We start from the raw sequence: 72,089 nt of genomic DNA on the forward strand, positions 1-72,089 counted from the left end.
ATTAGTAACTGTGATTTAATTAATAAACTCTTTCCTAGTGCAATAGAAGCAAGACCATGACTGTTAAATCAAAATTTACTAAACTGTTTTGCAAAATAAAATTATCAGATGATTTCTTGATAAAATTAAGCTTTCTTAAGCAAAACAATACATAGGTATTTTACACTGAGTTTTTTGAAGAGATTAAATCTGTCCTTGGGTCAGTAACTTCTATTTTATTCACCATTAATATGATACAATGTGATGTGAACTTTCTATTTTCTATCTATTAATATCAACTTCAAGTAATGTTTTGTCACTGTGTACATCTGAATTTTGTGGTTTTGAGATGATGTAGCAGAGATCAGGAAAATGCCAGGAGAGACTTACTGATTTATATTGCTCTCCAAGGCACTGGTCAATATTCAATAATAAAATTAAAATAAAAAATAAAATTGGAAGTTGAATAATCCAAATCCAATTTTGTGTGATGTAGTAGAATTTCAAGTGCTTCAAGAATCCCAGGAACTAGGCTGACACTACTGAGCATTCCGGGAAGTTGGAGCATCTGTCTTCTAACCTGCAAAAGAGATATGGATTCTTGCCACATCTAATTAATAGATTTTATTGTAATTCAAATGAGATAATGATTATGAAATGACAGCATAAACTTGGAATCATTACAAAAATATAATATTTATTATTCATGAGGAAACTTAGAAAGACTAAATGACTCATTATTATAGACTATCATCTTTCAAAGTTTCGTGCTGTGATCTGAGTGATTATGTCTCTACAAACTTCATAGGTTGAAATTTTAATTTTCAAAGTAATTTTATTAGGAGGTGAGGTATTCTGGGAGATGACCTTGAGTGTCATCCATGTCTGATTTTGATGATATTTAGATGAAAGTCTGGACTTTAGACTTTTGAATCGATGCTGGAATGAATTAAAACTTTTGGAGCTATTGAGGTGACACAAATGTATTTTGCATGAGAGAAGGACATAAATTTGGTGGGTTAAGGCCCTGAATGCCATGATGTGAATGTCTGTATTTTCCAAAATTCGCATATTGACCTCTTAATCGCTAAGGTGATGGTATTAGGTATTAGGAAGTGGGACCTTTTGGAAAGTAAGTGTGTCATGAGGGTGAAACCTTCAGGAATGGTTGCTTACTACCCATATAAAATAGGCCTCAAGGGAGGTTCTTTACCTCTTTCATTGTGTAAGAACACAGTGAGAAGATGCCCTCTATAAACCAGGAAATGGGCCCTCACCAAACACTGACTTGGTGGTACCTTGATCTTGGAATTTTCAGCCTCCAGAATTGTGAAAAACACATTTCTGTTTTTTATGAGTTACCCAGTTTAGGGTATTTTGTTAGAGTAGCCCAAATGGACTAAAATAGTCCGTATACCTCTTTCTTTGAAATTCTATGGAGAATATTTTATAAACTTGAATACAATGGTTAAAGTAATCACTGACAGGTTCTAATTGATAGTCTGACTCATTTCTGTTGCAATTTATTTCAGTTCTGTGGTTCTCCACTTGTGCAAATGCAAAACAGTTGGTCACCTTTACCAAATTATGCACACCACTTCATTTCATATGATTATTTAGTCTCTTTAGCTGTCTTTTGTCTAAGTCAAGGGAATATAATTCCCTTAGTTTGTACTCACTAACCTGATTTTCCAGCTGTTTAATCATCTCCTTTTTCTTTCAACTAAATCCTGCTCATTTTTTTTCTTATTTTTTCTTATTTCCATTGAGTTTGAGGCACTGAATTTAGAAACACTATTCAAATAATGACATAATTATTGTGACTTCTCCAAATTTCTGGGTAATATAATTTTTAATATTGGAGACTCATACTTGGTTGATCACTTTAATTGGTAGCCGTTTATTTTTGAAAATAAATATCGGTCATCCGCTATAACCTATTCCTACAAAGTGAGAAAATGTATATATGCCTCATAGAGATGAAAGGATATGGTATCAATTTCTTACATTACTACACATGTAAATACCTTGTAATTTTGCTCCCCAACTTAGCTCCCTCAAGGTGGAAATATATGGTCAGTAATATTACAAAAGGCCTCACACTTATTTTTCACTTATGGTATAGTAAATACATAAAATACATGCTGAAATAAAATCACATTTTTGGTGAAAATAAGGAAGGTTTTTATAAAAACAATTAATACCATGATTATTAGTTTTAGCAAAATACAGAGTCTTTAGTTCAATTTTAAGGGAGGTACATGGTCAGTGGGGCCTTCATGATGTCCTTACAAAGTTATTATAATTATTTTTGAGTTCTTCTTGGACTTTTCTTGTCTGAATAGAAGTTTATTCACACACTTGGAAGCTTATAGATAATGAATTAAGTGTTCAAGTTGTGAATTCCAATAAAAAACCCATTCCATAAGGAAGCCAAACAAAAAATATTCTTTTGAAATAATAAAAAAGAATGGAAAAACACATATTTAATATGTTTGTAATATATTATACAACAATAATCAAATGAACAATCCCAACCAATTCATACAGGTCTATATTTTACTTCATAGCTTATAATTATATTTACTCAAATTATATTGTGAATTTGTAAAAAATAAATTAAATACCAAATATTTTTGGTAATTGTTTAAAGAAAATATACTCCAGTAATAATTTTTTCATATAACTAACTGGAATTTTAAATTTTGTTTTGATTCTATAGGGCTTAACAAAATAGTAAGGATATCTTCATGAATGAATTTTTGTAGAGAATAAAACACAGTTCTTACAACTAACATGATTATAAAATTTCTACATGAGCCATTATGAGAACAAGTCTCCAGGAAATTTTTAAAAAGTGCCAAAAAAAGAAACCAGTATATAAAAGAACAGAAATAAGTAACATATGTATTATGGAAATACTTTCACTGCTTTTTAAAATGTTTCTTTGGTGTTAGACACAATATTTATTTTTAGACCTTCCAGTTTTAAATAGCACAATCAAGAAAAAAATTTCACCTTCTCTTTCAGAATGTTTAAATAATATTAGGAGATATCTGTAACCCCAAAGTATAATACAAAAAGAAAACTGTACAAATGCAATGAAGGTTAAGTAGAGGTATGGAAAGTCCATAAAGTTGACAGAGTTGAACTTCACATGAGCCCTGAAAACAGCTGTGGTTAAGAAATCCCCCCAACCTTTCCTATTATGGAAATGGCTTACCACAGAGAACCACCCTTCCTCGTGTGACTACTTAGACTTACTCCCCATTATTTTTCATGGTTTCCATAACACATATGGATGTCTCCCTGCTTTCCTGTGACAAGGATGAACAGATATCTTTCTCATTTTTTCTGAACCTAACAAAGGCAGACAAAGACCCTTTAACTTCCCATTCTTTGTCTGATGAATGATTAGCTGAACTGTTTTTTCTCTCTAAACAAGCTAGACACATAGATACACATTTCTTGTTTAGCTGACTCACAGAGATGTTCCTCAGTTGCAAAATTGATCCTCAATTTAAGTTATTTCAACTACACCTTGTCCACTGCTCCTTATAAAAGTGTAAGGCAAAGCATCCTGCTAAGATACTCTGTTCTGCACATCTGTGGTCTATGTCTATTACCATAGCCTGGATGAAATAAAATTCTTTACTTTTTCCATTTCTGTCTTTAAAATAGGGAGTATTCAAAGATGTGCATCTAATGAAATGAGACAGATGGGATTTCTGTGTATGACATTCAAGAGCACAGAGACATTAAATTATAAATCTCTTCTATAACACTTAAAATATTTTTTAACTTAAACAAATTGACCTAAAATGTTTGCCTTAATTGTCTCAATGTAAAATCTATCCTAATGTATGACTTATTTCATAGTGTAACTGTGAAAATTAAATGAGTTACTATATATCTGTATATCTACACATATCACTTAGAACTATACAAGGCACATAGTAAGCATTTTTGGAATGTGAGCTGTTATTATTATTGCTTCTAAATGTTAGTTAATATTGTTATTATTATTATTATTTATTTTATTTTTTTTTCTCTTAAGTGAGTCACACAACATGAAAGGAAAAAAAAAATCCAATTCAGAAAAATGGGATAAAATTGAGTTAGCCAGAAGTGAGAATATCCTTGAATGCCCTTTGAAGTGAGTGTGGAAGACTAAATTATGAATCACATAGAAAGTCAATTTATGTAAGATGGAGCAATAAATAGAATACAGGACAATCCCTCTAAATTATGAGCTTATATTTTAGGTATGAAAACTAGAAATTAATTTACATATATACACATTGTTATAAAAAGAATTCTTGTTTCCTTTGAAGGGGACCCTGACTCTACCTCTGTACAAACCTCATGGACGTAGCTGGTCCAAGAAGAATTAATCTCCTAAAAACATGAGTAATACTCAAATACAGACAAACAAAATACTCATTTATTTATTTGTTTATTCATTCAACCAACATTTTATGAGAATTCACTATCACCAGACTATATTTTAGTATATTAGTAAACAAAGACATCATGTTGCCTTTTGGCAACATTATTAACAATATAAACATCTTTGTTTATTAGTGTATTAAAATGTATTTGCATAGAATTTTCATCATACTGGAAAAGACAGATAATAAACAGCTAATACTCAGAGATAAACAATAAATATTAAAAGTGAATACATTTTATATTATGTTAGATACTGATAAGGACTGGAATAAAGATGAAAAAAGATGAGGAAAATGAGGAATGCTGATTAGTAGAAAGTGGAGATACTTGAAGTATAATATTAAATAGGATGATCAGGATAATCTTTCTTGGATAGATGAGATTCACATGAAGATTTGCAGAATATAAGGCAATTAACCAAGTGGACGTGTTGAAGAATATGCAAGGTTGAGACAACAGCTGGAGCAAAAACCCTAAGATGAAAATACACTGTGTTTGAGGAAGAATAAGGGAACTGAAAGAAATGAGAAAGACTTTACAACTGAATTTGTGATTTGACAGGAATGCTATGGCTAGTCTTCTAATAATAGAAAAAGGAGGAACTGTTAGAAGGATAAATTTAATTTAAGAGAGTGAGAGAGAGGTAAAGGTAGCCGATATCAGTGTGCATTGGTGAGAAGTGTTCAAGTTCTGGATGTATTTTAAATATGAAGGCAAGAAGGCTTCCTGAGTGATTGGAGTGTGGTGCAGCATGAGAGAAAAGAGAATAGTCGAGTATAATTCCAAGATTATTGATGTTAGAAACGGAAAAACTAAAGTTACTAATGATTGAGGGTAAATATTAGAATTAAGAGGGTAAATATTGGATTTCATTATGGACATGCTGAGATTTAGATGTCTAGAAGTTACCCGAAATAAGCATGTGTAGAGATTTTTATAAGTCTTTGAAGAGATGTCTGAGATATAAATATAAAAGTGTCATGTACATTGTGTTTAAACAATGAAACTGAATTTAATAACCAAAGGTTATTTTAAAGAGTGAAAATGGGCAATATTTCCACACTGGAAACTAAATACATCTTTATGGAAATATTTGTTCATAAAAACTTAAGAATAAATTCCTTGTTAATTTTTTCCAGAATGTTTTCAAGGTAGGAGAAAAAAAAATCATATAAAGAATTAGTAAGACTAATACAAAGACAAATAAAATAGGCCTATTTTTAAAAGAAACAAAAGCAAATCTCAAAATTCTACAAATATATTTAAAACATATTTGAAATTCATTAATGAAAGAAATAGCAACATATTCATTATCTTGATAGATTTTAACAACAAAATATAGCATATAGATAAAAAAAGTCGAGTAGAATTTATTTACAAAAAATAATAATAACAAATCATGTGTAATCAGATGACCTAAACAAATTCCAGCAGAGTTGGAAAGAGTGTAAGTTGAACTAAAACAATTGAAAAGGGATTCAAGAAGCCTAAATAACTTCAAGATATTCATATCCACAGGATTCAATAATATATACTCAGGGATACTCAAAGTGTTGTCTGCCCTATCATATCACATTAGCCAATTAGTTTTAATGGAAACTGAAAGAAGGTGAGTATTGCAAGTTAAAATGATGAAAAGAACACAGTTGAATAATTAATCACTCACATAAGTACAGAACAGCCAGCCTAATTTTACTTCTAGACATGAATAGTAAGGTGAAAGGTAAAACAACAAATAATTCAAGAAATAATTCAGGGATTATTTAAATACAAATACTAAAAATTGATTTGATTTTGTCCCTTTGATTGTTCCCTTCCTCTTTAAAATTTCTGAAAAAGCTTTTTTTTCTAAATTTATACTGTTAAATACTTTAAATAAGCACCATTTAAAAAAATCTCAAGTTATCTTTCATGTTTACAACTATTTCACACAGAAGTAATTGGGTATTGAGAGACTGAGAACTGATATTCTCATAAACTTTCTTAAAGTAGATTTGTTTTGCTTCAAAATTAGTTCTTATTTCATTGTATACAACTGTCTTCAAAAGGAATGTGGGTGATTCTAATTTTGTGAAAATATAATTATGTAAACTATGAAGTATGTAGAAGACCAACAGACTTATTCATTGGTCAAAGAATAAACAAACTAAAAATGAGAAGGAATAATTTCCTTTTTTAATCTTCCCTTCATTAATAAATGCTTTTCAACTACTTTAATAAGTAAAACAAGTGTATCTGAACTTCTGCAAAACTACTGCTTTTGAGAATGGAATAATTGGTATAAAAATCAACAACAAAATTATCCAGCTGGCTATTTGATATTTTTGATGACAAAAGGTAGTTTTATTGAAAGCTTTGCCTTTTTGCTAGTAACATTTTATTAGCCAAATAGAATAAAATAAATTATGTCAGTGTAAGAGTGAGATGCTTATCAAGACCACAATTTCAGAAACTAAACATGTAGGAAACATTCCATTTGCTCCAGAAACACTGTGTGTCATGGTTGTTGTAATGTATCAGTATTTATAAAACTTATCATTTTTTCTAACACCAGCACTAAATTCCCTCTAGTTACAGTAATAGCCTGGTTGATTCCACCTTTCATCCACAAAGATTATTTTTATGTATATTTGATGGAAAATATTAAATAAGCCAATCCCTGCTCCCGCCTGAACATTTGATGTTGCTTGTGAGAGCTATGCATATATCTAGGTGATCCTGACAACTCCCAGCTTTCATGTGACTGGATGAAAAGTCGCAGGGCACTTGGAGTCTTGAGGTTGAGGTAAGTTCAATCAAAACATGTTGAAGCAATCCTGAGTGTGAAGGTGAAAAACAGAAGACCATATAAATTACAGTGCGGATGACTTTAACCAAGTGACTCCCTTCTCTCCCGCTTTCTTAAATAAGCAGATGTCAACTATATCCAAACTCTAGAAAGAACCAATTAATATCCATACAATATCTGTTTTGTTAGTGCATGTGTGTCTGCATCAGAACATATAAACACACACACACGCAAATGCAGAATGATAAACCTTTGGAAGAGAAATAGAATAAAACCTTTATTTTCAAGCTTGTCAGAAAATCTACCTTATTAAGCAATGGCCTGTTTACAGTGTTTATATTCTAAATGTTTTCTGTTAAACACTTGCACATGATGCTCAAAAGTTATAAATTATAAATAAAATCCAGAGCAGTCTAACTGATACTCATATTTCATTTATAGTTTGGAAAATGGTCCTTTTACAGAATTGATCATTCAATGCTTAACTAATAGGCAAATACTATTTTTTTTTTCTTTTTTACTGTTAAGGAAAAATGTTTAGATGCATTAAGGCCACATGATTAAGTGGCTGTTACCAAATTCTGAAATGTATAACCTCAAAATGTATTTGTAACTGCAGATTAATGTTTGAAAATAAGACTTCTTGACTATTTTCAAAATATTTCTAAAAATCATACTTTATTATTTGCTCCCTAACACTATAATTTCCTATAGATAAGGACCAGTACTTTGAAAAGAAGATCATGAAAAGCCACATATTTTAAAAACATGAATGTTATTGTGAAAAATTACTTTGAATATTAGTGATAAAGTAAAAAAATGGGGCATTTCACTGTAGGGGGTGTGTCCCCCGTCTTTAACTTAAAAGGTTAATGCTAGGGCAGCTATACAGTGGGTTTGTAGAGTATTTTGAGGGTTTATGAGGGGGGGATGCTGGGAGGAAGGAAGGGAAATGGGGTTATTTACAGGGTAAATACGGGCCCTATTTCAAAGATTTTTAGTGGGATTAGTTCTGCGACAATTGGCATAAAGCTATGGTTTGCGCCGCAGATCTCTGAGCATTGTCCGTAATAGACGCCTGGTCGTGTGGCCGTGAAAACGGTTTGATTTAGGCGTCCAGGTACCGCATCTGTCTTTAGGCCTAGTGTGGGGATAGCTCATGAATGCAAGACGTCTTGAGATGTAATTATTATACGTACAGGGGCTTCAATTGGGAGGACTACTCGATTGTCAACTTCTAGGAGTCGGAGGTCCCCTGGGTTTAAGAATAGCGGGGGTAGTATGTAGGAGTTGAAAATTAGGCCTCCATAGTCCGTGTATTCGTAGGTTCAGTATCATTGATGTCCAATTGATTTGATGGTGAAGGATGGGTCGTTGACTTCATCTGTCAGGTATAGGATGCGCAAGGATGGAAGGGCAATTAGAATTAGGATAATTGCGGGTAAAATAGTTCAAATAGTCTCTATTTCCTGGGCGTCTGTGATGTTAGTATTGGTTAGTTTTGTTGTGAGCGTTGAGAGCAAGGCATATAACACTAGGAGGCTAATTAAAGATATGGCTATAAAAGCGTGGTCATGGAAGGTAATTAACTCCTCTATAATAGGAGATGCGGCGTCTTGTAGGCTTAGTTGAACTGGGTGGGCCATATAAGATATATAGGGTTTGGCCTATGATTTAGCTTTGACAAAGCTATGAAATGACTTTTCTAATATCTTGTTGAAAAAGTTATAGGGGCTATAAGACTGGCTTGAAACCGGTCCTAGGGGGTTCGACTCTCTCCTTTTTCACTTAGTTTAATATAGGCTGGTTCTTCGAATGTGTGGTAAGGTGGAGGGCAGCCATTTAGTCATTCTAGGCTAGTAAGGGGTTGCTCGATTAGTAGTACTTTACGTTTTGAAGCAAAGGCTTCTCAGATCATGTAGATTATTAAGATTACTGCTACTAGTGAGATGAAGGAGCCTATAGATGACAGGATGTTTCATGTGGTGTAGGCGTCGGGGTAATCAGAATAGCGTCGAGGCATTCCGGATAGGCCAAGGAAGTGTTGTGGAAAGAAGGTTAAATTTACGCCTACGAATATAATGATGAAGTGGGCTTTGGCACAGGTTTGGTTCAGTGTATAGCCTGAGAATAAAGGAAATCAATGTACAAAGCCTCCTATAATAGCAAATACAGCTCCTATTGATAAAACATAATGGAAGTGGGCGACAACGTAGTATGTATCGTGTAGTACGATATCTAGGGATGAGTTTGCTAGGATGATGCCGGTTAAACCCCCTATAGTAAATAGGAAGATAAAGCCTAGGGCTCAAAGTATTGCTGGGGACCATTTGATGTTGCCTCCACGAAGTGTAGCAAGCCAGCTAAAAACTTTCACACCAGTGGGGATTGCAATGATTATAGTGGCGGAAGTGAAGTAAGCTAGTGTGTCTACGTCTATGCCAACTGTAAATATGTGGTGGGCTCATACAATAAAGCCTAAAAACCCAATTGATATTATGGCTCAAACTATGCCCATATACCCAAACGGTTCTTTTTTTCCAGAGTAGTAGGCTACAATGTGAGAGACTATTCCAAAGCCGGGAAGAATGAGGATGTAGACTTCGGGGTGACCAAAGAATCAAAATAGATGTTGGTATAGGATAGGGTCTCCTCCTCCAACAGGGTCAAAGAAGGTAGTATTGAGGTTGCGATCTGTTAGCAGTATGGTAATGCCAGCGGCTAAGACTGGTAGAGAGAGGAGTAGAAGGATAGCTGTGATTAAGATTGATCAGACAAATAAAGGGGTTTGGTATTGGGATAGTGCGGGGGTTTTATGTTGATAATAGTGGTAATAAAGTTGATGGCTCCTAAGATAGAGGAAATACCTGCTAAGTGGAGGGAGAAGATGACTAAATCTACAGAAGCTCCCGGGTGGGAGAAGTTTCCTGCTAAAGGGGGATATACTGTTCAGCCTGTTCCCGCGCCAGCTTCTACTACGGCTGATGCTATTAGTAGCAGGAAAGAAGGAGGGAGGAGTCAGAAGCTTATATTGTTTAGACGGGGAAATGCTATGTCGGGGGCGCCGATTATTAAGGGCACTAGTCAGTTCCCAAACCCTCCAATTATAATGGGCATCACTGTAAAGAAAATTATAATGAATGCATGAGCCGTTACAATAACGTTGTAGATGTGGTCGTTGCCTAATAGGTTACCGGGTTGGCCTAGTTCAGCTCGAATGAGAAGGCTCAGGGCAGTGCCTATGACTCCAGCTCATGCACCAAATAGTAAGTACAGGGTTCCAATGTCTTTATGGTTTGTTGAAAAGAGTCAACGATTAATGAGCATGGGTGGTAAAATGGCTGAGTAAGTGTTAGGCTGTAAACCTAAAGATGGGGGTCTAGTCCTCCTTTTACCAGCCCCGAGGTGATTTTCATGTTGAATTGCAAGTTCAAAGGAGTAGTTTTAGAGTTTCTGCCGGGGCTTCTCCCGCCTTTTTTTTCCTGCGGCGGGAGAAGTGGGTCAAAGCCAGTCGGTTAGGGTGCTTAGCTGTTAACTAAGTTTTTGTGGGTTCGAATCCCATTGATCTAGTAAGGGCTTAGCTTAATTAAAGTAGTTGATTTGCGTTCAATTGATGCAGAGTAGGTGTTTGCAGTCCTTGTGTACTTCAGAAATTAAGTGTTTTTACTTACTGAGGGCTTTGAAGGCTCTTGGTCTTGTTTAACCTAAATTTCTAGTGAGTGGTTAATATTAGGGGAGAGATTGGTAGTAAGAGAGTAGAGGTGATGATGAGTGGGGAGATAAGGAGTGTGGGTTTTGTATTTTCGAGTTGTCATGTTATTTTTGTGTTGTTGGATGTGGGGAATAGTGTTAGGGAGGTGGTGTAGATTAGGCGTATGTAAAAGTATAGGTTAAGTAGGATTATGATAGTTATAATAGAGGGGATGAGGAAGTTGTTGTTCATTGTGAGTTCTTGGATGATGATTCATTTGGGTAAGAAGCCGGTTAGAGGGGGTAAGCCTCCTAGGGATATGAGAATGGGTGCTGTTAGTGGTGCTAGGTGGGCTGATTTGTTTCAGGTGCGGGATAGTATGAGGGTTGTGGTACTTGAGCTTAAGTTAAAGGTCAGGAATATGGTAGTTGTTAGGATAATATATATAGTCAAGTAAAGAATTGTAGTTGTTGGGTTGTATACTAGTGTTATCATTATTCAGCCCATGTGTGTGATTGAAGAGTATCCTAGGATTTTGCGTAATTGTGTTTGGTTTAGACCCCCTCAGCTGCCTACTGCGATGGATAGGGTGGAGAGGATTATGAGGATGTGGGTGTTGATTGACGGGTGAATTTGGTATATGATTGAGATGGGGGCTAGTTTTTGTCATGTAAGAAGGAGTAGGCCGGAGGTTAGGGGTGTTCCTTGAGTGACTTCTGGAACTCAGAAGTGGAAGGGAGCCATTCCTAGTTTTATGGCGAGGGCAGTTGTTATTATTAGGGATGGGGGTTGATTGATGTAACTTGTTGTTGTTCAGCATCCTGATAGTAGGTTGTTGGAGATGATTGCTATTATGAGGATTATAGATGCGGTGGATTGTATTAAGAAATATTTGACAGCAGCTTCTGTAGAGCGGAGATTTGTTTTTTTTATTAGGATTGGAATGAAGGCTAGTATGTTTATTTCTAGGCCTGTTCAGGCGAGAAATCAGTGTGAGCTTAGTGTTGTGATAAGTGTGCCTGTAATTATTGTGGTGTAGATAATGGGTTGAGCTAGTGGGTTAATTAGTACGGGAAGGATGTGACCAACATTTTCGGGGTATGGGCCCGATAGCTTGCTTAGCTGACCTTACTTTAGGATAGAGTGTGTGGGGTAGCACGGAGAAGTTTGGATTCTCAGGGGTAGGTTCGATGCCTACAGTCCTAGAAATAAGAGGGTTGGGGCCTCTATTATTTACTCTATCAAAGTAACTCTTTTGTCAGACATATTTCTAGGTTTGAGGGGGAATGCTGGAGATTGCGATGGGTGTTGAGGTGGATCATATAAGTAGTGCTAGTGTGAGTGGGAGGAAATTTTTTCATAGTAGGTGTATAAGTTGGTCATAGCGGAATCGGGGGTATGTTGCCCGGATTCACAGGAATAGGGAAGTTAGGAAGAGTGTTTTGGTGGTGAAGCATGTTGTGAATAGTTCTGGTGAGTGAATAGGGTAGAATGTGCCTAGGAAAATTGTGGTTGTTAGGGCGTTTATCATGATGATGTTTATGTATTCGGCTATGAAGAATAGGGCGAATGGACCTGCAGCGTATTCAAAGTTAAAGCCTGATACTAATTCTGATTCGCCCTCTATGAGGTCAAAAGGAGTTCGATTTGTTTCTGCTAATGTAGAGGTAAATCATATTATGGCTAGGGGCCATGATGGTAGGAGGAGTCACAGATGTTCTTGCGTTGTGATGAGTATATTGAGGTTGAATGAGCCGCTTATTAGTAGGACTGATAACAGGATAATAGTGAGGGTGACTTCGTATGAAATTGTTTGGGCGACGGCTCGTAGGGCTCCGATTAGGGCGTAGTTTGAGTTTGATGCTCATCCTGATCATAGGATGGAGTAGACGATTAGGCTGAGTATGGCTAGGATGAATAGGAGTCCTAGGTTGAAGTTGATTAGAGCGTTGGGTATAGGGAGGGGGGTTCATAGGAGGAGGGTAATGAAGAAGGCCAGGGCGGGTGCGACAGCATAGAGGATGGTAGTAGATGTCGAGGGTTTTATGGGTTCTTTAGTGAAGAGTTTTATAGCATCAGCGAAGGGTTGTAATAGTCCATATGGACCTACAACGTTAGGACCTTTTCGTAGCTGTATATAGCCTAGTAGCTTTCGCTCAACGAGTGTGAGAAATGCTATGGCAGCTAGTGTGGGTATGATTAGAAGTAAGAGGTTTACTGTGGTCACGGTGTTAAGAAGAGGAGTTGAACCTCTGGTTACAAAGTTTTAAGTTTTATGCAATTACCGGGCTCTGCCATCTTAACAAACCCTGTTTTCGGGTGGAATGTGTGGTATTTTGCTAAATTAAGATTGGGTCATTTATGTAATGAAGGCGCTTTATGAAGTTGGCCTTATTTCTCTTGTCCTTTCGTACAGGGAGAAATGTGCAATAGATAGAAACCGACCTGGATTGCTCCGGTCTGAACTCAGATCACGTAGGACTTTAATCGTTGAACAAACGAACCCTTGATAGCTGCTGCACCATTAGGATGTCCTGATCCAACATCGAGGTCGTAAGCTCTATTGTCGATATGGACTCTAGAATAGAATTGCGCTGTTATCCCTAGGGTAACTTGTTCCGTTGATCAAACTATTGGATCAATTGTGAGTGTTAGTTCGCTTTGACTTGTGTAGTCTTAGCATGTGTTGTTCGGAGGTTTTGTTGTGCTCCGAGGTCGCCCCAACCAAAATTTTTAATGCAGGTGTCGGTAGTTTAGAGATCCGTGGATTTGTGTGATTTTTTGGTTGCATTAATAGATTAAAGCTCCATAGGGTCTTCTCGTCTTATTATCTTATGTCCGTCTCTTCACGGACAGGTCAATTTCACTGGTTAAAAGTAAGAGACAGTTAAACCCTCGTGGTGCCTTTCATGCGAGTCCCTATTTAAAGAACAAGTGATTATGCTACCTTTGCACGGTCAGGATACCGCGGCCGTTAAACGTGTGTCACTGGGCAGGCAGTGCCTCTAATACTGGTAATGCTAGAGGTGATGTTTTTGGTAAACAGGCGGGGTTTGAGTTTGCCGAGTTCCTTTTACTTTTTTTAACCTTTCCTTGGGGCATGCCTGTGTTGGGTTAACAGTGAAGGTAGGCATGGGCTTGTTTGTGCTTGTTATGCCTGGCTGTTAGGTATCGGTGAGGTTTTCGGTCCGATTTAGGCTTATGCAGTGGAGAAAATATTCATGTTACTTATACTAGCATTATTGCTTCTATGTGGTGATAGATTAATCCAATGTGGTGTGAGGAGTTCAGTTATGTGTTTGGTATTTTTAAGATGGTTAGTGTTGAGCTTGAACGCTTTCTTAATTGATGGCTGCTTTTAGGCCAACTATGGTAGTTAGGGGGTTTTACTCTCTCTATAAGGTTTTTTCCTAGTGTCTAAAGAGCTGTCCCTCTTTAGACTAACAATTAAGTTTACAGGGGGATTAAGTAGTTCTATAGGTAAGCTTAAGGTTGAACTAAGATTCTGTCTTGGATAACCAGCTATCACCAGGCTCGGTAGGCTTGTCACCTCTACCCAAAAATCTTCCCACCATTTTGCCACATGGATGGGTGCGCTCTTTTAGCTGTTCTTGGGTAGCTCGTCTGGTTTCGGGGAATTTGGCTTGTAGTTCTCTTTGTGAAATTATTTCTAGCTAATCCATTATGCGAAAGGTACAGGAGTTAGTCCTTGCTGTTTTGTGCTTGGGTGGTTTTGTATCTTTCCCTTACGGTACTACGTCTATAGCGCCAGATTAGAATTTCTATCGCCTATACTTTGTGCGGGTGAATGGTTTAGTGTGTGTTGGCTTGGTATTAGTATTGGTGATGCTTAGGGCTAGTATTAGCTCAAGGCAATCAAGTGGTGTTGAGGTCTTCTGGGTGTAGGCCAGGTGCTTTATATTAAGCTATGCCTTGATTTATCCAAGCGCACCTTCCAGTACGCTTACCATGTTACGACTTATCCTCTCTATATAAATATTTGGGCGTTTAGTTAGGATATTCCTTAAATATATTTGAGAGGAGTGACGGGCGGTGTGTGCGCACTTTATGGCCTGGTTCAATTAAGCACTCTATTCTTAATTTACTGCTAAATCCTCCTTGGACCCTTAGATTTCATAAGGGTTTTCGTAGAATTTTCTGAGACAGAAAATGTAGCCCATTTTTTACCGTCTCATAGGCTACACCTTGACCTAACGTCTTCGCGGTGGTGGCGTTTGCGCTCACTTTGTGACCTTTATCAGGGTTTGCTGAAGATGGAGGTATATAGGCTGAGCAAGAGAGGGTAGGGTGGATCGGGGTTTATCGATTACGGAACAGGCTCCTCTAGGGGGATGTAAAGCACCGTCAAGTCCTTTGAGTTTTAAGCTGTTGCTTGTAGTATTCTGGCGAGTAGTTTTGTTATCTAACTACTGAGGTTTAGGGCCAAGCATAGTAGGGTGTCTAATCCCAGTTTGGGTCTTGGCTATCGTGTGTTCAGAAGCTTTAAAGCCACTTTCGTAGTTTATTTTACATCAGCTAGGGTTTTACAGTTTAGATGGAGTTTAGCTTTATTATGTTAGATCTTAAACACCCTCTACGCCGATCTCTATTGGCTAGGGTTAATCGTGTGACCGCGGTGGCTGGCACGAAATTGACCAACCCTAAATATAGCATAGCTTAGTTGAACTTTCGTTCATTGCTAAATATTTGTCACTGCTGTCTCCCGTGGGGGTGTGGCCAGGCAAAGCGTTTTGAGCTGCGTGTGCGTGCTTGATACTTGCTCCTCTTGGTCATGATGATTTATAGGGCGTCTTCACCGGGGCGGGGATGCTTGCATGTGTAATCTTGCTAAGAGCTAATAGAAAGGCCAGGACCAAGCCTATTTGTTTATGGGGTGTGCGAACCCATCTAGGCATTTTCAGTGTCTTGCTTTGTGTGGGTTTAAGCTACATAAACAGGGGTGTCAGTGCAATTGTGAGGTAATTTCTTTCGGGTTGTGTGAGAAGGGCCTGTTGTGGGTTGGTGTGAAGGGTGTTTAGTGAAGTAAGTTTTTGTTAGTTGAGGGGATGGCAGTTGGAGTTGTGCACACCTAAAAGATGAAAATGTAGGCTCTGATCGGACATATTAAGACTTTTGTTTTTGGGGTTTGGCAAGAGTGGGTTTTTGGATGAAGGTCGGAGATGGGGGGTGGGGGGGTTTGACTAGGTATAGTTGTGGTTTATGGCGCGGTAGGGATGGTGTTGGCTAGAATAATTATTGGTATGTCCTACAAGCATGGATTAAATAACACCTTGCTAAGGTTTGCGTGGAGTTAGAATATTGAACGTAGATGCGATTAATAACTGCGTGTACCAGGAATCAAAGACAGGTTCATACAGGACGGGATGGGGTGGGAGTCAGCATTCTGCGATGGGGTTGCGTGCAGACCAGAGATAAAAGATACCAAATGCATGGAAAGCTCCCGTGACTGGTTAATAGGGTGGTAGACCCGTGATCCATCGAGATGTCTTATTTAAGGGGAACGTGTGGGCGATCTTGGTTGTTATGGCCCTGAGGTAAGAACCAGATGCCGGATACAGCTCAAGCATAGCTACCCCCACGAGTTATGGGCCCGGAGCGAGGAGAGTAGCACTCTTGTGCGGGATATTGATTTCACGGAGGATGGTGAACAAGGGATTCCTAAGTGAGGGGGGTCATCCGTGGTGAGGAGGATTATTTAATAGATATGTGCTATGTCCGATGAACAATGTAATGTACTATGGACGGCTGGCATGGACTGGTTCGGTTGATATTCATGAGGGGTGACAGGTTGAACTTTGGAGGAGCCATGTTATGTATTACTGTTGAAGTTTTCATTAGGGTACTTGCTTGTAAGCATGTCTTTTAGGGATGTTAAGTTGATATGTAATAGCATGTGCTATGTACAGTCAAGCATATATAGTACTATATATTATACATGCTGGCTAGCAGTAATGCACGAATTACATAGTAGTATTATAAATGGGTTAGTACTAGAATTATTTTATGGGACTTATGTAGTATGATAGTGCAGAAAGTAGTTTAAGTTAGAACGCCGGCTTTGGGTGTTGGTGGTGGAGTTAGATACTTTCTTTCTGATTGCCCTGGGAAGAGTGTTCATTTCTGGTTTACAAGGCCAGTGTATTGATTTATACTACAAGGGCAAGTTCATTTGAGTAGGTTATTTTCGATTAGGGAGACTAGTGGTATTAGGATTAGGATTGTGATGAAGTATATTATGGATGCTACTTGGCCGATAGTGATGAGGGGTTCGATTACTGGTTCGCTTCCAATTCATGTAAGGGTCAGTAGGATTGTGATTAGGAGTCAGAATAGGGATTGGCTGAGTGGGCGGAATATCATGCTTTGTTGTTTGGATTTGTGGAGTATGGGGATAGCTGCTAGGATGAAGATTGATAGGAAGAGTGCTAGCACGCCTCCCAGTTTGTTGGGCACGGATCGTAGGATTGTGTATGCGAATAGGAAGTATCACTCTGGTTTGATATGTGGGGGAGTATTTAGTGGGTCAGCTGGAATATAGTTATCTGGGTCGTTTAGGAGGTTAGGTGAGAGTAGTGTTAGTGTTGCTAGGACAAAGAGAAGGAGGACCAGACCTAGGGCATCTTTGATTGTGTAGTAGGGGTGGAAGGCGATTTTGTCCGAGTCGGAGGAAATTCCGCAGGGGTTGTTTGATCCTGTTTCGTGTAGGAATAGTAAGTGTACGGTTGTAAGGGCAACGATGATGAAGGGTAGGATAAAGTGTAAAGTGAAGAATCGCGTGAGAGTGGGGCTATCAATGGCGTACCCTCCTCAGACCCACTGGACGAGGTTAGTTCCGATGTATGGGATTGCTGATAGTAAGTTTGTGATTACCGTTGCCCCTCAGAATGATATTTGGCCTCATGGGAGGACATAGCCCATGAAAGCTGTTGTTATGGTTATAAGAAGGAGTATAATGCCAATGTTTCAGGTTTCTAGGAGGAGATACGAGCCATAGTAGAGGCTCCGGCCCATGTGTAGGAAAAGGCAGATGAAGAGTATAGAGGCACCATTGGCGTGGAGGTAGCGAGTGATCCAGCCGTAGTTTACGTCTCGGGTAATATGAGCGATTGAGGAGAAGGCAGAGGAGGTGTCTGGTGAGTAGTGTATTGCTAAGAATAGACCTGTAATGATTTGCAAAATTAGGCAGGTTGCAATAAGTGAGCCAAAGTTTCATCATATGGAAAGGTTGGGTGGGGTGGGTAAATCAATAAGGGAGCAGTTAATTATTTTTATGATTGGGTTGGATTTGCGTATTGGAATCATTAGTGCTTTTGTAGTTGAAGTACAACGATGGTTTTTCATACCATTAGTTATGGTTGGAGTCCATATGGAAGCAATGATGTATATTTTGTTTGCATTGAGTGTATTATTAGTTATGGGGTTTGTGGGGTTTTCTTCTAAACCTTCTCCTATTTATGGGGGTCTAGCGTTAATTGTTAGTGGCGTAGTTGGTTGTGTGATTGTTTTAAATTGTGGGGGGGCTTATATAGGTTTAATGATGTTTTTGGTCTATCTGGGAGGCATGATGGTTGTTTTTGGTTATACCACAGCAATGGCTATTGAAGAGTATCCTGAGACATGAGGTTCGGGGTTTGAGGTTTTAGGGGGTCTTTTAGTGGGGTTAATAATGGAGATGGTGTTAGTTTTATGAGTTTTAGATTTGGATGAGGCAGCAGTAGTAGTGGTTAGTCTTAGTGATACTGGTGATTGGGTGATTTTTGAGGGGGAAGGGTCGGGGTTGATTCGAGGTGATTCTATTGGTGCGGGTGCTTTGTATGATTATGGGCGTTGACTAGTGGTGGTTGCTGGTTGAACATTATTTGTTGGTGTGTACGTTGTGGTTGAGATTGTTCGGGGCAATAGGTTATATTATTAGGAATAGGGCTAGGGTAAGGGGGATAAGAAAAGAGAGGGAGTAGAGTTTGATTATGCCTTTTTGGGTGGTTACAGCTATGGAAGCGGTGATATGTGCCTGTGAGATTATTTTAGGTATAGATTTTTCTAGTCATGCCGAGTCTAATAGAAGGAGGGCTAAGTTTTGGCCTATGAGTAGGTTTTGATAGGGGATTGTGCGGTGAATTGTGGTGGGAAAGTATCCTAGTATGTTGGAGAATTTGAACACTTGTGTTGGGTTTTTTATTTTTAGTTTGTTAGTTATGAGGGTAAGGTCTAGGGCTGCTAGGAAGCCTAGGGCGGTTGCGCACAGGGCTGAGAGTTTTAGGTAGAGAGGTATTATTGGTTGGGGAGGCGAGGTAGGGGGGATGCTGTTGGTGATAAGAAATCCTGTAATTATGCTGCCTATTGTGAGGCGTTTAATTGGGTTTAGTAGGGCGGGGTTGTTTTCGTTGATGTTTGTTAGAGCTGGGAAGCGAGGTTGTCCTGTTAGGGTGAGAAGGATAGTTCGGGTGCTGTAGGCGCTCGTTAGGGAGGTGGCGATGAGAGTGATGAATAGGGCTCAGGCGTTGGTATATGACGTGTTCGTGGCTTCGATAATAAGGTCTTTGGAGTAGAAGCCTGTGAGGAAGGGTATTCCTGTAAGTGCTAGGTTGCCAATGATTAGGGAAGTTGAGGTGAGGGGTATTGCTTTGAGTAGGCCTCCTATTTTTCGAATGTCTTGTTCGTTGCTTAGGTTGTGGATAATGGATCCGGAGCACATGAAAAGTATGGCTTTAAAGAAGGCATGGGTGCAGATGTGTAGGAATGCTAGGTATGGTTGGTTGATGCCAATGGTGACTATTATTAGACCTAGTTGGCTTGAAGTGGAGAAGGCTACAATTTTTTTAATGTCGTTTTGTGTGAGGGCGCAGATGGCTATAAATAGGGTAGTAATAGCTCCCAGACATAGTGTGAGGTTTTGAATTAATGTGTTGGTTTCTATTAGAGGGTGGAAGCGGATAAGCAAGAATACCCCAGCAACAACTATGGTACTGGAGTGAAGTAGGGCTGAGACTGGAGTTGGGCCTTCTATGGCGGAGGGTAGTCAGGGGTGGAGACCAAATTGAGCTGATTTTCCTGCTGCTGCTAGGAGGAGGCCTACTAGTGGGAGGGGGCTTGAGTTAGAATTTAGGGCTAGTATTTGTTGGAGGTCTCATGAGTTGTAATGCAGGAGAAACCATGTTATGGCCAGGATAAGGCCAATGTCGCCAATGCGATTATATAAGATTGCTTGGATAGCTGCTGTGTTGGCGTCTGTTCGAGCGTGCCATCAGCTAATTAGGAGAAAAGATATAATTCCTACGCCTTCTCAGCCGATGAGGAATTGGAAAAGGTTGTTAGCAGTGACTAGAATTAGTATGGCAGTAAGGAAAATAAGGAGGTACTTGAAGAATTGGTTGATATTTGGGTCTGAGTTTATGTATCATAGCGAGAATTCTATGATAGATCAGGTGATGAATAGTGCGATTGGAATAAATATTATGGAGAAGTAGTCTAGTTTAAAGCTTAGTGTTAGGCTTAATGTTTGGGTTATTACCCAATGTCAACTCCAAATGGTTGTTTCTTGGTTTAGGAAGATGAATAGAGTTGTTGAGGAGAGGCTAGTGATGAAAGCATATATTACGGTTATTTTTACGTAGTCTGGGTATGGACGTTTTTTGTAAGGGTTGATGAGGGTGGCAAAAATTGGGAGAGTCAGGGAGATGAGGGTTGTTATTATGATAGGGGTATACATGATTATTACTTTTATTTGGAGTTGCACCAATGTCTTTGACTCCTAAGGTCAATGGATAGCTGTTATCCTTTAAAAGTTGAGAAAACCGTAGTTTTAGGTACGGAGATGGGGGTTAGCAGTCCTTGTGATTTTTCTCGGTAAATAAGAAGTGGTAGGCTTCTATGGTTAGATTCACAATCTAATGTTTTGGTTAAACTATATTCACAAGAGGTAAACCCCAAGATGATGTTGGGATTGAGGGATAGAAGGATGATTGGGGCGAGATGTATGAATATTAATATGTTTTCTCGTGTGAAGGGGGGTTTTATGTTGATTATGTGATGTGTAAGTGTTCCTCGTTGTATTGTAGTGAATATGTGGAGAGAGTAGAGGGCTGTGATTAGTATGTTAAGTCCTGTTAATATAATAGTGATGTGGGATCAGGAAAATGAGGTTGCGATTACAAAGAGCTCGCCTAGTAGATTGATAGTGGGTGGTAGGGCAAGGTTAGTAAGGCTTGCTGTGAATCATCAGAAGGCTGTTAGTGGGAGTAGGATTTGGAGTCCTCGGGATAGTAGTATGGTACGGCTATGGGTGCGTTCATAGTTTGAATTGGCTAAGCAGAAGTACATGGAAGAGGTAAGTCCGTGAGCGATCATAAGAACGGTTGCGCCAGAAAAGCTTCAGGGGGTTTGGATGAGGACGGCTACAATTACAAGGGCTATGTGGCTTACAGAAGAGTATGCGATAAGTGATTTTAGATCTGTTTGTCGGAGGCATGTTAGGCTTGTTATGATTATGCCCCATAAGGATAACATAAGGAATGGGTAGGCTATGTATTCTGTTAAGGGGTTAAGAATGGGGTTGAGTCGTATTATGCCATAGCCGCCTAGTTTTAGGAGTACTGCGGCAAGAACTATTGATCCTGCGATGGGGGCTTCAACATGAGCTTTAGGGAGTCACAGGTGTAAGCCGTACAGGGGTATTTTTGTCATAAAGGCTATTATGCATGCTAGTCAGGTAAAGCTGTGGGATCAGGTGGTTGTTAGTTTTTGGTTTGTGAGTGTTAGTAATGTAATGTTTAATGAGCCTGTGTTGTTGTAGGTGTGGCTTAGTATGATGAGTAGGGGTAGAGAACCGGTTAGTGTGTAGAATAGGAAGTACGTACTTGCATTAAGGCGTTTTGCTTGGCTGCCCCACTTAGTGATGATAATTAGGGTGGGAATGAGAGTGGTTTCAAATAGAATATAGAATATAATTAGTTCTGTGGCTATGAATGTCAGAATTAGGGTGATTTGTAGGAGGATTATTATGAAAAGGAAGAGTTTCTTTTGTGAAGGGGGTTCATTGCATAGGTGATATTGGCTTGCTATAATTATGAGAGGTAGGAGTCAGACAGTTAGTATTAAGAGGGGTGTTGTTAGTGGATCAGAGGACAGGTAGGTTGAGTAATTGAGGAGGTTGGTGTTGATTCGGTTGAAGAATAGTAAGGGAATAAGGCTGATAGCTAAGCTGTGTATAGTCAAGTTGATTCAGATTATATCATTTTTGGAAAGTCATGTTATAGGAAGTAGTATGGTTGTGGGAATAATTATTTTTAGCATTGAAGCAGGCTCAGGTTGTGAACGTAATCTAGTCCGTATGTGTTGGAAATTGAGATTAGTAAGGCAAGACCTACTGCTGCTTCACAAGCGGCAAATACTAGCAAGATGATGGGTATAATATTGATTAGGGGGAAGTGTGTGTTTGAGGCAATAAGGGCGGCTATGATAAAGAGTGATATCATTATCCCCTCTAGGCAGAGGAGAGAAGCTACTAGGTGTGAGCGGTAGGTTAGTATACCTAGAAGGGAGATGGTAAATGCTAGTATAATATTTATATAGGTGGGGGTCATTTGGTTAGTATGGTTATCATAATCTAATGAGTCGAAATCATTTATTTTATTTAAACTACTTACCAATTCGGCTCAGTCTAGTCCTTTTTGGGTTCATTCATAGGCTAGGCTGAGAATTAGGATAATAATAAAAGCGATGGTCGATTTAATTATTGTTGGGAGGTTTGTTGTTTGAATGGCTCACGGTAGAGATAGTAGTAGGGCGATTTCTAGGTCAAATAGTAGGAAAGTAATGGCAATTAGGAAGAATTTTATTGAGAATGGGATGCGAGCAGGGCTTAGGGGATCAAACCCGCATTCGTAGGGACTGGTTTTTTCTGCATAGGAGTTGAGTTGGGGTAGTCAGAATATGATAATTGTCGGTAGCAAGGTTAGTAGGGTGTTGATTGTTAAGGCTAGCGCTAGGTTGATTACTCTTTTTTGAATGCTGTCAAAACTGATTGATTGGAAGTCAATTGTACTTGTTATACTAAAAGAGTAGGATCCTCATCAATAGATAGAAATATAAAGGAGTAGTCAGACAACATCTACGAAATGTCAGTATCAAGCGGCAGCTTCGAAGCCGAAGTGGTGGTTTGATGTGAAGTGATATAGTAGTTGGCGGATGAGACAAGTAAAGAGGAATGTGGATCCAATAATAACGTGGAGTCCATGGAATCCTGTGGTAATGAAAAATGTTGAACCGTAGATACCATCGGAGATGGTGAAGGGTGCTTCAAAGTATTCTGAGATTTGTAGTAGGGTGAAATAGGTGCCTAGTAGAATTGTGATTAGTAGGGCTTGGATTGTTTGTTTTCGGTCATTGTTTATGAGGCTGTGATGAGCTCAGGTGATTGTAACTCCGGATGCGAGTAGTACAGAGGTGTTTAGGAGGGGTACTTCTAGGGGGTTTAAGGGGGTAATGCCTGTTGGTGGTCAGTGGCCTCCTAAGCAGGGTGTTGGGGCGAGGCTTGAGTGGTAAAACGCTCAGAAGAAGCCGATAAAGAAGAATACCTCTGAGATGATGAATAGTGTTATTCCGTATCGAAGGCTTTTTTGGACGGGTATTGTGTGGTGGCCTTGGTATGTGCTCTCTCGTACAATATCACGTCATCATTGATATAAGGTTAGTATGTTGGTTAGTAGGCCTAGTATTAGTAGGGTGGTAGAGTAGAAGTGAAATCACATGACTAAGCCGGATGTTATTAAGAAGGCTGACAGAGCTCCTGTCAGTGGCCAGGGACTGGGTTTAACTATGTGATAAGCATGGGTTTGGTGGGTCATTAGGTGTTGTTATGTAGACAAAGGCTAATTAAGAGTGTGAAGACATAGGCTTGGATTAGGGCTACCGCAATTTCTAGAGTAGTTAGTAGTACTAGGAGTATAGAAGTTAGTAGAGTTATTGAGAAGTTGGTGGTTGATAGTGCTAATATAGCGTTTCCAATCAGGTGTATTAATAGATGGCCGGCTGTGATGTTTGCGGTTAGTCGCACGACTAGGGCTACTGGTTGAATAAGTAGGCTAATAGTTTCGATCATTACTAACATGGGGATGAGGAGTGTGGGTGTGCCTTGTGGTAGGAGGTGGGCTAGGGAATTTTTGGTTTTAAAGCGAAGTCCTACAATTACTGTGCCTGTTCACAGGGGGATTGCTATGGCTAGGTTTATGGAAAGTTGGGTGGTTGGTGTAAACGAGTAAGGCAGAAGTCCTAAGAGATTTGTTATGGCAATAAAGGTGACTAGAGATATTAGTATTAAAGATCAGGTTTGTCCTTTAGCGCTGTGGGTTATTATTATTTGTTTTAGGGTGAATTGAGCTAGGTTTTGTTGAATGGTGGCCAGTCGATTACTAGTGGGGTGTTTAGAGGTTAAGATTAGTAGAGCAGGGAATAGGATGATGGGGACTGTGGCGGGCTGGTTTAGGATTGTTGGGGCTGAGAAAGAGGTAAACAGGTTTTCGTTCATTTTGGTTGTCAGTGGATGTTGTGAGATTGTAGGGGCATTCCTGTGGCAAAAATTGATAGAGTCCACAGAATTTCCAGGCTTGCAGCATGGAGGCAAGTATTGTGCATTTCTTAAAAGCAAACTTTTCAATATTTTTCAAATTAAAATAATTTTATAAAAATGATGAATGGCAATCCAGAACTATTAAGCAAGGATCTTCTGAAAAAAAGACATGGGAATCTGTTTTTTTAAAAAATAAGTCAAGTTATTCCTCTAATTATAAAGGTTGAGAGAAACAGTCTTAAGTGATATACTGTATAAACTTCTTAGACGTAGAATATTAACATCATCCCAGAATTTTTTTTGTTACTCAGTGTTCTGTAAAGAAACAGAACAAATGGGAGCTGTTATAAATTAAAGAGAGAGAGCAAGAGAGAGAGAGAAACTGGTATTTATTATGAGCATTGGCTCATGTGGTTATAGAAGCCAAGAAATCTCAAGACCTGCCATCTTGTCTCTCCATGCTGGAGAACCAGGAAAGCCAATGTTGTAATTAAATCTGAATCCAAAGGCCTGAGAAGTAGGGATATTTTGTTGTAAGTCCTAGACTCCAAAAGCCCAAGAACCTTCAGCAGGGGTTATGATGTTGTTGGAGAGCAGAAAAATCTGGATGTCTCAGCAAAAAAAAAAAAAAAAAAAAAAAAAAAAAAATTAGTTTGTCCTCTGCTTTTCTGTTATATTTGGAACCTTTGTGGTTTGGACGATGTCTGCCCACATTGGTGAAGGCAATCTTCTTTACTCAATGTACCAATTCAAATGCTAATCTCTTCCAGAAATACCCTCACAGACACACCCAGAAACAATGTTTTGCCAGCTATCCCTATTCTATCCTGGCATCTTTTAGCCTAGTCAAGTTGACACATAAAACTAACCATTACCATTTTCTAATGCCCTTTAAATTAACCCATGAACCATATGCACAGAAGGAATGGTAATTCTTAATTTTTTCTACTAAAGATAAGTTTTCTCTATAAGATCACAAAAATTGAATCAAACAATATTATCCTTTTGTTTAATGATTCTTTCACTCAGCATAAGTTTATAGAGATTAACCCATGGCGTTGCATGTATCAGTAGTTTGTTATTTCTATGTGGTGGTTCCATTTTATTAATATACCAACATATATTTATTCATTCTTCTATTGATAGACATGGAATGTTTCCAGTCTGAAGCTATTATGAGTAAAGCTGCTATGAACATTCTTGACAATTTTTTTGTGAACACATGTTTTCGTTTTTCTTGGGTAAATACTTAAGATTGGAATGGTAAGATCATAGGGTAGTATAGCTTTAATTTTATAAGAAACTTACAGAGATTTTTCCAAAGTGGTTGTAACATTTTATACTGCCAATAATATGAGTTCCAGTTACTCCACAATCTCCCATCATTTTTTCTTTTCTGACTTTGTTATAGATTTGATTTGCATTATTATTATTATTATTATTATTATTATTGTTGGCGGAGTTTTGCTCCTGTTGCCCAGGCTCAAATTCAACGGCGCCATCTCGGCTCACTGCAACCTCTGCCTCCTGGGTTCAAGCGATTATCCTGCCTCAGCCTCCCAAGTAGGTGGGATTACAAGCACCCACCTCCATACCTGGCTAATTTTTGTATTTTTAGTAGACACAGGGTTTCACCATGTTGGCCAGGCTGGTTTCGAACTTCTGACCTCAGGTAATCCACCTGCCTCGGCCTCCCAACATGGATTTGTATTTTTTGGGTGAATAATGATGGTGAAAACTTTGGCACATACTTACATACTTCATCATTCAGAGATCATTTCTAGTGAATTCTCCATTTAAAATTGTGCCATTTTTATTGTTTTATTTCCTTTTATTATTGAGAGTTAATAGCTAGGCATTCTTTATTTCCTAGCAGCATCCCTTTGCCCTCTCCCTGTGATAATCCTCATTATCAGTCCTCTGCCCAGTTTCCAATAGCAGCAATGCTCAGTGACAGTGCAGCTGTGAAATGACAGTTTTCCCTAGTTCTGTTTGCTTCATTACTTCCCCATTGCCTTTAAAGTTGTCTGTCTGTTTGGGGATTATTTGGTTTCTTTTGTCTTTTTTGTTTCTAAATCTAGCCTTCTTTTTCCCCCCTCAGTGGGAGCTTTGGCTAAGTAAGCTATTCCATCAAAATCAGAGGCAAAAGTCCCACCAAACAAATTTAACAAGTTAAAGAGTTTTATGCTATCTCTTCTTTCATCAGGGTTCTTCAGATAAACAAACCAATAGGATATAGATACAGGCAGAGACTTTGACATAGACATAGACATAGAGCTAAATAGATTTATCTCAGGAATAGACTCACACAATTGTGAAGGCCGATAAGTCCTAGGCTCTCTGTAAGCTGGAGAACCAGAGAACCAGTGTCATAGCCCAGTGCAAGTCTAAGGTCTCAGAGCCAGAGAAGCTGATGGCATTACTCTCACTCTGAGTCTGATACCTGAGAAACTGGGTGGCTGCTGGTGCAAGTCTTGGAGTCCAAAGGCCAGAGAATCTCTACTTCTGATGTTCAAGAGCAAGTGAAGAAGGATGTCCCAACTCCAGAAAAGAGAAGGAAACAGAGAGAGTTATTTCATCTTTTCTCTGTCTTTTTGTTCTATGTGCAACTTCAGATGGTGCCAGTCCTCACCGAGTGAGGGCAGATCTTCCTTATTCAGTCCACTGTTTCAAATGCTAATCTCTTCTAGAAACACCCTCCCAGGCACACCAAAAAATAATCTTTATCAGGAAACTGGTCATTCTTTAATCCAGTGAAGTTGACACCTAAAATTAACAATTTCACTAACCTACAAAGCACTAGATGATATGGCTGTTGCTTTCTTCTCGACTCCTTTTTCTGTTGTCCTCCCTGTGCCCTATGCTCAAACCCAACTTGCCTTCTTTTTTAATTTTGTGACTATTCCTCAGGTTTAGTCACGTATTAATGACATTTGCATTTGCTTTATGCTTCTTCTGTTTGAAAAACTCCTTTCATGGATGTTTTAATCCTGCCACATTTTCATCATTTCTATCTACACTTAGATATCATAAATTGAGACACGGCAAGTAACTGGTCCTAATAAGGTAACTGGTCCATTGTAAGAAGTAAACTAGAAGGCACTGAAGATCTTCCAGGCTAGAAATAGTTGAACCTTATTAAACATTTGCAAAATATTTTGATAAACACTGGCCGTTGCACTTTGGGGCATAGACCATGTCTTCATGAAAACTATATTATTATGAATAATATGTAATTTATATAGAAAAATTCCAGATATCCATATTGTCTACTTCTTCAAGTGTTCAATAATGTTCTAAACACAGAGATACAATTGGTATAATTGCAACCTCTTCAAAAGCGTAAAGATAAGGTAATAACTTTGCTAAAAAAAGCTCTCAACCTGTGGCAAGTTGACTGTGAAAACATGATAATATTCCTCTTGTCCAAGTTAGTAAAGCTGAAGCCCCAACCTAAAGTTAGTATAAATAAAGGTAAAGAGTAAGACATTGTCATTCACATGGTAGAAAGTGAAATTTTAAAGGATGACAGACAGAAGTCGCTCCAGAAACTATTTTTTTCAAATATTTATTTGTAACCCTCCTTCTGGGTCTCCAAATACATTTCTTAGAGTATTTGATATTGCTCCACAGCTCCCTGAATCTCCCATATAAATTATTCAGCATTTTGTTTCTCTGTGCATCAGTTTTGATAGTTTATATTGCTATATCATCAAACTCACTGGTCATTCCTGTACCATTTCTAAATTGCTGTTAACTTCGTCCTAAGTCATAGATTATGTTTTCTATTTTTTTTTTAATTTTAGTAAATTTTTAGTTTATGTTGGGTCTTGTATGATTTTTCTTATGGCTGAGACATAAGTTATCTGCGAATAAGCTTGACTTTCTTGAGGCTTGTGTGTAAGCTTTGTTGCAGGAGATCTGTTATAGTCTTTATTGCTAGTTTATCATTCCACTGAAGCCTGACTTTTCTTGAAATTATTTTTCAAGTGTCTTCTTCAGGGGTAGTGCCTGCTTGATGTCTCTAAAATTTTGTTTATTTGCATAGATTTGTCTTTCCCCTTCAGTATAGATACCTTGGAAGGATATTGCATAATTTGGTTATGGCCATATCCTTTCCATCATCTGTGAATATTAGTTAATAATCATCAAGTTTGTAATGCCAGACTAATATTTTATACTTTATAAGTACTAATAGTTATTTGTTGTGCCTGAAAGCACATAATTTATTTTTTTCTCTTTATAGTTATGCTTCACTGATTTGACCAGAATATGCTAGAGTTCTTGTTTTGTTTTATGCAGTTTGGTTGGGGAGGAGTTTATTAGTTTTGTTTCCTTATTATTTATCCATGCTGAATTTTCCAAGCTCTTTTGGTCTTAGATTTAGTCTCTTGAAATCATAGAAACTTTACTCAATTATTTTTAAGCGCTGATCTTCTTTCATTTTTTCTGTCTTCTCCTTAAATCCTAGAGGCACTAGCTACTCTAGATATGTGTTCTTTTCTGCAACATTTTCTTTTTATTGAATGAAATTGCCTAGGAACTTGTACCATTGCATGTGATGAAAACATAAAATAAAATATTCAATGCGAGTACATTCATAAAAAGGTCAAAGATACATTAATAGCTGGGAGCATTGGCTCATACTTGTAATCCCAGCTACTCAGGAGGCTGAGGTGGGAATATGCCTTGAGCACAGGATTTTGAGGCTGCAGAGAACTATAATGGCACCACTACACTCCAGCCTGAGTGATAGAGTGAGACCCTGTCTCTAAATAAATAAATAAATAACCCTGTTACAGAAACGTACAAACAGGCAGTAAAACTAGAATAAAAACAAAAAAGTAATTACCATCAAAGCCATCATACGTGTTATTTGTAGATCTTTCGGGCACACATATTGGTGGTAAAAATACAAAGAAAAGTAAAAGCCAATTACCATAAAAGTTAGAAGGGTTGTTACTCCTGAGAGAGGATATGTGTTTAGACAAGAAATCATGAGGGATTTCTGGAGAGGTGCAATTTTCTTTCCAACCTAGATGGTGATTACATGGCATTGATTTCAGTTATGCGATATGTTGCATTATACAATTGTATGCACTGTTGTGTGTCTGTGTGTATATATAGATAGATAGATATAGATATAGATATTATTTTTCACACTCTTAAAAAGGGAAATAAGCAGATATATTTATTTTCAATAAGAAATCCAGAGTTCAAAAAGCAGACTTGAAATCTGTAATACTTCTAAAGTAACATTTGTATAATTAATAAATGGAAGACCACTTGGTTAAACAGAAGTAAACAAAGGGTTTATTAGCAGTGTCATTTGGCTATAAACTTGAAAATTAGGCATGGAATAGTCTACATTAATGTGAATTACATTTTCCCTTATGTATGTACAATCTAAAATTTTATGTGAAATGAGAGATAGTGGTGTGGCTTACCATCCAGTCTAAATACTTAACATTACTGCCAACCCGATATAATAAATATATTCAGACCAAGTTGATACACTAAAAATGTGAATTATAACCAATTATAAGGGCCCAGTAAAATCATAGGAGAGATAGATGAAGTGACACAATATTATATGTTTTACTTTTGCATCTCTTTCAATAGTTTATTATTCAGACAAATCATAATCCCAGAAAGATTATACTCTCTTGGTGGTTAACTTCAACAGTGCAAGTAAAATATTTTAGTTCTTCAAGGACTAAGTTATACATCTCAAAAGATGCTAGTCACTATCTAGATTTCTCTAATTCCCTAGGCATTCTTAACTCTTTCACTTGCCTATTATGGAATTTTTAAAATTTAAATTTTCTTTTATATATCTGTTGCCATTCTCGCTTGCTCAGTTGCTCACTCACTATAGAGTTTAAGTAAACCAAGACCAGGAGAAATTATACTGAATCTTTCTTTTGGTGTTGTTGTAAGATTTTCTCACAATCTTTTTTGCTGCTATAATTTCCGTTATATATATATTTTTTCTCACTGAATTCTTCTGTCACAACCTATCCTTTTTCATAGTTCATACATTTCCAATTATGGCAAAAAGGTATGTAAGGACTTCCCAATACCTCCCAAGAGTTGTCTGACAACTCTTTCTACACCATTTATGGTATTTAAAAATCCCTTTCCCGTCTGGATTTTGATCTCGCTTTGATGGATTTGTGCTAAGCAACTTCTCTTTCCACTGGACATTTTCTTTCATTTGAAGCTTGATTTAGGGGGATATATAGTCACTCCAACTTTACATAGAAAAACTCTTAAGTGATATCTCCCTTTTAATATGAGGACATTATATATTTCCACTGCATTATACAGAACTACCTTGAAGGACAGGAGGAATTTCTCTTTTCATAGACTCAGTCCATCATTCCAGAATTCTAATTGTGTGATGCAGATTACCTGAGGCTATTTTTTCAGTATCTTTCCATTCCTTAGGTGATAGCAGTCATATCAGTTTGGGTCAGTTTGATTTCACCTAAGGGCTAGAAGGCCAATTTGTATTATTTAAATGTGCTAGCTGCTTAGTTGTCTAGCCTAGACATAAGCCTGGTCCAGGGACAGCTAGACACAGTTGAATGGAGATGGTAACACACAGAAATGTGACTTTAGTATTGAGGAATGACAGAGACCCTGGCTTTTCTGAAAAACATGGATTCTTATGGACATGTAAATAAAAACTTGCTATTAAAAAATGAAGTTTTAAGAAATCATTCTAAACATTTCTACTGTATACATTTTAAGTTGCCTTATTTTAAACTTTGAGTACCATTACTCTTTCTCAGCTATTAATTGCTAAATGTTATATCTTGAAATTGATAATATAAATTGGGTAAGTAATATGTAGGGCACAAGACATGGGAGCTTAAATGGCTAAGTATAATTTGTTTTTCAGCTTTGTGTTTTTAGGTTTGGGTTCCTATAAAATTTAATTTTGATATTAAAACCAAAGTTTTACAACCAAAGTAAAGAATACCCAGTTTTCACAGTAATCATTTTTTTATGGTTTTTCTATTTTGCTTTTTCCCCAGTGAAAATAAAATTCTGTGCGATATTCTGAAAGAGATAAATCAAACATTATGCAATATGTGGTAGTCTGTGGTTTCTGAGGGAAATTAATAACATCTGCAATTGGGAACTTTGTTGAAACCAAATCTCAAATAAATGGCACCTCAAATGCTATTATTGACTGGGAACATTACTGTCTAAATAAAAATGAAAATCCATGTTTCAGGCTGTTATTATTTCCTTGCTTCAAGTTAATTTCCTCTACACCACCTTTCCCACTGGTGACAGCCACTAGAATTTTCTCTAACCACACACGTATTACTGTTCAGATGCTACAAATAGCACAAAACATATCCACACTGGAAAAACCCGGAATGTAGCTGTATTTTCATTGTAGGTTCAAAGTACTTTTTTAGAAAATGATAAGCAGATACAGAAGTTAGCCCCAGTAGCATTCCAGCACCCTTAAATATAGTATTTTAATATAAATATCTATAATAATTTTGTCCTATTTAGTAATTAGGTCTCATTTGCATGTCCAAATAATACTGTGAGAAGAATAGGTTGTAAAATAATAATTATGTGAAATATCAACTATAAAATTACTGAAGGACACATTTTGAAACTATTCGGAGTGTGCTGACATAGGATAATTCTTAGTTATTACATCAAGAATCAGACTAGTTTCTGGGTTCTCGGGTATTCATGTATTCATGAAAAAACATTCCATTTTATCAGGTTTCTTGTCCTATTCTTGAATAATTCTATTTTACGTTCTATTTTAACTGCAAAAATCCACACATTTTTCAGATTAAGAACTTAGAGCTTTTTAGAAGTTAAGCGAATTTCATAGTGATAAATAACTCATTGAAAGAGCCAAGATTACAAATCTGGTCTACCTGATTCCACAGTCCATGATTTTTCATTCTTCCTTACTATTCTCCATTATTCTCATCAATATCCTACAGGCAGATAGTCCTCATTCCCAACAGTTAGGAAAAGCACACTCATGGTGTCCTGGAAAATGCAATGAAATCAGTTAAAAGTTGTAGGCAATGGCATCAGGTAGAAGGCACCATAAAAGTTGAGCTAGAGGCAAGGGGGTTCTAAAATAGAGAAACCCCCATAATCATGACAAGAGAGGAACAGATACAATTGATGTATATTTAAAATATATAGGACATAACTCTTTTGATGTTAAGTATGGAGAAGATGTAGGTTGCAGCATTTCCTATGACTTTTGAAGCTCTAATCAAAATATGAGTTAGGGCAATAGATTTACCATTTAGAAATTTAGAATTTGGAAGCCATGAGACTAAGTCTGTTAACTTTTCAGATTCAGCAGTAAATTAAAAAAACAAAATGATTCAGGCACACAGAAAGGAACGGACATCTAATGATGGAAAGAACTTCTGGTCCATGATAAATAGAAATATCCATCCTAATGGCTTTCAAGTTCCCACTTGCACTCTATGGGAGGTCTGGATATATCTTGATCTGTCTATGGGTGTCTGTGGGACCAGAGTGGCACATTAAAAAAACACTAGCTTGAGCTTATTTGAGTAAGTTTTTGTTCCTTGTAACAACAACAACAACAATCCAAACCAAACAAAAATCTCCTTTTAACTGAGAAGAAAAATAAATTGTTGTGGAATGTCTGCATTAACCGTGATAGACATATACAGGGGTTAAAGGCATAAAGAATTAAAAGCCAGTAAGAGAAATTGTAGACAATAGGGTACTTTAGGCATATATACACAACTATTTTCCAGAAATCTACTGTGATGATCCTAACTCATTGATGAAATAAGAGATCGTGTATCCATATGTCAGAAATTTTAAGGAAATTTATCAATAAATCAAGTTCAAATTAAATCAAACAGAAGGAAAGGCTGCTTCCAAATAACATAGTAAAGAAAAGTAATTTGTTTTAAATAGGATAATTTCATTGATGTTATCTTAGATTTCAGTTTTTATCTTATTAATATAATCAAAGATAAAAATCCATCTAGAAAAAAAGAAATGAAAAATTTATAAATCCGTGATTATATACAGTTATGCTAAGTACTATGAAAAATCTAGTTGAAATAAATAGCATTCTTATTAAAAATAAATTATCAGCTTGGCTTTAGATTTAGAAGAAAAAATGACAGTCAAGAAAAAATTGAGAAGCATTTTTAGGTGAAAATGGCTCCAGTCTTGCCAATTTTTTTTTTTTTTTTTTTTTTTTTTTTTAGAACCTGCTTTCAAACAGATAAGGAATAAAAATCCCACTGTTGGGTACTAATCTAAAGATAATTATCTATCTATGTACCTACCTACATATCTATCTAAACATAGTGTATGTATATGTAAGCTTATATATATGCTTAAGTGTAATAAAATTTAAAAAATTCTTTGAAATGTAAAATAAATATGACATAATTAGGGTCAATCTCTGGAATGTAAAATATATTGACATAATTAGGTTTAACCTTTTGGGTTAAATCCTTTGCTGTATTTACAAAGCAAATTTTATGTTAACTTAACCATAAACAAAAGCCTATAATATCACATTATTCCTTACTTTAAGGAAGAGGTAAGGATTCTGCAAGTTAAAAAAGAAATAATGTTTTTCTTCATCTTATACCATACGAAATATATATATGTGTGTATTGATTTTCTTCCATGGTTTCCATCTCATAACCCCATAGTCCTTGTTATTTACTAAGTGACTAAAATGATATCTTTTGTTAAAGTATCTTTTGTCTTTGATTCCTGAAGCAACTTTGGAACAGACTCTTAGCGATAAAGGTAAAAGTCTCTGGTTATAATGTTGGGGTACTTTAGGCCTTAGAAACAAGACTCAGAAAACAGAATCTCTCTGACCTTCTCCTGCCCTCCTTTCACCTGCTCCTTTTTCTAGCCAAGGCTGTCCATAGAAGCTTAAAATATATTCTTCCCTTGCCTTTATGTCTTGGAGCTGGCCATCAAGATATTCTCTGACCCACCTTGCCTGATTGTAAGTCATAGACTAATTTCAGAAGGGGTTCTGCTCCATACTCAGAAGGAAAGAATGTTGTACAGAGATACCAAGAAGAATCTGAACAGGCAGACCTTGCTGGGTTTTCCCACTCAGTCTACTAGTATTAGATCACACCCTTTTTGTCCAATCACATTTCAACATGGTTGTCCATGGTTCAATCATGCCTATACAATGAAGTCTCAAGAAAAGGGCCAAGAGGAGGGGCTACGGTGACCTTCTGGATAGCTGAACTGACAGAGGCTTACAGGAAGGTGAAGAGGAATTCATTCACGTGTCGGCAGGGCACACCCCAACTCCATGGAAACTGAAGCTCCTGCGCTCAAGATCCTTCCAGATCTCACCCTACGTATTTCTTTGCTTCCCTTTTTGTGAGCTACTATAGCAAATTAACGGAACCTGACAAAGAGGTTGTGGAAACCAAACTTGAAGCTGAGCCAGTTGGTCTGAAGTTCTGGAAGCCTGGATTTGTTACTAGTGTCTGACATGTGGGCTGTCTTGTGGCTCTGAGTCCTCAATCTGTGGGATGTGATGCTATCTCAGGTTAGAGAGTCTCAGAATTGAATTGGAGTAGAAGACACCTGGCTGGTCTCTGCTACAAAATTAATTGCTTCCTGGTGGAAAAAATCCCCACACATGTGGTGTCAGAAGCATGCTGTGAGAGTATAATGGGAGAAACTGAGTTTGTTTTTTCCACTTAAACCATTCATGTTTTTAATTCTGTCTTAACCTAAGTCATATTCATTCAACAATGTATGACTCCTATGTCAGGTATTCCCTGGTCATAATGTTCTCTAGCCCTTTGATTTGAAATTCTGACTTACATAGCATGCACACCTTTCTCAGAACACTTAAAACATCTATAGAGACATTAGGCAGGCGGAATAAATTGTTACCAGGAAGGAAGGCAGGAAGAAGAGACAGGAAATAAACTGTTGTATTCTATTGAGTACAAGGCACTGTGATGGTTACTTTATCTTTAATTCCTAATAACTCCAAGTAGTAATTGTCCTGATTTGGCAAATTGGAAAACAGGATCAGGCATGGTGATTCTGACTTTACACCCCAAGTTCTCCTCAAGCAAACTAGGGCATGCTGTGCTAGTACTGTCAATATTACAGCAGTGAATTCAAAGTCAAGTGAAAAAATCTCGGCTACAACAATCAAAGGTATTAGAAGATAGTGGTTAAGAACACAGGCTCCAACATGAGGTGTCCTAGGTTCAAATCCAGGTCTGAGATATATTAAGTTTATGACCTTGGGCAATTTATGTAACTTCTCCATGCTACAAATAGTTCATCTGTAACAATGGGATAATAAATTCTGCTTCCTAATTTATTATAATTATTCAGTCAGTTAATATGTATAAAATATCTAGGTGAGTGTTTGGTTCACAATAAGAGCTTTATAGATTTGCTAATAATGTTGCTGCTTAAAATTAAACCCTAGAACTATAAAGCATCTTTCTGTGCATCTTCTACAAACAGGACATTGTGCATTCCTAGCAATCCCTTTTCATCTTAATCCTTCAGTCTAAGAATTTACTATCCTAAGTAGAGTAGAATTTTCTGCAGTTTTCCTTTTCAGTATTTATGTCTTTTCTCTCTTTTTTTTTTTAGCTTTTAAGTTCAGGGGTGCATGAGCAGGATGTGCAGGCTTGTTACATAGGTAAATGTGGGGGTTTGTTATACAGATTATTTCATCACCAGGTATTAAACCTGTATCCATTAGTTATTTTTTCTGATCCTCTCCCTTCTCCCACCTCCCACCCTGATAGACTCCAGTGTGTGTTTTTCCCTCTACGTGCTTATGTGTTCTCATTATTTAGCTCTTTTCTCTAACTTAAAGTAATTTATCCCTGTGATGCTTAATTTTATGTGTCAACTTGGCTGGGTCACATTACACAGATATTTGGTCCAACTTTATTCTCGATATTTATGTGAGGTGCTTTTGGATGGGATTTACATTTAAATTATTGGACTTTGAGTAAAGCAGATTACCTTACATAATGTGAGTTGGTTTCATCTAATTAGCTGAAAGCTTAATAGAAAAAAAGGCTTGATAAATCCTATTCTATCACCACCCCAAACTCCAGCAAGAGGAAATTTTCCAGCAGACTGTCATCAAACTTCATCTGCTCTTGCTGATTTCTGCAATAAACTGTCTTCATACTCAAACTGCAACCTCAGCTCTTTCCTGTGTCTTTGTCTGCTGGCCACTTTGTAGATTTTGGACTTGCCTGCCTCTAGAATTGGGTGAGCCAATTATTTAGAATGAATAAATATATTTCTATATGAACACACATTCTATTGGTTCTGTTTCTCTGGATAAACCTAGTACATCTTGGTTTTGCATTTTCTGACTCTAATTTTTCTCAAACTTTCCCCTCATATCTTTGGTAATTTGGGATTTTCTCCTGCCCAGTAAAATCAATGAAGAAGAAAAAGGCCATCTGCTCTTTCCTGCCAACTTGGATAGGAACATTACAAAATTCACAAAATAAAGGATATTTTATCCAACCAATTCTCTTGATTTGGGAAAGGAAAGAATCCATAAGTTTCTTTCTACCTTTCCATTCTTTTCAAATGAAACTAGTAATGTTTATCATGGGCTTTTTTTTTTTTTTTTTTTTTTTTAATGCTAAGAATATTTTTGATAAATTGAGTTAGAAGACCAAACAATCTTCCAGAGTATTTTCCCTTTTGGAAGTAGCATTGGCATGAATGAGTCTGAAGAAAGGGAACCATCATAAACAGTCTCACATGGGCTCACATAGGAGCTACTTCCTTATCTTTTCCCCATTTAAAATCCATAAACTCTTTGGAACGAAACCCTTTTGTCCACAACATTCCCAGAGCACGTACACATTAAATCCTGAAGTTTTGTATAGTTGTCTGGTACTGGAATTAACTTCAAGGGACATCTAGAAAAAAAAAAATGCTAGACAATATCAGCATAGTATCAGATAAAAATAATTTAAAAAGCAAAACAAAATACTATGTTAAAAAACAAAACAAAACAAAACTGTTGAAAACAGCCAGGACAAAACATTGCAGATAGCTACAGTGCTGTGAAGAAAAAACAAATGCTAGACAATATCAGTATAGTATCAGATAATAAAAAAACAAAGCAAAACAAAATGTAATGTTAAAAAAAAAAAAAAAAAAAAAACTGTTGAAAACAGCCAGGACAAAGCACTGCAAACAGCTATATAGTGCAATGTTAAGAATGTGGGATCTGGAGACAGGTACTACAACTTTACCACTCACACTTTTTTTTTTTTTTTTTTGAGACGGAGTCTCGCTCTGTCGCCCAGGCTGGAGTGCAGTGGCCGGATCTCAGCTCACTGCAAGCTCCGCCTCCCAGGTTTACGCCATTCTCCTGCCTCAGCCTCCTAAGTAGCTGGGACTACAGGCGCCTGCCACCTCGCCCGGCTAGTTTTTTGTATTTTTTAGTAGAGACGGGGTTTCACCGTGTTAGCCAGGATGGTCTCTCGATCTCCTGACCTCGTGATCCGCCCGCCCGTCTCGGCCTCCCAAAGTGCTGGGATTACAGGCTTGAGCCACCGCGCCTGGCCTCACACTTTCTTAAAAATTAAGGTTTATGTTTTTTATTTTGTATTTGTAATGTACCCTTTTATGGAACTTCAAAAGAAAATCTTAATTCAAATTAATACCTTTAAAAAGAAATAAAAACTCAGTTTATTTTCAAGAGTGTGTATAGGGTAGTAAATGCAGGCCACATTTTATATTTTCTAAACATCAACTATTCTATTATAAAATAAAAAAGTGGTATGTTAACTATTATAAAGGGTGAAACTATTATATAAACTTTAATCTAAAAGGCTGCTTTCTGAATCTGCATCAATGTAATTTCATGATTCTTTACCAATATTTATAGAAAGAAACTCTATGATCAAATTATAATTCACCTTCATGCCCCACATGGGAAGTGATAGCTGAATATATGTAGGAATGTAATTCATTGTCTGCTCTTCCACTGAGGAGTAGCCCTGTGTTTGTCCAGTCTACATTCAGAATTTTGTCTTCATGAGCAGCTAGATCATAGAATGGAGCCTTAAAACTTCTTGTATTCTGCAGCTTGACAATGTCACCTAAATATACTGAAATCAGCTGCTGTTCCTGAATAGAAGACCATTTTACGGATGTCACCCAGTATGTGAAATTGGGGAAAACAACAGCAAAAAAACTATCTTTAGTTTAGGGATCCCAGTTTTATATGTGTGTCTGTGCTTCCAGATGCTAAACATTTACAAAGTAGAGAAGAGAATATACAATACTTTATTTCCTGACAAAGTTGGGTTAAGACTGCTGAATTCAACATCCCACACTCTAATTGTGTGGTCCCAAGATGCACTGCAGATTCTTTCAACATTTGACCACAGAACCAAGGAAATTGCTTCCTTGTGGCCAGAGAGGGTTAGCAAAAGAGTCCTTGTTAGTCCCAATTGCTCTGTTTTCTGTTTCTTTCTCAATTTGTGGATTCCCCCATTTCATCTTCTTTATCTATAGGGACTGTAAACTAGATATTTAATATTTTATCTCATCAACCACTGCAAAATATAGTTTCTGAGCTATCAACAGCTATATAATCTACATTTCCAGCATGATCTCTGCAGCAGTGTAGGGCTTTCCCTGTTTCTCATTAAATTCTACTCCAATAAGACAATACTCTAATCAATGGAAGAATTCAGTAATAAGCAAGACATACTGTCTTTTTTCACCCAGGCCACATTTTTCACAGCATCTGTATGTCTCACAACCATCATCTCTTCCAAAGATCAGAACCCAGAAGTCTTATCATAAGAACCAGTCAAGTTACATTCCTCTGACCCTTTAATTGAACTGCTCCGGTCATCATAGAATATGCATTGCTCTGGCTGGTGGGCAGTGTACTTCTCCACATACTCTAGTTCCAGAATCTCTTCTGATGAGATGATCTCCAGGTCCACGTGTTTGACCAAGGAAATTAGCAGAAACTGGCCCTCAGTAAGGAAATCAACTCCACATGTGTGTAGAACTCATATTTTTCCTTCAGCAGTTTATTCATGATGTTACTAAGGTCAGCTACGTCAGAGGCAGCAGAGATTGAGAAGAGAACATCATCTGTGATATATTTCTTGTTATCACTGTAGAAGCGTGTTTGGAATGGAGACATGGCAGGGAGTACACACAAGACTTGCCCACAGAAACATAGGGGTTGATATTCAGAGAACAAGAGCTCTGCTCTCTTAGGATTAAAAAATGGCGGCCGGGCGCGGTGGCTCAAGCCTGTAATCCCAGCACTTTGGGAGGCCGAGACGGGTGGATCACGAGGTCAGGAGATCGAGACCATCCTGGATAACACGGTGAAACCCCGTCTCTACTAAGAAATACAAAAAACTAGCCGGGCGAGGTGGCGGGTGCCTGTAGTCCCAGCTACTCGGGAGGCTGAGGCCGGAGAATGGCGTGAACCCGGGAGGCGGAGCTTGCAGTGAGCTGAGATCCGGCCACTGCACTCCAGCCTGGGCGACAGAGCGAGACTCCGTCTCAAAAAAAAAAAAAAAAAAAAAAAAAAAATGGCAGCTGAAAATTAGACTGAATATGTAACTGAGAAGCTCCATTTGAAAGCTGGCTTCCACTTTGTTTCCTTGTATCTCTTCCTATATTTTTAATTAATTATAGAATCACATATATTTGATTTTACAAAAGTAATATAGACAGATTTAATGTACCTTAGTTTTCCCCAGTGGTAATGTCCTGCAAAACTGTAGCACTATATCACAATCAGGATATTGAATTGATGTTGATACTGTGAAGATATAGAACATTTTCATCACCACAAAGAACTTTAATGGCTGCCATTTGTAGCCACATTCACTTTCCTCTCACACTCCCAACTCTACTCTCACCATTCCTAATACCTGACAACTATGAACCTGTTTTCCATTTCTATAATTTTGTCATTTCAAGATTGTTATATAATTGAAATTATACAGTCTGCCCCTTTCGGAATGGGCTTTCCTTACTCTGCATAATTATCCAAAGATTCCTCCAGGATACTGTGTGTATTAATAGAGATTTTTTCTTACAATTTCTGAGTACTATTCCATGTATGGGTGTACTAGTTCATTTAGTCAATCACTCATTGGAGATCATTCCAATTATTTGTGGATGTTTTATATATATACACAGATACATATATATAGACACACACACATATGTATCTGTGTATATATATACAGAGATATCACAGATATATATGTACACACAGATATATATGTGTATATATATCACAGATGTCAAGATATATATATCTTGTATATATCACATATATAACTATCACATACATATGTGACACAGATATATATATGTGTGTGTGTATATATATCTCACATGTGATATATATATATATCACAGTTTATTTATCCACTCATTGATTGATGGGCATTTGGGTTGGTTCCACAATTTTGCAATTGTGAATTGTGCTTCTAAAAACATGCAAGTGCAAGTACTTTTTTCAAATAATGACCTCTTTTGCTCTGGGTAGATACCCAGTAGTGGGATTGCTGGATCAAACTGTAGCTCTACTTTTATTTCTTTGAAAAATCTCCACATTGTTTTCCATAGTGGCTGTACTAGTTTACATTCCCACCAGCAGTGTAGAATCTTGTATCTGGAAATTTGCTGAATTATTTTATCAGTTCTAGAAGGTTTCTGGAGGAGTCTAGGGTTTTCAAGTAAACGACCATATCATCAGCAAATGGGGACAGTTTTACTACTTCTTTACTATTCCCTGATCACCATACCCAAGGCAACATCTACTGTTTTTGATTTTTTTATTATGTCCACTCTTGCAGGAGTAGGGCAGTATCACATTGTGGTTTTGATTTGCATCTCCCTGATCATTAGTGATGATGAGCATTTTTTCATATGTTTGCTGGTTGGCCATTTGTATATCTTCTTTTGAGAATTGTCTATTCATGTCCTTAGCCCACTTTTTGACGGGATTGTTTGTTTTTTTCTTACTGATTTGAGTTCATTGTAAATTCTGGATATTAGTCCTTTGTCAGATTTATAGGTTGTGAAGATTTTCTCCTACTCTGTGGGTTGTCTGTTTACTCTGCTGACTGTTCCTTTTGCGGTGCAAAAACTCTTTAGTTTAATTAGGTCCCAGCTATTTATCTTTGTTTTTATTTCATTTGCTTTTGGGTTATTGGTGTGACCCCTAAAACATGATAAATGTAAATAAGTAGAGAAATAAATATAAAAAGATGTATTTACTTACCAGCTTTGTCCACTGAAAGGCCTGAAAGTTAACAAGCACACCTCAGAACTTGGCCTTATATACCGATTTTTACTGAAAATGAAATTGGAGCTCCTTTGGAGAAATGGTTGATTCCAAGGCTGGGGGAAAGAAAAAACAAATGAGCATTGAACATCTTGTTATTCCAGAATATAAGAAAGTGATGACAGAATGATACAGCCATGTCAAAAGAACCCAAAAATTAGTTCAAAGAATCTCCCATTGATCAAAACAGGAACACACTGAGCATTCAAAGGAATAATTATATTAGTGGATTATAAATCATTGATTAAAATAAAGACCTATGAATCTACACTGACATAAATAAATAATTAAATGCATCATACGATGAGGAATGGGATAATTATGTAGTTTCAAAGTACCTCTCCATGAAATGCTTATTTACATGGAGAAAAAACTGAATATCTTTGTAGTGCAGAAGCCTACAGACCCCACCCTCATCAGGTGATTACTGTTAATTTCACCTGAAATAGGACAAATTGTCATTGTGTGTCCATTCACAGAATGCAATAAGAAGTCATAACATCTCTACTGTTGCAAAAATGCATAATATGAATCTCATCCTGAAGAAATATCAGACAAACTCAAATTGAGGAAAATGTTGTGAAATAATTGGCCTTATAATCTTCAAAAACTTCAACATCATGCAAATTAAGAAAAGAGTAAGTAGATGTTCTTGACTGAAAGAGACAAAAGGGACACAAAGCCTATGTGCAATTGGAGTCCTTCAACTGGATCACTTTGCTGTAAATGGTATATTTGGAGCAACTGATGTGATTTAAATCTATTTGATGATGCGATTATAGTAACATATCACCTTAGTAGGAAATATTAGGTACTATTTCAGCATTATTTCTATAAAATGTTTCTGTCTATAATAGCACTCACCTCACTACATTCTAATTCAAAGTAAAGTATTCTAATTCAAAGTAAAGTTATTGGATTTTATCATTTATAGTGTGTAGTATGGTGTTTTATGGAGCAAACTATAAAATGAATAAAATAATTATCAATTTAATTCAAAGGTAAAATAAATTCTAGAATGTCTATATTGTTAAAAAGTATACTCAGCAAAAAATAAAATTCAATGGCTAATCAGGGAAACCAGGCATTTCTTAGTCTAAAGTGAGAAAAGAAATCTAAATGATTCCCAAATAAAACCTTTTCAATGGAAATTTTAAATTTTTTGAAAATATTCTTTTAAATATTTTTACAGGTTAATCCTCTTGCTTCCTAAACCAATAGTGAATTATAGAAATTAATTTTCTGCTCATTTTACATTCCAGTATATATATATATGTATATATCTGTATTAAGTTTTCAAGATGATTTTTTAAATCTTCATTTTTGTGTTATAATTGTGTAATTGCCCAATTTTTTTTTCTGACTGAATTTTGCTTATATTCTTTTTCCATAGCTATTTCCATAGCCCCTTTTAACCTTTTGATCCAATAATATTTCTACTCCCCAAATATTTGTCAGTACCACAAGAGTAACTCTTTCAATTCCCTTGTATAAGGACACTTGTTTGGAACCTTTGATTATAGCAGTAACACAAATGACAGAAGGAGGGAATTGAAAGTATCCCTTTACAAAATTATGAAGCCATATGTGAAGTGGTATAATATTATTTGAAGATTAATGATAACGATGTTTATTGTAAACTCTAAGGTAACTAAATAAAAGTAAGAAAATAGACATAATTAATAAATAATTAGCCAATAGTGAAGCTAAAGGGTTTTATAAAAACACAAGAAGTTGACAGAAAAAATAATGAGGAACAAAGACACAAAAAAGATCCACGACATAGAACAAAACTACCAAAGGATTGTAAATTTCAACCCAGCAATGTGAATAATTACATTAAATGTAAATAGTCTGAACACACCAATTAAAAGATAACTATTGTCCGGCTTGATACAAAGTCAACACCCTCGCATGCAACACCCTTTATGTACAAAGACATAGATAAAAGTAAAAGAATATTAAAATAGGTGGTTCAAGCTCCAACTGGAAGAAAATTGGAGTGGTTATATTAATATTAGACAAAGTGGGATTCCAATTATTTTAGTAGTTACCTTAGAGTTTTCTTTAGGTAATTTCATGGTTTCAGCCTCAGATTGTCTTTAATCCATTTTTATTTGATTTTTGTGTATGATGAGAGATAGGAGTCAGACTTACTCTTGATCTATCCCCCCAAAAAAGAGTCTAAAACCAAGTCTCAATGAGATTCATAGGAGAAAAAAAAATTGATTTGCTCGAGAACAAAGAAAACAGATTCTGTTTACTTTTCATCAGAAATAGTCAAAACCAGAAGTCATTTAAAGTGACATTTTAAGTGCAGAAACTAAAAAAACAAAACAAAACAACAATAAAAAAGAACAAACTGAAAAATAGATAAAATTGTTGACAGAAAGTGTATATGCAGTAAAAATAACTTTGTAAAGCAATGTTTAAATGACATTTTTTATAAAAGATGAAAACTGAAAAAGCTTGTCACTACAAGACATGATAAAATATCTTTCAATCTGAAAAGAAATGATAGCAGATGGAAATTCAAATGTACAGAGAATAAAGACCATTGGAAGTCTGTGAGGAAACTGTTTTCCAAGGTAAGTTAATTAGTTGCTCAACATGGTCATAAATATCTCATGTTTTGTTCTAACCTCCAATTTGACATCCTTAAAAAATATCATATGCAATATGTCTGTCAATGTTCTAAGCATCACTTTTTGACACAACTACTAGAACAAGTGGAGGGGATAATTTCCCTGAGTTTTTAAGGAGTGCAAAAACGTTTACCAGACACTTTAGAGCAAGTAACTTTGGCCCCAATTGAGTCATGTGTCTATTATCTAGCCAATCATAGCCATGGTGCTTGAATGGCTATGATTAGTGTATAACAGTCACCTGAAATGGAGTATATTACAAGGTTTCACATTGAAAGTTCTCACTTCCATGAGTATGGAAGCTCCAATGTTCACTCCAAGGTCTAAATATTTTTGTCTATTTACCTTCCACTAAATAATGCTATTTAGCTCTAATTGGCAGTCCAATATTTACATATTTAAAATGGGAATTATTCCAATGATCTGTCTTTGAGTGGTTAGCTGTGAGGTTTTAGGAATAGGTAACAATATGCCCACCTTTTATAAAAGGTCACAGATCCTTTATGAAAACTTGAACTATAAATCTTTAGTTCTCAGGATGAATTGAAGATTGAGGGAAGAGAGAATATAGAAGCAGACATCTGAAATACATTATTTTGAGAAACAAGATCAGAAAATGTTTCCCCGTGGCATACGGGTTCGCTTACCTCTAACTACAGAAGCAGGAACTTCATCTTTGGAATCTCCAATGTAAAATATTCCCAAGCTATGATGAATACTATTGGCCAACTAGGTCAAAGAACACTAAAGATATTCAATCCGCCTTCAGATTTAGCTCTGTCCACAGTAAATGTTTCTGGGATTCTGGGTTGATTCTCAAAATTTTCTTAATCTTTTATCCTTTCCACATTCTATAGGCATTATCTTTTGTATCTCAAAGTTTTTACGATCAGTTTCTAGCTTCTCTGCATCCCATCTGGACACAATTAGGGTTGTCTTTACTAAGGGCAACACTTTGAGCAACAACAGACTCTCTCAGTATGCACCTCCCTCTGTTTACTCCTCTCTGCTTTCTGTAAGACCTGTTCCTTCTTGCTTCTTTCATTCCAGATGTCCTTCTGCCATCTCCAACTCCACAAAGCCTACCATCCTTGCAGACCTACTCAATGTCATCTTCTTCAGCAACACATCCTTGATCAATTGTTCCTAGATCTTGAACTGTAGTTACACATCTCAGAAAAGCTTTTAGACATGCAGAAAGTCAAATGTTTGAGAATGTTTATGGCAGCATTGAATGCAACAGTGAAATATTGGAAACAAACTAAATGCCCAATAACAGTACAATGATAATTTTATTTTGCTGAGTGTCTACAATAGAATATACTAGAATGAATAATTCAGTATATACGGCTTATACATAACATAAATAAAATAAAATAATATAACAATTAAAATGTATAAATTAAAGCATGTTTACCAACGTAAATTTCAAACCAAATATTAAGGGAAAAAAAGAACATTTTAGAAGAAATTTTGTAGTAGAATAATATTAATGAGATACTTGCAAACAGATTAAACATTGTTTAGACATGTATGCATGTATGCAGATATATAATTTTCACAAAGGAACACAATTATGAGGCCATAGAACACAAATGTTGAAGCGGAGAATAGAAGAGAATGATCTTGGAGACAAACCTAAAATGTGATAATTTCACATCTGCTTAGAGGAAGAAAGGTGCATCTTTCAGATTGCACCATAAAAAAAAGAGCTATTCAAAGAAATGAACTTAAATTGTGTCAAATTAAAACATAATTCTTTACCATTGGATTATCTGTCTTGTCTCTACTGTCATATTTTACCAAGAACACTTTTCTTAAGCTCATTCATATTTGAATTTCATATGCCTTGTTGTTAACCCAGTTTCTGACTGAACTCTCAGAACCTGGTGTACACTTAAACTAAGCTTTTCCATCACCTCAGCATTCTTTCCAGAAGTTGACTTTCCCCTATGTGCTAGATTATTCTATCGTTGATTTGGTTTTGCTGAAAACTATGTTGGCTATAATTGCTCTTCTTTTAAAGTGTCAGCATAGAGTTAGTCAAAAGTAAATGTACACAAAATTGGAGAGTCAAGATGACATGACTGTATATTTAGAAAACCCCATTGTCTCAGCCTAAAATCTCCTTAAGCTGATAAGCAACTTCAGCAAAGTCTCAGGATATTAAATCAATGTGCAAAAATCACAAGCATTCTTATACACAAGTAACAGACAAACAGAGAGCCAAATCATGAATGAACTCCCATTCACAATAACTTCAAAGAGAATAAATTACCTAGGAATCCAACTTACGAGGGATGTAAAGGACCTCTTCAAGGAGAACTACAAACCACCGCTCAGTGAAATAAAAGAGGACACAAACAAATGGAAGAACATACCATGCTCATGGATAAGAAGCTCACCTTTCATTCTGAAAGATGCACCTTTCTTCCTCTAAGCAGATGTGAACTTATCACATTTTAAGTTTGTCTCCAAGATCATTCTCTTTTATTCTCCACTTCAACATTTGTGTTCTATGGCCTTAATATTGTGAAAATGGCCATACTGCCCAAGGTAATTTATAGATTCAATGCCATCCCCATTAAGCTACCAATGACTTTCTTCACAGAATTGGAAAAAACTGCTTTAAAGTTCATATGAAACCACAAAAGACCCCGCATTGCCAAGACAATCGTAAGCCAAAAGAACAAAGCTGGAGGCATCATGCTACCTGACTTCAAACTATACTACAAGGCTACAGTAACCAAAACAGCATGGTACTGGTACCAAAACAGAGATATAGACCAATGGAACAGAACAGAGCCCTCAGAAATAATACCACACATCTACAGCCATCTGATCTTTGACAAACCTGACAAAAACAAGAAATGGGGAAAGGATTCCCTATTTAATAAATTGTGCTGGGAAAATTGGCTAGCCATAAGTAGAAAGCTGAAACTGGATCCTTTCCTTACTCCTTATATGAAAATTAATTCAGGATGGATTAGAGACTTAAATGTTAGACCTAATACCATAAAAACCCTAGAAGAAAACCTAGGTAATACCATTTGGGACATAGGCATGGGCAAGGACTTCATGTTTAAAACACCAAAAGCAACGGCAACAAAAGCCATAATTGAAAAATGGGATCTAATGAAACTAAAGAGCTTCTGCGCAGCAAAAGAAACTACTATCAGAGTGAACAGGCAACCTACAGAATGGAAGAAAATTTTTTGCAATCTACTCATCTGACAAAGGGTTAATATACAGAACCTATAAAGAACTCAATCAAATGTACAAGAAAAAACAAACAACCCCATCAAAAAGTGGGCAAAGGATATGAATAGACACTTCTCAAAAGAAGACATTCATACAGCCAACAGACACATGAAAAAATGCTCATCATCACTGGCCATCAGAGAAATGCAAATCAAAACCACAATGAGATACCATCTCACACCAGTTAGAATGGCAATCATTAAAAAATCAGGAAACAACAGGTGCTGGAGAGGATATGGAGAAATAGGAACACTTTTACACTGTTAGTGGGACTGTAAACAAGTTCAACCATCGTGGAAAACAGTGTGGCGATTCCTCAACGATCTACAATGAGAAATAACATTTGACCCAGCCATCCCACTACTTGGGATATACCCAAAGGACTATAATCATGCTGCAATAAAGACACATGCACACATATGTTTATTGTGGCACTATTCACAATAGCAAAGACTTGGAATCAACCCAAATGTCCATCGGTGACAGACTGGATTAAGAAAACGTGGCACATATATACCATGGAATTCTATGCAGTCATAAAAAAGGATGAGTTCATGTCCTTTATAGGGACATGGATGCAGCTGGAAACCATCATTCTCAGCAAACTATCGCAAGAACAGAAAACCAAACACCGCATGTTCTCACTCATAGTTGGGAATTGAACAATGAGATCACTTGGACTCTGGAAGGGGAACATCACACAGCAGGGCCTATTATGGGGATGGGGAAGAGGGGAGGGGGAGGGATGCCTTTGGGAGTTATACCTGATGTAAATGACGAGTTGATGGGTGCTGACGAGTTGATGGGTGCAGCACGCCAACATGGCACATGTATACATATGTAAGAAACCTGCACTCTGTGCACATGTACCCTAGAACTTAAAGTATTAAAAAAAAAATGAATGACTTTCACTCTCTGAAGGTCATTCTCAGAGATGATAAGGGTCAGGTGTAGGTTTAAGAAAGAGTTCCAATTTGTCTTCCACCTTTCCCACTTATGCAGCTCTCCTCTCCTGCTGCTATCTTTCCTGACACAAGTCCCCTACCAGGAACTTTGCTGTAATCTTATAGTGGCAGAAACCATTCAGAATCCAAATTTCCCTAACAATCCCTTTGTTTAGTTTTAATCAAGCAGCTGGATAGAGATATTTCTAATTTTCAGGTTTCCCAGAAAGCTACACCCTTTTCTTCTGTGTCAGGGCTAATGAGCATCTTTTCTCTGATCTTTCAATTACCATTCAGACCTTGCTTCCCCATTTCCTCCCACAATTGGGCAAACTCTAATTCCTGTAATAAATATCTATCCCACAGTCCTCATAATGATTGTACTTTCTTAGTTGAACATCAGCTGAAACAACTATCATCCCCAAACCTGAGTATATTCTTCCCTCCCTCTCCTCATAATAGCAAGATTTGTGCAGGAAGTAGTATAATCACATTAATTATCTCACGAGTACAAAGTAATAAGACTACCAAAATGACTTTCCACTTCTCCACTTTCACCAAGAACATTTTATCTTTTATTCAGTAAATTTATGAGACTGTAATGACATTCCTGTGTTTGGAATGAAGCTTGTTCTAAGTTGATGGAAAGGACCACATTGTATGCATGACAGATGTCCTTGCAAAGCAGGAGAGAATACCAGTAAGTCTTAATGGTGTTAACTTGCTGATGGTATTCTTCAATAAAATTGTCTTTTCTTGCAAGAATTGGGTCCAATACTCATAAACACATATGATTGTGTTAATCAGCCTTGCTGATTAGCTATAAAGATTACATTTAGAAAGCATTACTGATTAAACTTCAGTAACTGTTGCCTGAACCTTCCAGATAAGAATTAGCCACCCCGGCAACCAAGACTAATAAAACCATTGTCAAGTCTTGGACCCTCTTCTGAGCTCCCAATAAACAGTAATCAGGATCTGGAGATTTGACCCAGAACAAATTCACAGAACTTACTTGCTGTGCTTTGCAAATAAATTATTATATAAATGTATATGCAGTTAACCTGTACAACTGGCAAGTTAGCCATATAAAAATAATTGCTTTAGCAAGAAACTAGAATTCTTGAACAACAGAAACAAGAAAAGCATTACTTGGCATACTGGTAAGAAAAAATATACTTCTGTCAATTCAGGACCTTCTATACCTTCACCCATCCTATAGCCCCATCTGTGTTCTTATGTGTCAATTAACCTACTATTAAACAACCAATGTAATTCCATTCCCAATCATCAACAGATTTATCGTATATATTAGAATAAGTTGAATCTTTGAAAGGAAAGTTATCCACTAATATAAAATCCAAATATATCCACTAATATAGCAAGCCTTCTAGAGTAAGGCAATATAGGATATTTATCTCTACATTTATATAAATATAATATTCCACATTGATTTCTTATATATTAATCATCAGAACTTAATTATATTACTTAAGATATATGAGTCTCAGTTTCCTAATCTGGAAGATGGGAATAAATATCATATTCACCATATAGGGTAATTGTGAAGATTAAAATATATGATTATGTTATTCTTTTTTTTTTTTTGAGACGGAGTCTCGCTCTGTCGCCCAGGCTGGAGTGCAGTGGATTATGTTATTCTTAATACAATGTTTAGCATATACATACTTATGTAAAAATAGATTTTATTAACTTATTTTATTCTTTTTTTGCATACAGAGAAACACTCAGATTCTAAGGGTACTCTTCATTCTGTCTTGAAAACTATAAATAAAGTCCCCAAACATTTTCATCACCCAAATGTATTTGTGTCTCTTCTCAGTTACTCCCCGACTCCAGGGGCAACCACTGGTCTGATATTTATCACCCTATTTTAGTGCAGTAGGTAGAATTTTAAGATGAATCCCAGGAAACAATGCTTTTCATAGTCTCCTCTATCAATGTGGGAGCAACCTATGACCCATAAACATTTTCATATGAATAGAGTTTTAGAATATGTTCTTTTCATTATTTGACTTCTGTCACTCAACTCAGTATTTCTGAGAACTATCCATGTTGTTACATGTATCAATAGTTTGTTCCTTTTAATTGCTGTGTTGTATTAGATTTCATGAATATATGTATATAGCACTTAATATTCTTATTGATGGTACTCTGGTTTGTTTCTAAGTTTTGAATATTATGAGCAATGTTATTATGAAAATTAACATACAAAGTGTTTGTAAACATATTTGTTCATTTGTCTTAGTTACATATATGAGATTGTAATTACTGCACTCTTGTGTAAATGGATGTTCAACTTTTATGACAAAATGGCCAAATTGTTTTTCACATGGTTGCATCAGTTAATACCACAGCCAAAAATGTATGAGACTGCCAGTTCTCACCAACATTTGGTGTCATCAGTCTTTTACATTTTAATCCTTCTAGTGGTAATTTAGTCTTTAATTTTGCATGTCTAATGATATTAAATTTTTTTTGTGCTCCTTGGTCACTTGCATATATTATTTGGGAAAATGTTTTAGTCCTCTTCAATTTTTAAAAAAAAAGCATTTTAAAGTTATTGCTTTGCAACTGTTATTTACATATGTTTTATAAAAGCCCTTTGTTGCTGTAAACACAATAAAAATAAATAAGAAAGTTACTTATAATTGAAAATAAATTATTTTTAATTACTTACTTATTTTGAGTCCCCAAAAAAACCTTTGTCTAACCCAAGATCACAAAGATTTCCTTTTATGTTTTTGTTCTAGCTTTATTTTTCTAGCTTTTATGTTTAGCTTTATATTTCACCACGCATTTTAAAACTCAGATATATGAAGAGCTAATAAGCATATGAATAGGTTGTCAACATAATTTATTCTATGTATCACATAAATTCAATATAACACGAATTCATGTGCAGTAGAGTAGCTAATTGAAAATAAGTGACAGAACAAAATGTTGGAGAAGATGTGAAGAAAATGGACCTCTAATACATTGTTGATGGAAGAGTAAAATGACACAGTCATTCTGGAAACCATTTTAGCATATTGATATAAAGTTAAATACACAGCTAACGTATAAAATGTATTACATTTCGACGTTCTTACTTGAGCCAAATTAAAGCATATGATCATAAAATGACTTGCATTGTAATATTTCTAGCAGTTTTATTCATAGAAGCCGGTATTTTGTTGCAACCCAAATGAAATGGACACTAACAAGTGAAATGGTACACTCATGTGATTAAATACTACTCTGCAATAACATAAACGAATTTTTTAAAATATTACGATAATCAAACATACCAGCAGCAACAAGGCTCATACAGGATTATTCTATTTATAGGAATTTTTAAAAAAAGAATATCTAATTTATGATGACAGAAAAAGGAACAGTGATTTCCTTTCGGAAAGAGTGAGTATTGACTCCAAACCACATTTTTTTTTTTTTTTTTTTTGAGATGGAGTCTCACTCTGTCGCCCAGGCTGGAGTGCAGTGGCCGGATCTCGACTCACTGCAAGCTCCGCCTCCCGGGTTCACGCCATTCTCCGGTCTCAGTCTCCCGAGTAGCTGGGGCTACAGGCGCCCGCCACCACACCCGGCTAACTTTTTTGTATTTTTAGTAGAGACGATTTCACCGTGTCAGGATGGTCTCTATCTTCTGACCTCATGAGTCGCCGGCCTCAGCCTCCCAAAGTGTTGGGATTACAGGTGTGAGACACCACTCCCCGCCCTCATATCACTTGTTAGAAAAGTGCATGGATAATTCTTTAAACAATAAAAAAAAATTGTCTATAATTATTACCAATTACCTTCTAAAAAAGTAACTTTTCTAAAATTTCTTCTCAATATTTTTCTAATAAATAGTAGGTAAATGTATTTCCTTTGTGGAAAAACAATATTCTAGATGTGTTTATTGTATTAATATTTTAAGTTACTCTAAGATTTTTAAAGAGATATTATATATTAGTAAAATTGTTAATTATTTAAATTATTTAAATATGTAATAGATAATTTATATTCAGTATGCATTAGCACGTATGATATATGCACATTGTTAAGTAAAAGGGGAAATTTTTATAATACAGTATATACTATAGTCACATGCCCCATAGCCACTTTTTACTCAATGACTGACCTTTTATACTACTGTGGTCTCAGAACATTATAACATTGTACTTTTACTGTGTCTTTTCTATGTTTAGACACACAAATACTTACCATTATATTACAATTGCCTACAGTGTCCGATAGAGTAAGGTGTTGTATAGGTTTGTAGCCTAGGAGCAACAGGCTATGCCATACGGCCTAGGCATGTAATAGGCTCTACCATCTAGATTTGTGTAAGCACACTCTGTGATATTCTCACAACATGAAATCACCCAATAACACATTTCTGAGAATACATCCCTGTCATTAAGTGATCCATGACTGTGTCTAGTGTTGTATTACAAAGATGTAGAATTGCCAGCAGTACAACTGTAGATCTTACTGTAACTCTTTTTTTAATAGCTTTATTGAAGTATAATTGACATGCAATAAACAACATATTTAATGCTTACAATTTGATGAGTTTGGGTATATGCAGACATGCATGAAACCATCGCCACAATCAAGGTAATACACTATCCATCACCTCCCAATTTCCTTGTTTTGTGTGTGTGTGTGTGTGTGTGTGTGTGTGTGTGTGTGTGTGTCTGTGTTAAGAATGCTTAACATGAGATCTCTCCTCTTAAGAAAACTTTAAGTGCATAGTACAGTATTGTTTACAATAAGCATTATGCTGTACAGCAGATTTCTAGAATTAATACATCTTATATAAACAAAACGTCATACTAATTGAACAAGAACTCCCCATTTCCTTTTCCTCCAACCCCTGCTAACCACTATTCTCTGCTTCTATGAGTTGGAGGACTTCAGGTACCTTGCATAAGTGGAATCATGCAGTATTTGTTCATTTATCATTGGTTTATTTCATTCAGCATAATCACATCTAATTTCATCTGTGTTGTTTCAAGTGTCAGGATTTCCTTATTTTTAAAAGCTGAATAATATATTAATGTGTGTATATACCATATTTTATTTATCCATTTATCTGTCTATGGACATTTGGTTTCTTTCTATAATGTGGCTATTGTGAATAATGCTTCACAAAACATTGAAGTGCAGATAGTTCATCCAGATCCAGATTTCAATTCTTTGGGTACATACTCAGAAGTAGGACTGCTGGACTGTATTATGGTTCTACTTTTTATTATTTTTGAGAAATCTCCATACTATTTTCCATTAGCAACTGAATAATTTTACATTCTCGAAAGTAGTGTAGAAGGTTATAATTTCTCCACATCCTAATACTTGTTATATTTTTGTGTGTGTTTGTTTTGTTTATAACAGCTATCCTAACTGGTGTAAGGTGAAAACCTCATCAGTTGATTTGTTTCCTGATGAATAGTAATATTGAGAATTTTTAATGTACCTGTTGAACATTTAAAATGTCTCTTCAAGTCCTTTACTCATTTTTAAATTGGGTCATTTGTTTTTGTACTATCAAGAGGTAGTATTTCTGTTTTTCTTTTTGTTTTTTTTTTTTGTTTGTTTTAACTTGTATTTTAAGTTCAGGGGTACATGACCAGATTTACTACATAGGTCAACTTTTGTCATGGAGGTTTGTTGTACAGAGTATTTCTCACCAGGTATTCAGTCTAGTATCCATTAGTTATTTTTCCTGATCCCCTCCCTCTTCTACCCTTCACCCTCTAAAAGTTCTGCATGTGTGTTGTTGCCTTTCTGTGTCCATGTGTTCTTATCATTTAGCAACCACTTATAAGTGAGAACATGCAGTGTTTGGTTTTCTGTTCCTGTGTTAGTTTGCTAAGCATTGTGGCCTGCAGTTCCATCCCTGTCCCTGCAAAGGACAGGGATTCTTTTTTATGGCTGCATAGTATTCCATAGTGTATATGTACCACATTGTCTTTATTCAGTTTATCACTGATGATCATTTAGGTTGATTCCATGTCTTTGCTATTGTGAATAATACTGCAGTGAACATATGTGTGCGTGTGTCTTTATAATAGAATGCTTTATATTCCTTTGGTTATATATCCAGTAATGGGATTGCTGGGTTGAAAGGTATTTCTATCTTTAGGTAGCACTTTTCAAAATAAGACATAGATGCAGAAGCTCTTTATTGTAACTCTTGAGTCATTCAAAAAGAATTTCCTTTCAGAACATCAGCAATGTCTACTTAATATAAGTTACATTAAAACTTTCAGCTAACATCAAAGGACCCAAAGTGCTTCTGTATATTACAGAAGTGAAGAATTATACATGTACTCAAATATACAGAGCTCTAGTTCATATATGGAAAAAACTATTTTACCTTCTTTAATACACATTTGGAAAATACATTTTAGAACTGAAAGGACTGTATGTTAACAATTAACTATGTGAATGGAAATATGTGCAAACCTATATTCTTAACTGTGAATTTTTTTAAACCATGTTTTCTAAATCCTTTGTAGACATTATTTTATATATAGCCCTTTGCCTCCCTCCAAAGTAGATAGCATATGCATCAGAAATGACTTGATTTTATGTCATATTTTTCTTAATATGAAAATTTTAGGTTTAAAATATGAACTACATAATCAAAGATGACTTTTAAATCCATGAAAACATACATTAAAATAGAAACAAAATTTTTGCCCTTCCCAGACACTATTAATACGTACCATGAATTCTAAGTTTATTTCTAGTTTTCCCCAAAATATATATAGCTCCACATGTCTTGTAACCACTATTATACATGGTTCAGTAACTCAGTTATCACTGTGCAAATAATTAAGCTTTAGATGATATGAGTGATCCACATAAACTGATGTAAAAACAAAGCAATGTACTGATATCTAACTTTGTGTCATACATATATATATACACATACACACACCATATAATTGATTGATTGCATTGATGTATCACATTAATATTTTCCATTATTTTACCTTAGTTCTGTGAGTCTTACTGTCATGGAAACATTGATTCCCCGTTGTAATCACTGCTGGTGTAAAATACAGCTGCCTAACAAATGTACACTGGAATGGGTTCTTTTTAACATCTGTTAAATCTCAACAGTGTATAACTGTTCTTTTTAGAGTGCATCAATCATGGAAGAGTGAAACAGAATTAAAGAGTTTAGCCCTTTTGGACTCCCTTTGTATCTAATTTAAGCATGTATGACCCATTGCTTTCATTGTTGTGCTTACAACAGCTGTTTCTTATTATTAAGAAAAGCAGCTTTGCGTGCAGAACATAAAACAATAAACGCTAGCCATGTGGATAGAGTACATTTGCCTCTAAAGGTTATAAATATACACTTAATAAAAAAGTAAGGTGATGCTAACCATATTTCACAGAGAACAAATGGTACCACTTCAGGCAAGAAAGTCTAACACCTCCTGATCAAAAGAAAGCAAAATAGTAAGTTCAACAATCCCCAACATTGCAAAAATTTGTGCAATTAATAAAATAAAATTACTTGGAAGGAGGTTAAAGGATGAAGTAGGTTCTTAAGGATTATGGTATAGAGAAAGCATGTTTAGGGTTTTTCCTAGAAAACCACGTAAAGTAACTTCTAGATAACACTGGGAAGTGTAGAAATTATAGAAATGTTGTTGAGTGAATACAAGTGCTTATGCTGGAGACCACAAACCTTACTTGTATGTGTGCCAATTTATAAAAAATATTTTGGAAACACTTTTTTTCGTTCAATTTGTAAGTGAAATTCTATTACCTTAATAATCATAAGTGTTAATAAATACGTTGATGATTTATTCTATACTTTAAAATTGCCCTGCATGTTGAAAGTTCTTAAAACACAAATCACTGAGGCAACTTTAGAATTTTGTTGGATAGACAATTTACCAATCAGGTGGAAGTCAAAATAATAAAATAGGTGTTATCAAAGCCATAACACATTTTTAAAATAATGCATGTTTTCAGAATTGTGCTATTTTCTTTAATCTCTTTTCAAACTAAAAGTCAGGACATTTCTAAGTGTTCTTTGCTGACCTTCATTGGTGAAGCGCTTACATAAGAAAATGTTTCTTTTTACTTCCTAGTAAAAATTCTGGCAGCTACTAGGACTTCAATAAGCCAACAGTCTATTTTATTTTTATTTTTATTTTTTGTACAAATGATAATATTCTACAACATCTCTTATTTGAGTCCTTTTCAAAATTTTTCTTCTCCAAAGTACATCTCCACTCCCTTATTGGAAATGGTTTATCTTTTAACTTTTCCAGTTATACCTTATTTGTCATGCTTTCTATTTAAATTTAGTTGCTATAAACACTCAGTTAAAGAAAGTTGTAAGGCTAATACCTATTGTATGAATGTTTGAGAGCTCTTCAAAAACGTGCATTTTTGGCCTCAAAATATTTTACAATATACTAGTAGATGAATTTGTTCGTGAATTCTGTGAAACAAGAAGCTATGCGCACCCTTGGGTCCTAATGACCCGGAAGTAAAAATTGAGTCGCATGTTGATAAACAAAATTTTTCTTTTTTCGTCCACAATTACAAATACTAGTTCCTCAGGAAGTCTTCCTTCTCACCTTTTAGAACTCAGGGGTTATCTAATGGGTACTCTAAGAGGACAGCTTGAAGCTCTCATCTTCCTCTGAGGATCAGGATAACTGTTATCCAGACAGGCACTTGATTTGGAGCCATCCACCTGTCAATCCCTTCTCTAACTTAGGCATAATTGGGCTGAAGCAAGAAGATCATGTCTATTAATAACTTACTCAGTCTTGATACCATTATTTTCTGTGTTATTCCCAAGATAATGCTATATTCTGATCCCAACATCTCACAGTTTGTCTAAAAACAGTTGCATCAATTTTAACTTATTGCACCTGTCCTTCTCTTCCCAGAATTCAGATATAAGTTCATAGGATTGAGCTAAGTGCAAGTTTTAATGAGAAACAAGAAGCTTTACTCCTTCTTAAGAAAGGAAGCTGACCATTGAGGGAGTTTATTCAGAATTCCTTCCTTCTGTGTACTAAGGCAGTATTTTACTGGGAATGTGCAGTTGGTTTCTTATTTAATGCCAATTTCACTATCCCATCTCTTCCCATAAGATGTTTCTACATTCTTTATACAAACAAAATTTTGATAGTTCACTGTGATCTTCCAGACATGCAATATAGATTCAAGATGTAATCATCTGTTGCACATTAATCCTTGTAATTACTGCAGCACCAACCAAATTCCTAAACTTAATATACAGATAATTAACACTTTGTTTATTAAATAAAATATCTTTAAAGAATAAAGCAATTATTTATTCTGAATTATGAGTCATTAATAATAGTAACTAACATTGAGTCATTATTGTATCTCTTTTATTTGTTTGTTTATTTATTTATTTATTTATTTATTTTTAAATTATTTTTTTAGATGAAGTCTCGCTCTGTCATCCAGGCTGGAGTACAGTGCCACAATCTTGGCTCATTGAAACCTCTACCTTCTGGGTTCAAGTGATTCTCCTCCCTCAGCCTCCCGAGTATCTGGGATTAGAGTCTCCCACCACCACATCTGCTAATTTTTGTACTTTTAGTAGAGACAGGGTTTCACCATGTTGGTCAGGCTGGTCTTGAACTTCTAACCTTGGGTTATCTGCCTGCCTCGGCCTCCCACAGTGCTGGGATTAGAGGCATGAGCCACAGCGCTCAGCCTATTGTATCTTAAAATTCTGTATCTGATACTCTCAATACGTGCTATACACCATACTAACGCCCTTGGGGGAATAATGATGAACAGAACATTCTCTAAGTAGAATAGAGATCACAGTCTATGGAAGAAATAAACGCAAAACAAAGGAACAAAACAAAAGTAAATACTGACAGATTTTAAAAATGTATCCGAAGAAATAATAGTTTAATGAGAGAGAATAAAAGAGCTGAGAGCATGAGGTGGTCAGGAAAATATAATTTGTGAACCAAAACTAACGGGAATAAAAACGGTCATGAGAAGAACTAGAGAAAAAGCATCACAGGTGGAGTAAAAAGGCAAGTAGACTTTGATGAAGGTAAGAGCGTGATGTGTTTTTTAATATGACAGAGGGCTATTGTGAACAGAGCAAAGTAAGAAAGTAGAAGTGGGAAGGGCCAGTTAGGCAGGGTCTCATAGGATCTGCTAAGAGGTTTGAATTTTATTGTAATGGTAGTAGGAAGACAATGTATGTGTGTGTGTGTGTGTGTGTGTGTGTGTGTGTTTTAAGGAGGCATAGGTTAGCATTTCAATATTTGCATTCTCTAAAGTATATTTGACAATCCATCATTTATGATGTTATGCGTATTTCAAATAATTAGCTTTGCTCATAAATTTTAAAGTATATACACATCGTCCTACTTACATTTGCAAAAGCTTTTGTGACTTGCAATTATACCAATTTCCAAATGATCGTATGCCACTATTCTTTAAGAACATTTCAAACAATAGCTTGTTATGAATGCTCATCAACAAATAGGAAGTTTCAAATAAGAAAATTCCATCATACTTATTTTTAAATTTATTTGTGTGAAGTCCATAGATGTCTTCTATAAAATAGGCCCTGAATTTTTAGTGACATGAAGTCCACAGCTTCCTGAGCAACATTCTTTTATAAGGAAAGCTTTTCTTTTGTTCTTCTCTCACTTTTTAATTGTTATTTTAATTTAGTAAAAGTATGGACTTGTATTTTTTTTTCTATTTTGAAATCATTATATTAGATTTAGATTTCATTTTAGTCATTATTCATTTTGATAATCATATTTGTCTGGTGGAGCTGTTTAATCTGACTCCAATGTCTTTTTGACAGATCCCCACTAGTAGGGCAGCATTTTCTCACTTTCTTGGACTATAAAATGTTCCACTTTCAAATTTTAACTTTCAAATTCCACTGTCCCAGACCTGAAACCATCATTTCTACTACAAACACTATTAGTTTTACTAGGTAATAGTAGCTAGTATCTAGATTTGGCTCAAATATTTCTCATTGCTGATAAGCTGTCTGTTTTCATGCCTTTTTATAATGACTTCACTTCAATGCCTTTAATTCCAAATCAAACCATAATTCAATATCACTCTTCCTCTCTTTTTCCCACTCCACATTTTGTAACTCTTTTCACCAGCATATGAGCAATTGTTCACAAGAATGTTAACGTTTATTTACTTCTTACTGTAATCAACAAATTTAGCTTAATGTTTTGATGTATAAGATAATTAAATGGTTCTGAATTCAAAATCATTGGATAAAATATATTCAGAAAAAGTGTACCCACTTATTTAACACTTTCAATTCAACTCTTGTATTTTTATTAGTTTCCAAAGCCCATTGTTTGTGTATAAACAACTACTTTAAAATATAGTTTCATTTTCATTTTTAATAAAAAGCATATCATATAAGCTGTCTTACTTTATTTGTTAACTTAATATTATAGCCTGAAAAGCTTTTTATATCAGTTCACAAAGATTTTCCTTAATTCTTTATAGCTGCATAATGTTCGAATGCATAGATGTAACTATTTTTCCAGTCAATAACCTATGTATCCTGCTAGATGATTTTCAGGATATTTGTAGCAAAATGGCTCATATAAATAAATTTGTGCATAAGTTTTTATTGTTGTTATTGTCCTTAGTGTAGTTTATTTTTAGAATAAATTTCTAGAAGTAAAATTGCTAGACCAATGACTAAAAGCAAATGTAGTTTCATAAAATTTTTCCAAAATTTTTCCATAATTATACCATTGTTCACTCTCACCAGTGACATATGAAAGTTTACTCTTCCAGTCTTGTCAGCAAAATGCGTGGTCAGGTTTTTGAAACTTGACTATCTAAAAGGTGAAAAACACATATTGTAATTTTATTTTACATTTATGTTACTATAAGTGAGGTTGTTTGCAACTTCACATGTATTTTAGTATCAACCATAGCCATCTATGTTTTTGGCCTATTTTTCTAATACATTTTGGGTCTTCAATCCTCAATTACTTTAATGGTGTTTATTTTAACAGAGAGATATAGTTTATATACAATGAAATGTTAAGATCTTACTTGTACAGTTTCAAGAAACTCGAGGAATGTATACTTAGTTATTGCCACCACAGTCAAAGTAAAGAACACTTTCAGCATCCCAGAAAGTTCCCTCCTGACTCTTTCTAGTTAAAGGCAATGTCTGCTCCCCAAGGTAAACTATATTTTGACTTTAAATAGCATATGTAATATATGTATTTTTTTTGAATTTTATATAAATAGAATCATACTACATAACTCTTTTGATTGGGTTCAGCATTATACCTGTGAGATTAATCAGTGTTCCTGCATGTGTCAGTAGCTCATTCTTTATATGGCTGAGTGGTATTCCATGAGCAGTTTATCCCTTCTCCTGTTGGTTGTTTCCAACTTTGGGGAATTGTAAATTAAGCTAATATTTAACATTCTTATACAAGTCTTTATTGAACATATGCTTTTATTTCTGTTTGATAAATATTTAGGAAAATCATATAAGAAATTTATATATGGGCATGATGTGGAAAAAAGGAAACTCTTATACACTGTTGATAGGAATGTAAGTTAGTAAAACCTCTATGGAAAAGAGTATGGAGATTTCTCAAAGAACTAAAAATAGAACTATTGTTCAATCTAGCAATCTCACTACTGGGAATCTGCCCAAAAGAAAATAAAATGTATTATTAAAAATACGCCTGGATTCATATGTTTATTACAGCACTACTCAAAATAGCAAATATATGGAAACAAGGTAAGCGTCCGTCAATGGATGATTGTATAAATAAATTATAATATATAAAATGGAATAATATACACAATGGAATACAATTCAACCATGAAAAAGAATAAAATCATATATTTTGCAGCAACAGGGATGGAACGGGAAAAAAATCAGACACAGAAAGACAAACATCTCATGTTCTCACAAATGGAAGCTAAATAATGTGTACACATGGAAGTAGAGTGTAAAATGATAGACAATGGAGATTCAAAACGGTGAAGGAGTGGGAAAGGTGGATGACGACAAATAGCTATGAATATAATGTATGTTATTCAGGTGACGGATACTCTAAAAGCCCTTAGTATACCACTATGCAATCTATGCGTGCAATGCAATTATACTTTTACTCCATAAATATATCCAAATTTAAAAAGAAATTTGTATGAAATTTTTGAACTGTTTTCCAGAGTTGTTTTGCTGTTTTACATCCCAACAAGCTAGATATGAATATTCTAATTGTCCCATATCTTTAGCAACATTTTGTGTTGTCAGTTATTTAATTTCAGCCATTCTAATGAATAATTATCATATTTCACTGCGGTTTCATGTTGCATTTCCTTGATGGCTAATGACCTTGACAGCCTTTTTATGGACTAATAGGCCATTTGACTATCTTTTTTAATAAAATATATATTCAGATTTTTCACCAGTATTTTATTACATTGTCTTTTAATTATTGATCTGTAGTGGTTATTTTTATATTCAATATGTTAATTTTCTATACAAACACAGCAAATATTTTCTCTGTGTCTTGTCTTTTCACTTGTAAAAATTATTTCTTTGATGTGAAGAAATGTTTTACATTGTTAAAATCCAGTATGTCACTTTTATTCCTTTATAATTAGTGTTTTTTTTTATTCTGTCTAAAAATTTATTTTCTACCACAAGTGATACTGTTTGGAATTTGTCTCCACCAAATCTCATGTTGAAATGAGATTCCAATGTTTGAAGTACAGCCTGGTAGTAAGTGATTGGATCCTGGTGGCAGATCCCTCATGAATGGTTTGGCACTATCCCCTTCATGATAACTGAGTCTTCGCTCAGTTAGTTCACAAGAAATCTGACTGTTTAACAGTCTGGAACCTTTCCTTTCTCCCTCTCTTCCTCCTGTTCTCCTGTAACTTGATGGCTCCCTGTTGCCGTTTTGGTTATACATTCAATTATACATTGATTATACTTATGATTATACATTTCCTGAGGTCTCACTAGAAGCAGATACCAGCAGCATGTTTCCTTTAAAGCCTACAGAACCATGAGCCAATTAAACCTCTCTTCTTTGTAAATTTCCCAGCCTCAGGTATTTATTTATAGTAATGCAAAACACCCTAATATAACTAGGATACCAAAATATTTATCTAATATTATCTTGTAAGTCTTTATAATTTTAGCTTTTTAAATTAAGTCTAGGATCAATCTTTTTTCTCTATTTGTATAGTTACCAGAAAACAATTTTTTCAAGAGATTTCTTTCCCTCAGTTGAACTTCTTTGGAGCCTTTGAAGAAAATAATGTGACCATATATGTATGAGTCTTCCAGACTCTATTCTGTTCCATCACTTTACCTGTCTATCTTTATACCAATACTATGCTTTCTTGATTTTTATAGATTTTTACTGTTTTAAAATCAGAAAATGCGTATTTACCAACTCTTCTATTTAAATAATATTTAGACTATTTCAACACTTTTCATTTCCAAATAAATTTTAGAATCAGTCCATCAATTTCTGCAAGAAAAAAAGTGTACAGTAATTTTGATTTGACAGCATAAGTTTACATAACAACGAGTCTTCCAATTCATGACTGCAGTATCTTTCCTCATTAATATACATCTTCTTTAATGTAATTATTGTAGTGTTTGATGTAGAGGATTTAAATATGACACATCAAATTCATTCCTAAGAATTATGCATTTAATAATACATTTAACATTTTTTAAAATTTGTCTTTCAATTGTTTATTGTTCATATAGAAATGCAATTAGCATATTGACCTTGTGTCATACAACCCTGCTCAATCTATGTATTAATTTTAGTCCACATGTGTACATTGCATAAATATTCCCATTTATCCAATTAGTTCTGCAAGAGTGTCCTTGAGCAAAAAACACCTACATGATCATATTCTACTCATAGAATCTCCTCAAACCCTATTATGATATATTTGATTGTTCCATAAAGTTATTTCTGCTTATAGGTCTTCTTTTTATTTAACTGCACTAACTACAATCTCCAGTTTAATACTGAATAGCAAGAGAGCTTGGTCAAACCCTTCTGTTACTTGTGATGCTTTTAATATTTAACCATAAAGTATACTGTTACTGTGTGTATCTCATATCTGTCTTTTAAATTTTGTGGTTTGTTTGTTCCTAATTATGTAAGACTTTAATATGAATGTGTGTTAAATTCTATTAAATTATTAATGTAAATTTATTTGTCACATTACAATGTCTTCTCTGCTTTACTACTAATAGTGGTCTGGAGTTCAGAATAATAATATAATTCATCAGAAATAGTAGGTTTCACACACACCAAGTATACTTACTTTTAAGAAAAAAATACCAGATATAGCACAGTATGTTTAGTGACATACGATGATTTAATTAAAATTTTATTGCATTATTAAGTCAAATTTTTAAGGGGATATTCATGCCAGATACAAGATAAATTGTAATATAGTTATAGAATATATCCTAGACCAGTTACGTAAATTTCATTGTCAAGATTGTTTATTGTATGTTAAGTAACAGGTTTTGAGATTAAGCAGCTGCATCAGAAAATGATTTATTGTCACATATCCCTGAGGTGGTTATGTGACTGTTAGTTATATATGCCTGATTAGTTAAATAAAAAAGGTGAAGGGACAGAATTATTTGGATTCCTTAAGCTATATACATAAACTCACTTCATCTATCATAACCTTGAATATCCCATGTATGACCAGTGGGACATGAACAGCTGTGCTGGGAATCGTGATACCTTTGCTCTCCTATTGCAAGTTTCACTATTTCCTTTTAAAGCTAAGTAAGCTTAGCACTGCCTGATTCCTATCCTGTTTTCAGAGTCTGATCATCAACTTGAACTTAGGACACTGCTGGTAGAATTAACTAAATTTACAAAGATTACAGTTTGATATTTATTATTGTTACATTACCCTTATCATCCTGAAATAAATTCTACATGATCATGATATATTTTATTAATATATTATTACTCCATTTTAATATTTTGTTACTTTTGCAAACATTCATTTCTTCATGCAAATGTTAATTATTCTTGCAAACATTCGCATTTCTGATCATGATGAACTGGCCAATAGATTTATTTGTTTGCTGGTTTATCAGTTTTCTCACTGACACTCTTTTTTTAAAATATAAATTTAAACCAAGACAGTAAGTTTTGTAAACTGGATAAGTCTCCATTTCTCCACCTTCAAAATGTTTTATGAAGATGAGAATGATCTCTATCTTGAATGACTGCTAATTTTTTTTCTAAAACTGCCTTGGCATTATCTTTCTCTTTATAGGTAGAAAATGCACTACCTTTACATATCTCCTATAGTTATCGGTCTCTTGATGGACTATGCTTGCTTCTGAGCCAGTTTTAGAAAAGTGCATTTTTTTTCTCAGAAGAGTGACTATTTTGTCTATGTTGTCAAATGTATTGCTATTAAGTTGAACGCAATATTGACTTGTTATTCTTATCTCTCTTCCTTAAAGCTTCAGTTATACACTCTTTTGTCCCCAGGCTTACTAGTGTATACTTTCTCCTTTCTTTTGTAATCACAATTGCAACAAATTTGTTGATTAACTTGAGTTTGTAAAGAATATGAATTTTTATTAATAATTTACACAATTCTTTTTCTAGTTAATTGATTTGGGTTTCTCTATAGCAAATTACTTTCTGGTAATGTCTTTTGGTCATTCTTAGTTAAAATAAAACAATCCGGCCGGGCGCGGTGGCTCAAGCCTGTAATCCCAGCACTTTGGGAGGCTGAGACGGGCGGATCACGAGGTCAGGAGATCGAGACCATCCTGGTTAACATGGTGAAACCCCGTCTCTACTAAAAAATACAAAAAACTAGCCGGGCGAGGTGGCGGACGCCTGTAGTCCCAGCTACTCGGGAGGCTGAGGCAGGAGAATGGTGTGAACCCGGGAGGCGGAGCTTGCAGTGAGCTGAGATCCGGCCACTGCACTCCAGCCTGGGTGACAGAGCGAGACTCCGTCTCAAAAAATAAATAAATAAATAAATAAAATAAATAAATAAAAATAAAATAAAACAATCCAAACATTTTTTATGAGCATTCTTTTGCCTTTGTTCCTGTGGTTTGATATGTGTTTAGTTCTTGTCTCTTAAAATGTTGCTTGCCTTTAAATATTTGGTTATTCTTGATTCCATTCTTACTGTTGTATTGCTCATTTTCTGTATGTTAACTGAATCCTATATATATTTACCACAGCTATTTTGTGTGTATAGAGGAATATGATGCTGTCAGATTTTACTTCAGGGAGGATGAATTCATTGATTGAATTAGAAGGGGAAGTTCAACTGCTGCTGGACTGAGCTGGTGTCACATCCTCTGGGACAGGAATCTCCTACCTGCTTATCACCAGCCAACTTTGCCATTGCTCTTTCTCTCTAGCGCATTATCCCCCACTATTTATTGTTTTCGACTACTGTTTCTCTCTTAGGAGCGCTTGAATAAAGGGTCTAATTCTTAAAGTTAACTTTACAATTCTAAATTGTTGGCTGGGCACAGTGGCTCACGCCTGTATTACCAGCACTTTGAGAGGCCAGGCAAGTGGATAACTTGAGGCCAGGAGTTTGAGACTAGCTTGGCCAATATAGTGAAACTCCATCTCTACTAAAAAGACAAAAATTAGCCAGGTGTGGTGACACACACCTGTAATCCCAGGTACTCAGGAGGTTGAGGCATGACAATCACTTAAACCCAGGAGGCAGACGTCGCAGTCAGCCGAGATCACACCACTGCATTTCAGCCTGGGTGACAGAGCAAGACTCTGTCTCAAAATATGTATGTGTGTGTGTATATACATATATATACACACACTGTAAGTTTATATATATATACACACACACATATATAGTAGATAGCTCAATCAATAGATAAATGTATGCATGTATGTGTATGTGTGCATATATATGTATATGTGTTTATGTCTATGTCTATGTATGTCCTATGCATTTTATGAATTCAGAGTGGATGAGGGAATATATGTTTAGAGCCTCACTTGAATCAATATTTTACTTATCTTCCGATTACACTTTTTAAATCAGATTTTAAAATGGCTGTGTTACAGAGTTTAGTAAGTGTTGCAGATTGACAGCTCAGTATATGCAACATATTTAGTTTCTTTCCTATATTCTAAATCAGTTGAGAGAAAGATACATGAGTAGAGATCAAATACCAAAATATAGAACTTGTGGATTATGTACACTAGATGTCCAAACACTGTGACTGTATTCTTGAATTAAACAGTAGTATGCAACCACCCAAATCCAGGCAGTACCAAAAAAACCACTTTCCTCTCAGAAAGAGGATACTGGGGGAAGTAAAATAGTTAATGTGCTCTCTGAAGGCACGCATGCATAGAGAGAGGGGAAAGGGAAGAATTTGCAGAACACATTACTAATTTCTGTTCACCATTTACCATTCAGATAATTCACTCCTAATTTGGGGCTGGGTGGGTGAATAAGCAGAAAAAGGGGGCAAGATAGCTTCACTTTTGGGTGTTCTTCCATCTGGAAATGGAAGTTGAGAAAAAATGTTTCTCTGTATTCTTTCATTGAATTACAGATTGTAAGTAGATTCGAGTTTTAAAAAGCTCGTAAAATGTCTAATCTATTGGTTAGCAATTCACAGCAGAATTACAAATATTCTAAAATTACAAGTTCTTCTGGACAGCATATGGAATTACAAGTTCTTCTCATTAAAACATGGAATATTCTCCAGGACAGACCATTCATTAAGTCACAAAGCAAGATTTAACATGTGAAAAAACATAAAAATCATATCAGGTGTTTTCTTAGACTACAATGGAAGAAAACTAGAAACAAATAATAGCAGGAACTTTTGAAACCATACGAATAAGTGGGAATCAAACAACATGCTCCTGAATAATAATTGAGTCAATGAAGAAATTAAGAAAAATATTTTAAAATTTACAGAAACAAATGAAAATTGAAACACAGCATGCCAAAACCTATCAGAGACAACAAAAGCAGGGTTTTTTAAAAAGTGTAAAACCAAAAAAGTTTCCAAGCAGCAAATCAATGCTGAGCAAAAAGAACAAAGCTGGAGGCATCATACTTCCTAATTTCAAAATATACCTTAAAGCAATAGTAAGCAAAATAGCTTGGTATTGGTATAAAACAGATGCATAGAGCAATGGAGCCCAGAAATAAATTCATGTATTTACAGCCAACGGATTTTAACAGTTGTGTCCAGAACATACACTGGAGAAATATCACACTCTTCAATAAATTGTGCTGGGAAAGCTAGATATCATATGCAGAAGAAAGAAACGAGACCACTACTTATCATCATTTACAAAAATTAATTCAAAATTTATTAAAGATGCACATTTAAGACCCCAAGCTATAAAACTACCACAAGAAAACACACAAACAAACAAACAAAACATTTCAGAATGTTGGTCTAGGCAATCAATGCACCGGATATATTTTAAATCACGGTAGTTAAGTACTTCCTTCACATTTAAAAACACTTGTTTTTTGGTTTCCAGGACCGCCAAAATTGGTTTCTCAGAACTTTCTTTCTAAGTTTATCATTTATTCTATATCTGCTTATTTAAGAGTCTAATTAATTCTTATACTTAATAATTAATTCATTCAAATAATATTTGTAGAATTTGTATAATGTGCCTGAGAGGATCTAAGATATTGTTGAGAATAATGCAGGGCATTTTTCAACTGATCATTAGAAGGCAGCCATCATTGATGTAACAGAATAGTAATCCCAGTGTGATGGTTAATATTGAGTGTCAACTTGATTGGATTGAAGGATACAGGGTATTGTTATTGGGTGTGTGTGTGAGGGTGCTGGCAAAAGAGATTAGCATTTGAGTTAGTGTACTGGGAGAAGCAGAACCCACCTCAATCTGGGTAAGCATCATCTAATCAGCTGCCAGTGTGACTAGAATAAAGCAGGCAAGAAGAAGTTGGAAAGATGAGACTTGCTGAGTCTTCCAGCCTTCATCTATCTCCCATGCTGGATGCTTCCTGCCCTTGAACATCAGACTCCAAGTTCTTCATCTTTTGGACTCTTGGACTTACACCAGTGATTTGCTAGGGGCTTTCAGGCCTTTGGCCACAGACTGAAGGTTGCACTGTCAGCTTCTCTACTTCTGAGGTTTTAGGACTCAGACTGGCTTCCTTGCTCCTCAGCTTGCAGATGGCCTACTGTGGGCCTTCACCTTGTGATCTTGTTAGTCAGTACTCCTTAATAAACTCCGCTTCATATATACATCTATGCTATTAGTCCTATCTTGCTAGAAAACCCTGACTAACACACCCAGCAAATATTCAGTGTGAATTCATTTAGTGTGTTCAGCATCGCAAATAAGGCCAGTGGGAAGTACTCAACGGGGTAGAACAATATATGGAGATGAGCTAAAGAGACTGGCATATGTTATACAATACAGGGCTTTAGACTGTGCCATGAAATTTTCTCTTTCTTTTAATATCGCTGGGAAGAAATTGGAAATGTTATGCAATACATATATTTTTTTTAATTTTTAGAAAAATGTACTGAACACCTGCTCTGTGCTAGTTCATATCTTTTAGTGCTGGGATGCAATGGAGAATAAAACAGATTTTCTACTTGTCTTTTATAATACATTCTCGGAAAAAAAATAGACATTAATAAATAACCAAGTAATTCTGAAATAAAATATTAGGTAATAATAAATCTCATGCAAAGAAATGACAAATGATTATAAGCAAATAAATGACTTTTTAGAACAGTGATCTTGGATAAGTCCACCATAGCTGAGAGTGTAGCAAGAAAAGAAAAGAGATGAGAACAGAAGAAAGGAAACCTCAACAAGATCCTCTCAATTGAGAGGAAAGAAGAAAGCCCAATTTGAATAGTTTGAGAACAGTATAAAGTGGTGAAAAGTGTAGGTCTAAGTTTATGGATAACAGTTGTGCAAACTTTTCCTGGGAATGGAAAAAATATGTGGTAGCTTGAGTTGGATAGGCATGTGGAATCCAAGGCATTTTTCATATGGTTCTATTATGTACTTTGTTCACTGATGAAAGATGTTCTTAATGGTGGAAAATATAGTGACATGGCAAAGCACAGAAATAATTTTAGAGGCCAAATTCTAAATTAGGGTTGAGAGAGTGTGTGCCAAGGTAGAAACTGGGGAACTAGCAATCAACAGGAAGAAGGTAACTTCACTGTAACAGAAGAGACACCTCCAATTAAGTAAGAATAGCTTCGCAAAATTAAGAGTTACAAAGTGTACGCACCTGATTTCCTTCCATCTCATTCTATTTCCTACCTCAATTAGTTGCTAGAATTAACTAGTTGTCTAAAATAGAAAAACAAATGACAATCTTGAAATCCCTTTCCCTCATCACTAAAACCTAACAAAACCCCTCTGTATTTTCCCTAAAACCCCCACATTCAGTGAGCCATACTGGTGAGGAGGGGGTGCGTTTTTAACAAAGTCTGAGTATCAGCACTTGGGGATGCTTCCTTGTGACAGTGGCTGCTCTTTACACCTGCAGTTTTTATTTTCATTAGTGTTCTCTTTACTTCTTACTGGTCAATTGCTCATTACTCCAGTTCCCTCTTTTAGTTAATAATTCTTTAAAATAAAATTTCCTTTTCAAACTTCTATGTAAATTCTCTCTCCCAGCTTTAATCTGACTTATAACTCCATAAACATGAAATTCTAAACCAGAGGTACTAAAAACATATTCATTTTCCTTTCCACTAGATGTAGTATTTATTCTATATTGATTAACATTCTATATTTTCATTGAACTGAGAACTTCTGATTCGTATCAGTGGATTGCTTAGTGATCAGAACTTTTGAAATGATAATACTTATTGATTGAAATGATAATACCTATGTGGATCTAAGTTTTGCCAGGCAGTATACTTAGTGATTAGAAAAATCATTCACTTAATAAATATTGAATGCACACTTGTCATATTATTGTATTATTTTAGGTTATAGGAATAGAGAAGTGAATTAAACAGATAAAGTCTCTAATTTCAATAATTACCTGTGAGTTAAAAACAAAGAGCCATAAGTTCTACTACTGGCATTTCGGGTGCCGCAGCAATTTTTCGGATGTGTATAAGCTATGAGTTCTTAGGATCATAAACACTCATGTGCAAAATTCATACATTTCTATAGACTGTATTATTTAACATGTCATATTATCTACACCTACTAAACCTAAACCAAGTTTATACATACTACTAGCAGAAATAAAAAACTGACAAATACGGAATTATATGTTACAGTTTCACTGGGATTTTTTTAAAACCATACAGTAAAGAACACAAAAAAGAGGTTTGGCTTCTTTTCTTTAAGAAGAGAAAGATTACGGTACCTACAGTGGTGTTTTCTGTCACGCAGTCACATTCAAAATGTGTATTATACTATGACGCAAGTTTCTAAGTTTCACCCGTGGCAGATGAGAAATCCTTATGGGCTATATTGCCTACAGTTACTTGTATCCCATTCTGTTTCTTTTTGAAAATTTTTATAAAAGAATGATTATTTCTGCTCAGAAGTAATGATCAACTTAAATACATTTTCATAAAAGTTCTCTATTTTTGTGGAAGATATTAAAACCTGGATCTTTATACCACTATGTTTAAAGATAATTGCTTGTGATTAATCTGCCTGATAGGATTGAAGAGATAAGTTATATGATTAAAATATGTATAATTAAAAATATATAAATTATAATCAAAGAACATGCACATTTTTGCACTTTAGGTTCATAATGATTTATTGTTATTTTATATTATTTTTTAAATGTGAATGAATATTAGCATTCAGTTTTGCAGTCGCAAACGTGACAATTTAAGAGAAATGTATGGTCAATCAAGCTCAAAGATCAGCTTCCAGTCCTTTATACCAAGTTTCTCATTCTTAAATTTTTTGTTGAAATCAACCTTTTCTCTTAGTATGAAATTTTGCATCTTACTCTTAGAGGCCATTTTCTTATATCATTTAGAAGATGCTAAACCATTGTCTAACAATTTTTTCCCTGTAATAAAGTATTGCCAAAATTTTCAAACAAAACAATCCAACAGCCATTATTTGTTGCTCTTTTTAAATCAGATAACATAATTTTATCAACATCTAAGCAAAGAAATAGTATCTACTACTATGTATTTATATTATAAAGCACATTTTCCCTTCACATCTTATTTTGTTAGTCACATTTGTATTTTTGGTAGCATCATTCTCTAAGACACCCAGGATTGAATCATTTCGTCTACAA

General features: G+C 35.6%; 4 pseudogenes across 1 annotated transcript; all 4 read right to left on the minus strand.

Annotated features, from left to right (window-relative positions):
* Window positions 1-8,181: 8,181 nt before the first annotated feature.
* LOC126930815 (cytochrome c oxidase subunit 2-like) lies at window positions 8,182-9,218 on the minus strand (annotated as a pseudogene).
* A 9,142-nt stretch (window positions 9,219-18,360) lies between these two features.
* LOC126931639 (NADH-ubiquinone oxidoreductase chain 5-like) lies at window positions 18,361-21,399 on the minus strand (annotated as a pseudogene). The gene is made up of 2 exons (XR_007717890.1): window positions 21,250-21,399; window positions 18,361-20,682 (listed from the first exon to the last, which is right to left on the minus strand). The product of XR_007717890.1 is annotated as an NADH-ubiquinone oxidoreductase chain 5-like (transcript).
* A 1,899-nt stretch (window positions 21,400-23,298) lies between these two features.
* Window positions 23,299-24,485, minus strand: LOC126930816 (ATP synthase subunit a-like; annotated as a pseudogene).
* Window positions 24,486-38,460: 13,975 nt separating this feature from the next.
* LOC126931640 (ribosome biogenesis protein WDR12-like) lies at window positions 38,461-39,718 on the minus strand (annotated as a pseudogene).
* Window positions 39,719-72,089: the final 32,371 nt, after the last annotated feature.

This window comes from Macaca thibetana, chromosome 11 (assembly GCF_024542745.1).
Source record: "Macaca thibetana thibetana isolate TM-01 chromosome 11, ASM2454274v1, whole genome shotgun sequence".
Lineage (NCBI taxonomy): Eukaryota > Metazoa > Chordata > Mammalia > Primates > Cercopithecidae > Macaca > Macaca thibetana.